At 48.6% G+C, this 72,089-nt stretch overlaps 1 protein-coding gene across 1 annotated transcript; it reads right to left on the minus strand.

The window, feature by feature from the left end:
• Nucleotides 1–14,216: 14,216 nt before the first annotated feature.
• On the minus strand, nt 14,217–53,813 carry LOC139055819 (serine/threonine-protein kinase haspin homolog). The gene is made up of 6 exons (XM_070533364.1): nt 53,721–53,813; nt 52,821–53,042; nt 32,297–32,412; nt 28,953–29,132; nt 15,028–15,090; nt 14,217–14,316 (listed from the first exon to the last, which is right to left on the minus strand). The coding sequence occupies exons 1-6, from the start codon at nt 53,811–53,813 to the stop codon at nt 14,217–14,219; spliced, it is 774 nt and encodes a 257-aa protein (XP_070389465.1).
• Between the last annotated feature and the right edge of the window lie 18,276 nt (nt 53,814–72,089).

Raw genomic sequence — 72,089 nt, forward strand, 5'->3', positions numbered from 1 at the left:
CCCCTCTCAAGCCCATAACATCTTTGATAACACAGGAACATCCTCCTCTTTATAACGCGTACGATGTGACCCTGATGTCGATTAACCGGCACGACACGCAGCACTATCTGCCTCGTTTATCTTGCATGCTTCATTCTTACCTGCATTAATGACTCGCATCTCTGTCGCCATGCGCGGATACAACACGTATTTGTATTTTTTTCTTCACAGTAGTACAGCATAGAAAACCCGTGCCGTGCAGCTCAGTCAACAAACCATCAGCAGCGCACAGTTGCAAGTGACAGCCGACGCGTGGTTTTATAGAGCAACACTAATTCATGCAGCCCAGTCGCCATACCTTGGAGCGTTCCAGCGTCTTTCCTCCGAACTCGAACTCGAGCAGGACGTAGTGTTGGGTCTCTTGAAACAAGGCTGAAAAAGACCGCCGAAATAAGTACGGAAGCGGGAAACAAGCATACCAATATTTTGGCACGAATTTCGCAAGCAAGAAAGAAAAAAAGATTCCGAAAATTCTTAAGTCAGAGTTATGAGAATTGCCGCAGACCACCTGCCAAATAATGAAACCAAGTCATGAGATACGTCATTGCTTCTCTTTCACTGCGACCGCTGTGCAATGCATCGAACTGTTTCTAGTGCAACTGAACCACAGAACACTTAAGCGAAATATGCTCACACCCATTGACACGGACAGGGTGTTAAACTTAACTTGAGCCAAACTTTTAAAATATACAAATGCTACGTATAGCTCCACAGGACCAAGGCAATGGTCTTTGTCGTCACTAGGAGATAGACTATTTCTTGCATTCCGCCTAATTAAACAATTTGTCCTAATGAATTTATCAAATGTTATTAGATTCAAAGTGTCAATGAGAAAATTTCAGAGGGATACGAAGGACTCCCGGTACAGCTTTCTGTTGCTCAATACGTCCTACGTAAATGTGTTTTTCCGAGCGGGAAAGAAGCCCTCAAAGTGCCTCGAGCGGCCAGTCGCGCTGAAATTTTTTGTGCATTTTTGTGCAATCTGGCATTAACCATAAACAATATCTGATGGAAAGAAATGTATTAAGTAGGCTTTCTGATGCAGACACCAGAAGTATCGCACAAGTTGTGTTGTCAAACACGGATGTACGTGCTTGTTGTCATTACAGGAACATTGTGCAGTTATTCTGTCCTTTTATATCAGCGTTTCTTTATATACATTTATTCGCAGAACACGAAATATATAAAGCAGTGAAGCACTTTTGTTTAATACAAAACTCGAAGAAACTAACTCTGCTGTCGTCAAAGACGCGCAACAAACACCGGAAATACAACCAGCCTGTGCCAGCAGCCACAAATTAATTACTAGACTTGAATGTAGAGAAAGTGATGGGGAAGGAGGGAGATTGAAATTAAGGACGATGAGAAAAACGAGAACAAGGTAAACGCGGGAGCCAACGTTTCAAGAAGAGCACTTAGTCTTTTTCAAGGCTACATCCTCGGCATGGTATATATAGGTAGGGTTCACCTTGTGGGCTCACAGTACGTCTCCGCGCACGGCGTCGCCAAGTGGCCCCCGAGAAGTGGAGCCTCACGACGCGGCACGACGACGCACGGCGATAGACCCACCGCAGGTTCGAGCACCGAGCCGAAAGACCTGGCCGGCTCTGGCCGTACGCACGGGCGCTCTCCCAGGAACACACGGCGTCCAGGACAGTTAAGGCGTTTATTGATCACCAATGGCCAACATGTACCAGACTGCACCCAAACACACGGAGTACACTCGGCGCCCGCGGTTCCCGATGGCGAGGAAGGCGGGTTACACGCCGCGTCGAACAATGGTTTACGCGCGCGGGCCGAAATGCGTTCGCAAACGCTACCTAGCGCTTCCCGTCACCGACAATGGTCTGCGACGGTTCGGACACGCAAAATGTGACGCACTGAGCGCCTGCGACTACCGCAAGGGCGGAACGCAAAGCCACTCAGCAAGTCACACTTACGCAAGCTAACAAAGCACGTGAACGTCCCCAGGCCGGGGCGTTGGGGGACACAAATAGCTGGTCGTTCACGTACCTTGCAGCTTGCCTCTCGTGACCGGCGCTCGTCCCTGTCGCAGCCCGACTCCCCCGCGCACCGCGATCGTCCCCAGTCGGGGCTTCTTCCCTACGTCACGCCCCACGACCCAATCGCAGGGCCGCGTAGCATGACGTCGCGGGACGCGGCCGCGGCGCCCGGGGAAAACGGCGCGCGGGTCGAGGGGCAGGGAAATGAGGGGAGAGGTTTTCCTCGCAATGGCGAATAAGTCCGGAGCCTTAGGCACAGCAACGACTGCGCCCCGGTAGACCGAAGGAACTCCCACATCCCTCTCCCCTTAAAGGGACACTAAAGGTTACTATTAAGTCAACGTGGACTGTTGAAATACCATCACAGAAACCTCGAAACGCTTGTTTCGTGCCAAGGAGAGACTTATTTTAAGAGAAAATGCGTTCTGAAGCGTCCGCGTACCTCTAGCGCAGTTCAAATCGCCCGCCCTCCGATCGAGGAGAACTGACATCATGGTCTCATAGTGACGTTGCGCCATCGGTGAGTAGAACGGCGTCCGCAGACGGCGCTACGGCTTTTCTGCGCAAAACGCAAACGCGCGGCCAGAAACAGAGCCAAGACAGAGCCGACAGCAGTGCGAAAGCGGGAGTATGGTGGCTAGCGGAAGGAGAAACGCATTACGTCCCACGGCACACGGAGAGTCCGTTTTCGTTAAACTATAGGCTCCGGCGAGCTCGCAGCGTGGTCGGCTTGGTCTGTGAGCCTTTTCGCACTCGCAACAGGGCATAAAAAAGTGCGAATCGACGCAAAACTCGGCCTAGAAACGTGCTTCGCCACAGCCAAGCTGGCATGACCCAGATGTCGTTTCCCGCACCGCCACCAGGCGCCGCTACTATACCGCAATACGCCCATAAGCTGGTACTTCATTCTATGACGCTAACTTCGACGCTCGTCGCAATGGACCCTGACACCGACAGATTGGCTCGCGATGGTGGGCTCAACTTCAGCGATTTGAGCCCCGACGAGCGCAACCTGCTGCTGAGGGCTCGCACTGCCGGCGTCGTTGTGTACTACGACGGTGGCCTCGATACCGGCTCTCCGGAGCGGGAAAGCAACGAGGGCTTCCCACGACATCACATGGACGTGGCATTCTCGCTGCTTGTTCCAAATGAAAGTTTCGCGAGCCAGCAGAACCCTCACAGCACGACACGATAACGAAAGTACTGAAACTCCAAAGCGTGCGCGGCGCAGGGTCGAGCGCGCACAGTCGAGCGAAAACGAAACCTTTCGAACGCCCATATTACTGAAGGGCAACGTCAAAATGTTATTTTTTCTTAGAATCGAATAGACGTAGACAAGTAGCATTTTTTTCCGTTTTATAATCGAATGAAATGATATTTTTAATACGAGTAGTTGAGTATTAGTAACATAAATTACGGGGAGACCTTACGTCATCGGTTTAGTACCGGAATGTCGCTGGGGGGTCTCAAATCGTGTCATGCATTTACCTCAATTTCTCGGTTACTAAAGCTCTGTTCGCGATTATATTGACACCTTAGACGTTCTAGAACATTGCTCTACCACTTTAACTTGACTTTCTGGTAACCTTTAGTGTCCCTTTAAATGTCCCTACCAGCTGAGAAATAAGCCGGAGGCATGTAACACAAAGGAAAAGTCCCCTGTATCAGCCAGCACTAGATATTGCAAGGACGGCTAACGTCCTGCCTCCGTTCCAGCCCTTAAACACATATTAAAGAAAACGAGAACAATGTAATCGGGGCAGATACACTAATAGCATAGATATTTAACACGTACAGCAAACCCAGTGAAAATCGCGCACAACCATATAACTCAAAGGAAAAACTGTACAGCACACTGCCCCAGAATACCCCCAGAATAAATGTAATATCTGCTACACGAACACACACACACACGCACAGAGACACACTCGCAAATAAACACTAAAAAAAAAGTTAAAGAACCCCAGGCAGGTGGGCGCCGTCCGCGGCTGCGTCCGTTAGAGTCAGCGTGTGCCCCTAATGAGGATAGGGCACTGGGTGCTGGCACCTCTCCACTCTGCGCTGCGCGGGCCATGCCTTCACCGAATGGGGACGTATCAGAGGGGTGCCGATACACCCTCCTGGCACGTCCAGGTGGCCACACTCCGTGTTTTTGGACTGGTCTCCGTAGCTGTGGCAGGCGGGACAGTCGTTGGAGCAGAGAGTTTCCTTGTGGCTGGAGCGCCTGGCTGTGCCACCCAGCGCCGGCGTCGGCTGCGGCGGCGGCTCCTAGGGGCGACAAGGGCAGACGGCTTGTCCATCTTGAGCGCGAGTGCGCTGCAACTCGAAGCTACCGACGAAGGCGACTGTCGAGACAGAATGACAGCGGGAAGTCAGTTCCGGGTACCGGCAGCAGCAGTGCCAGCAGGAGTAGTAAATGCTGACGCCAGTCGTTTTCAAGAAGGAGCGAGCAGAGGTGGGGGGCACAGGATGGAGGGTCGCGAAGCCAGCTGGACGTGGTTTTCGTCCCCTTTTGCACGCGCACACACGAGGCACCCGCGACACGTGCCCTTAGGGCTTGCAACGGAGTCGGGCGCAGGCAACACCAATGTCTGAGGCGAGAGGGGTAGCAGCGATGGTGAAAGCCAGCTGGACGTGGTTTTCGTCCCCTTTTGCACGCGCACACACGAGGCACCCGCGACACGTGCCCTTAGGGCTTGCAACGGATTCGGGCGCAGGCAACACCAATGTCTGAGGCGTCCAATGTCTCAAACCTTCCCCTCATCTGACGCTCCCGTGGTCGCACGCCCCCGCTTTCCGGACACTTACGCGGCGAGTCTCAAAGACGAGACAACAAAAGGATGAGGGCACCAAGCGCCCCTCTACAGCTACGTACAATGGCGATGCGGGGTAAGAAGCGGGGCACTTTGAAAACAAGGCTATGCACACGAGGAAGGCTAAACCTATTATTCAAGCAAGAAGAAATACAAGCACTGAACAAACGGGCAAACTTTTTGACATCTAGTTAGGGCGGGCTGGAACCGTGGCGCGCTGGCCTCTGTGCGGGAAATCCCGAGAGGAAAGAAACACTCGCTCGCAGAGGCAGAAAGCAAGAGTAACGCGTTTCTTTTACCAGAAAGGTCTGGCAACGCGAGGGCGAATTCACAATGGTGGTCGTCGCCTGAGGGGGTATCGATGCGACGGCCGAAAGCGGTCGGAAACACCGGACGTACCCTGTTCCCCGGAACACCCGAGATCGCTGGGCTCCGGCGCCGGCTCGACTGGCCTGCAATGGTAGGCTTTCAAGTCGGCAATGTGAACGCGGCCCCTGGTTCTCCCCGTCTGAGGATCCGTCAGCTCATACACAAGTGGTGAAAGTCGTTTCTCCACTCGGTAAGGCCCCAGCCATTTAGGAGCCAACGCTGCGGAAAACCCTTTGCTGGCGTCACTAAGAGCGTGGTTGCGTTTAAGCACCAAGTCACCGACCTGAAAGCAGACGTCGCGATGACTCTTGTCATACTGAGCTTTCTGCTGGGCTCGGGCGGCTCCCAAGCTGTCCCTTGCTCTAGAGAAAGCGCGGGCAAGCCGGGAGCGAAGCTGCGCTGCGTACGAGGAAAGGTCCCCTGGCGCATTCTCAACCCCTGCTCGGCGCTGCGTAACAATGGTTAGCGGATGCGCCAGTTCCCGGCCAAAAATGAGGAAAGCGGGGGAGAAACTTGTTGAGCGGTTTTGCGCCGTCCGAATGGCGAACGCGAGTTCGTTCACGTGGTCTGCCCAATCCTTCTGGCTCCTGGCAAAGGCCGTGAGCATCGACTTCACAGTACGATTAAAGCGTTCCGTGAGGTTGGCCTGGGGGTGGTAGGGCGATGTGAGGCGATGCTCGATCTGAAGGGATGTACACGTCTCACGAAACACCCGAGAAGTGAAGTAACACGCATTGTCAGTAATCAAACGCTCCGGAAATCCAAAGCGTGTGAAAACTTCCATTAGCTTATCCAACACTGCCCGAGCCGTCACCTTGCGGAGCGGAAATAGCTCCACCCACTTTGTAAAGTGATCGACCACTACCAAAAGGTGCTGAAAGCCCTGTTTACTCTTTGGAAAAGGCCCAATTAAGTCGCAGGCAGCAAACTGCCAAGGCCGCTGACTGTCAATCGGCTTCATTAAACCCGGCGGACGGCCACCGCGAGATTTCACCGCCTGACAGACGTGACAAGTCCGGCAATAACGGAAAACGTCGCGCTTCATACCGGGCCAGGTGACAGTGTGGCTGAGTCTTGCAAAGACCTTAGAGCCACTGAGGTGTCCAGCCAGCGGTTCGTCATGAGCGTAGTACAAAAGTGCGCGCCTCAGACTTTTCGGTATCACCACCTTAAACGGGTTAATTGATTCATCCTCGGTAGCGATATATCTAAGCACGAGCCCATCGTGGTCCAGCAGGTAGGAATCTTCGGAAGTACCAGCAATAAAAGCTGGCCCGGGTACTTCTGCGCTCGTTGCAACACCAGCAACGTTACGGCGCTCCGTTTCCGCTACTCTACCAGCAATTTCCTTGCAAAATGAATCCTCCTGCTGGGCCTTTCGGAGCTCTTCTCGGCTGAAAATAATCGCGGTCCCTCCAGAGTGAGAGCCGGTTCCATTACTTCCTTTTGGAGATACTGCAAAGGCCTCGTTCTCCGGTGTCGTGGTACGCGGCTGTTTTTCTGCGGCTAACTCCTTCTGCACCCGTGCGAGAACATCATGCGCGGTGACATCGTGTTCATTAAAGGCACAGTCATGAACGGTTAAGTTACCACCAGTGCCGGTCGATCTATTCACAACGCTCCCCTTTGGCTCGTTTACAACTATTTCCCCCACTGATGGAGAACTCTCGTCACCGCCCGGCTGTACAACGCCGAAAACCTCTTTTACCGCAGTCTCCTCTATAGGTGGGGACCCGAAGACGGTCTCCCTCTCTTCCTCGGCCACTTCACCGCTCGCACAGGCGGGCGTGTCGGCGGCTTCCGTCTTTCGCCGCTCGCCTCCGGCATCAGCCGGGTGGGGAAGCGGCGCACGCGAAAGCGCGTCTGCGACGACGTTCGTGCTCCCCTTTCGGTACTGCACCGAAATGTCGTAGTGCTGTATTAGAAGTGCCCAACGTGCCAGCCGACCCGCAGGTTCTCGAAGCCTCATGAGCCAGCTGAGCGCGCTGTGATCCGTCTGCACGACGAACTTCGTGCCGTCTAAATAGACGTCAAATCTCCTCAGTGCAAACACAATCGCTAAGCACTCTTTTTCCGTCACGGAGTAGTTCTTCTCCGCAGGGAGCAGCGCCCGACTAGCAAAAGCCAGAGGGTGCAGGACACCATCGAATTCCTGAAGGAGGACCGCCCCCAATCCCAAATCGCTCGCGTCCGTCTGAACGACGAATTTCTTGGTCAGGTCAGGCAATCTGAGGCGAGCTGTCTCGGCGATGGCTCGGGACAAGCCGCGGAATGCCTGCTCCTGCTCCGGTTCCCAACGCCACTCCACAGACTTCCCCAACAACTTTGTCAGCGGTGCCTGTAGTTTCGCACAAGATGGAATAAATGACCGGTAGAAATTGGCCATTCCGAGGAAGCGGCGGAGGCCGCGTACATCTTTGGGGGCGGGAAAATCCAGGAGAGCCCGGAGCTTCTCCGAATTCGGCTCAATGGAGCCTCCTCCTAGGGTGAACCCCAGCAAGTGGACTCGAGTTTGCGCCACTTGTGCCTTTGCCGGATTTAGCGTCATGCCCGCTGACCTGATCCTCCCAAGTATGTCCCCAACGTGACGTATGTGCTCCTCAAACGTTTCGGAATAGATTACGATGTCGTCGAGGTAGCACATGGCATGGGACCATTTGGCATTGCCCAGAACCCGATCCATTAGCCTCTGAAATGTGGCTGGGGCGTTGCACAGACCAAACGGCATTCGCTCAAATTGAAACAGCCCACGATGGCACGTGAAGGCGGTCTTTGCTCTGTCCTCGGGTTCCACCTCTACTTGCAAGTAGCCCTTGGCAGCGTCCAGAGTCGTGAAATACTTAGCTGAACCTAGGCTGCCCACAATTGACTCGATGGTTGGCAACGGATAGGCATCTTTACGGGTAAGTGCGTTCAGTCGACGGTAATCAACGCAAAGGCGGAAACTACCATCCTTTTTTGGAACCAGGACGACAGGAGATGCCCAGGGGCTATCGGAACGCTTGATGACACCGGTCGCCAGCATCTCGTTAAGCACACCATCGATAGCCTGTCTCTTGGACAGGCTAACCGGCCTGGGGTTGCACTTCAAAGGACGCGTATCCCCAGTCTCGATCCTGTGGCGTACAAGGTCAGTGCAACCTGGGTCTTCTGTGAACAGGTCGTCATAGCTGAACAGAACTTCGGACATGTCAGATTTTTGTTTGAGCTCCAGCCCTACCGCACGGGCGATCAAAGGGTGGAACAAGCCACCTCGCGCAGGCACGTCTATCTGAGCGGTAGTGCACGCAGAATACTGCGCCAGAAAGGGCTCAACCCCCTTATCTAGCGCGCCGTGCGGGCCCGCCACTCGCTCCGCGGCGACACATGCCGCAGGGTCAGCGAAAAGCCTCAAAGGGGACAACGGTCCCACCCTATAGCCTCCGTTCGCAATGTCTACCACTATACGGGTCTTACGAAGAAAGTCACGACCCAGAATCACGGGAACGCTCAAGCCAGGCAAATGAATGAAGCGATGGCGCCTCGTTCGACCATCGCAACGAACAGACAGCCTCGCTGCCCCGCCTGCGGGAACGGAGCCGCTGGCTAGGTTAAAAGTTGCTCGGCATTCGCGCAAGCGAACAAAGCGCTGCTGCAAGAGGGTCAAAACATCGTCGCCAAACAAAGACGCACTGGCCCCTGTGTCGAGGAGCGCGGCAAATTCGCGACCAGCAATAGTGACAGTGACGAATGGCGCGAATGCATCCGCGGGAAAGCCCGCACGACACACGGAGGGAGCGACAATCACTTCGGTCGGACGTGCGTTCACGCCCGACCCCCATCCCCGTTTCCCTGCTGGAGGGTGCGTCTGGGGCAGTAACGAGCAATGTGGCCCAGCTCACTGCACTCAAAACAGCGGGCTCCGCCGCGCGCATTCCTGCGGTTGAAAGCACTCTGCCCCGGTCGTCCTCCTCCGCCCGCTGCGCTGCCCTCAGGCCGTTCGGGACATGCGTCTTCCGCTGGGCGCGCGCTGCTGCGGATTGCTTGGCGTATTTGAGGGGGCGGATTGGGCCTTTGCTCCGCACTGGCCGCGCTCCGCGCGTATGCATGAGGATCCAAGGCGCGTTCGCTGATTCCCCAAGCTTGCCGGTTTTCAAAGCCCACCGCAAAGGTGGAATGCGCGGGCGATTGCTGTTGGCGTGAACGGAAAATAGTTCCCGTCCATGCACAGCGCGGCTCTAGCGCCTCGCTTGCGGGCGGTGGAGGGCGGTAGGCACGCATGGCCAGCAGGTCGCCTTGTATACGCTTGGCCTCGGCGGCCATGTCCTCCAGATCACGGAACCGACTTCCGCGCAGGTAGGCCGCAAAGGTTGGGTGAGCCTGCCTTATCACCCTCTCGACTCTCTCGTCGCTGGAGGCCGTCGGCTCCGCCATCTGGAACAGCTCCTCCATCGCTCGCACATACTCGAGGAGTGATTCGTCCGGGGCTTGTGTCCGCAACTCGAGCTCGCGCCGCATTCTACGATAGTAGTCGACAGGCAAAAATTTGTGGCGGAGAGCCGCCTTGAAATCTTCGAGCGTCGTTGCGCGGTGGCCGGAAAGCCTGTACCACTGTGCTGCTCGCTCTGTAAGAGCAACGGGCACAACACGAGCCAGCATTTCGCGGTCATCAAGCCCCACAGCTGCCTGATAGTGCGCCAAACTGTCAAGGAAGTCTGTGACACTAACCGCATCCGCGTACCCGCGATATGTGGGCACTGCCAGCTTAACCACCGGCCGCGAGTGCCTTGGCGACTCCAAGGAAGTCCGGAGGGCACTCGAAAGGGACTCAATTAGTCGCGTGGCTTCGCCAAGCAACGCCCTCGCGTCCGGTGCGCTCGTCTCATCAGGAGCGTCTGCAGGCGGGATTTGGGCAGGCTGGGGCACCTGCAACCCTCCCCTCATTTCGGTTAGCGGTACCTCGCTCAACCCTACGCGACTCGAGGCCACCTCGCCACCTCACACAACGGTGCTCGCGGCAGGCGGTAACCCCCTACTCCCTCCGCGCTCGCCGTCGGTGGTGGAGGCCACAGCCGCGAAGCTCCTCAATGCGGGTGGGGTTCGCGGCAGTCTCCCCTCTTCCATGGCGGCAAGCTCATCGTTGCTTATCGCTGCATTGAGAGATCCACGCCCGTCGTGGAGCGGCGTGGACATATCACACGCATCTGGTAGGTTTGCGCCAACTAAGCTTTCACTCCGTGTTTCGTGCTCTGGGAGTTGAGCTGTGCCTCCACGCTCGACACCAGCATCGGCTGAGTAATCGAACAGGGCGACATTCGCGAGAGTCGTCAACAATGACGACTCCTTGAAGCTGGAAAACATGGCACGGCCGGCCGATCAAGCGGGTCTCCGGCTCGTTACGCACCGCAGCAATGCAAAGGCAGTTACTGCCCCACGTTGGGCGCCAAAATGTGGGCTCACAGTACGTCTCCGCGCACGGCGTCGCCAAGTGGCCCCCGAGAAGTGGAGCCTCACGACGCGGCACAACGACGCACGGCGATAGACCCACCGCAGGTTCGAGCACCGAGCCGAAAGACCTGGCCGGCTCTGGCCGTACGCACGGGCGCTCTCCCAGGAACACACGGCGTCCAGGACAGTTAAGGCGTTTATTGATCACCAATGGCCAACATGTACCAGACTGCACCCAAACACACGGAGTACACTCGGCGCCCGCGGTTCCCGATGGCGAGGAAGGCGGGTTACACGCCGCGTCGAACAATGGTTTACGCGCGCGGGCCGAAATGCGTTCGCAAACGCTACCTAGCGCTTCCCGTCACCGACAATGGTCTGCGACGGTTCGGACACGCAAAATGTGACGCACTGAGCGCCTGCGACTACCGCAAGGGCGGAACGCAAAGCCACACAGCAAGTCACACTTACGCAAGCTAACAAAGCACGTGAACGTCCCCAGGCCGGGGCGTTGGGGGACACAAATAGCTGGTCGTTCACGTACCTTGCAGCTTGCCTCTCGTGACCGGCGCTCGTCCCTGTCGCAGCCCGACTCCCCCGCGCACCGCGATCGTCCCCAGTCGGGGCTTCTTCCCTACGTCACGCCCCACGACCCAATCGCAGGGCCGCGTAGCATGACGTCGCGGGACGCGGCCGCGGCGCCCGGGGAAAACGGCGCGCGGGTCGAGGGGCAGGGAAATGAGGGGAGAGGTTTTCCTCGCAATGGCGAATAAGTCCGGAGCCTTAGGCACAGCAACGACTGCGCCCCGGTAGACCGAAGGAACTCCCACAACCTAAAGGAGAGAGGCCGAAGATGTGTTAGCGGCGAGGCTGTAGAACGGAGACTGACACACGGTCGGTGACACGGCCGTGTGTCCGCCGGCGTCTAAACTGCCGTGTCCCTTGCACCACTTTATTATCTGCTTCGCTGGAGATCACTGGGCCATGGTCTCTCTAAATGAGGTAATAGAAGGAGCGGCAGAAAATGGTGCTCCATTCTATTGTTTTCTCTATTTGATTGAAATGGACTAAATATATAAAGAAAGGAAGGGAAAAAAGCCACTAAACAACCAAACTAAATTAACTAAGTGATGTTGCCTAAGGCTCGAAATTTAGCGAATAGATTCTGAAGCTCTCTTTGATACGTTTATGCCTATCGGTTGCAGTGTCTTGAAATAATCGATGAGGTATGACTCTCTGTATGTTCTTTCTCGTTCAGAACGGAAATTTCACAGCAAGAAGTGGGGTTTAAGTTCATCAAAGTTATGGCCTGAACACAAACTCTACGTCTTACGGTAAATGTTCCATTCTGAACGAGAAAGAAAATACAGAGGATCATACGTGCGCATGTTTCATCTCCGATCAGTGCTTTTTGTGCGTCAATCGCTTCCCTGCGGTGCGATCCCTGGCGATCTTCCCCCGCGGTGACCGTATTAGGAACACCTCTTACTCTTCCTTAGACAATAAAGACAGCCACAATATCAGCAATTACGTAAACATTCTCAGAGCCATCAGCTTGTCAACTGGCGTACAAAATTCACTGCCTTAGCTAGCGTCCGTTGAGCTGACTAATGAGCCATCGCGACACCGTCTGCCCAGCCACTTCTAGAGCATCTGTGCGCAGAATTACAGTGCTAGCCAGCGCCACTCGGGGTGAAGCGGTGGAGCCTTGAATGCGAGGATTCTTCCCGGTGCCTTCGTCTCAGCGGAGCAGCCGCCATGCAATAAACGCCAAACAACTCGCCCAGTGTTCTGCCCCGATGCAGCACTAAACTAAGCCCAGCAATGCCGATTTGCGTGCACTCTCGTGGGACAGGTATGCTGGGAGAACTGTAGGGTCTATCTACGCATCTCTGAGGCCACAGCGACGCTGGCGTGGGAAGACGACGTTATTCGCATAGCAAAGGAAAAAAAAAATGCGTTCTTTTTTAGATGAGATGGCGGCGTTCGCTGAGAGAGCCTGTCGCAGTGGCACTAAATATTCTCAGAGCCGCAATGGAGGCTGAAGTTTGTCCATTTCTCTACGAGCGTTCGGGCCCAGCAATGTACCCGCTGAAAGAATCCGAAATAAAAAAATTATGTGTACAGCGTACATTAAAAAAATGTCATAAAAAAGGCAAAGTTCGGGGGAAGCGCCTGTTCGAGCTTTTTCTTGTGATTTCGCCGTGCGATATAAATCTAACTTACAACTACAACTCCACCCTCTGCAAAAAAAAAAAAGCGATGAGTGCCTACAATTTTTTCTCCTTTCCTCTATATTCGCTCAAAAGAAGAATGTCATGAACTACCTTTTAAATTCAGTCAAAATTTAGATGTTCATTAAATTAAGACCATGATGGGTCCGATGTAAACAAACAATATTAGATGATTGGGTTTAGACGCCCCCCCCCCAAAAAAAAAGTACACACAGTAAAAAAAATATTGTAGTCTTCTCATATATACCGGCAAGTTTAAACTTCCTTTTTTTCAGGCTGCTAATACAAATAAAAATTCAGGTTCTGTGTGAGAACCGTTATAGATCAAATATACCTGCCCAATCCAACGGTCATACCACGATTAGTTTATGAGAAAGGGTGCATTGAAAGTAGAAACTCTAGCTAGAATGTGGCCCACAAATACAAAAACTATTAGAGGTGCCATGGTGGAAAAAATACTGTGCTTCAGGCTCTTTCAGCACGCAACATTCGGCACTGATAAACGCAATAGTTTTTTGTGACACAACGCTGGATCCAAGTCGACCCATTCACTACTATCCCCCGTTAATGCATTTGTATGCCGTGGGAGCGGGCTGCGTGCGTGAACACATTTTCCAGTACGTGCTCTTGATACCACAGAACTGGCCTCTAGCAGACTGCTGCAACTTGTCTTCGCGGTCATCGCTGAGGCTTATGGCACAGCAAGCATCAGGCGAAAATTTCGGGTGGAAATTATTATACTAGCGTTGTTTATGCAAAAGACGCTGTTTAAAAAAAAAGCCACTCGCTGTTTTGGGGTGGCGACAATCAAACCATCCTGCATTCGTAAGAATACATAACGTTCGCGTGTTAATATGCGCACTACAGATGCACTACTTTACGTTTTTTTTTGTTTTTTGCTCCGGCGTGCGCGCATGCCATTCGCGCATTTCAGGCGGAATACAGACATTTCCGTGCAATGAGTGCAGCAAATGGGCATCACGTCACGGAGGAAACGGTCGTTACAATGAGATGCTCGTTGTACAATACTTTACATGAAGACCAATGGCAGGTCATAAGAGCGCTAGACCGCTCAACATTCACGGGTCTTTCTTAGTCACGAGTGAAGCGAATCTTTGAGTGAGTGCCGACACACATGCTCCCCGTGACTGTCATATAGCTTACACGCGAGCGCACCCGCGCGTGCGTACTGCGGGTGTGTCACCTCGAACAAACTCTTGCGCTGCCTCGCATTGGTACGCCGAGCACGAATTGGCTTGAAAACGGCGCATATCAAATGCCAAGGTATCAATTGCGGACGAGGAACGGAACAAAAGGCGGCAGCATATAGTTCACTTGCCGGGGTCGCTGTTCTCGGAGCCGGACTGGTTGTCGTAGTCCTTCCAGCTCTTCATCAGGACAGGGTGGTAAGTTCCTCGGACGGAATGAGTTCTGCAAACGGAGGACGACCCCATAACGGCAGTGCTATACCACAGGGGGTGCAGAGGCGCAAAAAGAAAGAGACGCGGGAGATCGTTTCGCCTGTCGTAGCCTGCCGTGTACACCGGAATGCGACGCCCCCCCGCGCCCAGTCTGCGGAAGCCGGAACGGGCTGATGAAACGGTTCTTATTCAGAGCACATTCCTTTCCGCGCTTCGTCAGTGGTCGGAGGGACGCTCCGCCGTCAATGATATCCGCCCACGCGGTCGTTTGGGATCGGTGGGTTACCAGGAATGCAATGAAGCGAAAAGAACTTTCCCACTGTGCCGGACACGAGTCCTGTCATGCAGAATACACACTTTGCGGCGGCGTAAAAGAAGCGATGGGCAATTTTTCAGCTCCGGCAATAGATGCGATACCGCCAGCAAAAGCTCTCGTTATGGCAGAAATACGAACCGCTTCGCCAATTTTCCCGTGGAACTGAACGTGGAACTGAACGCGGAAGTGGGGCCGTATTTTGTACAACAGAATAAATACCTTCTCAATCAGTTCCCTTGCTACAGTCCGCTCCGCCGAGTGGCCGATCTGAGCGCTAACGGAGGCGATATACCTTCGCGCGTGCCGATGACGAACAGGGAAAGAATGATGTTGCTTACAAAAGTCCGCCCCACAGCCTGGAGAATTGTGCTCGGCATTTCTTCACGGGCCCGCCCGTATACTCACCTCTTGAGCTCGATGAAGTTTGACGACTGGTTGGCCTCGTTAAAGCGCAGGTTGCTTAGCTCCCTGGAAAAATAATATTAGTGTTTATTGCCACTAACAATGGCGGCAATAAAAATATCTGGTTATATTACATAAAGGAAATTGAAATAAATATTACGATGCAGAAATGTTCTGGGAGTTAATTTCACCATAGCTTATTTAATAATTCTTTCAGCAAGCATTTCGAAGACGTGTAAAGATTTCGTCTGCTGACTTGTTAAATATGTGCGGCACATATGCACAGCGTCTGGCCACACCATAACTTGTGGCTGAACGAGGAACTACATAACGGACGTGTTTTCCAAGTTCCCTTGTGGCGGAGTTTTTTTGTTTGAATGCGGAATTCTAAGAATGTTTGACGACAACTCTTTCGATAAGAAATTATTGAAAATTCCGTAGACCAAGTTCACGGGATATATTTGGAGCTTTTACTATTAGGTAATTGTTGGCAACATATTTAAGTACATTTTCTATAATCCTGTCTACCTTGCATCCTCAACCATCCGAACAGAAGCCGAAGACTAATGCCGTACCTCAACACACTATAACCCAGTGCACGCACAATAATGTTTTTTACAGGCAAATGTGCAATACTTTTGGTATTAAACAATAGCTAAGCGACTGACATCAGTTTATAATAAATACGTGATAAGAGATGTTGCCAAGATACGTTACTACCGAAAGATATTCCAAAATATTTCACACAATCCACGCATGGAATAGGCGCACATTTACAAAAAACACAGTTCGACTCATGTGATCAGTGAGCCATGATAATTACAGTAGTTTTTGGTAGAGAGCGCAAACAAACAAGTTGTGCTTTTGGGCATTGACAACAATTGCATAGTTAGTGAACCAAAGTATTGCATTGTACACGTCATTTTGCAACATTTCAGTGGAAATCTTGTAAGAAAGAAGATGTTTCGCCAGTAACAGTGTGGTTAGCATTCTGGAACACGGAGCATTTGGAAACTGCCAACGGAAAGTCATTAAAAAATTATGGCGTTTAACGTGCCAAAACCACTTTCTGATTATGAGGCACGCCGTAGTGGGGACTCCGGAAATTTCGCCCACCTGGGGGTCTTTAACGTGCGCCTAAATCTAAGTACACGGGTGTTTTCGCATTTCGCCCCCATCGAAATGCGGCCGCCGTGGCCGGGATTCGATCCCGCGACCTCGTGCTCAGCAGCCTAACACCATAGCCACTGAGCAACCACGGCGGGTTGCAGAATAAAACCTAAACCCCATATAAGCGATCTTGCACGCGACAGCTACAGGCGATGCGATGGAGATGGCTGTCGCTCTCGCTCGTCGCCTACAAGTCGTACTCCGTGCGAGCGACGATGTCAAGCGACGCCACCCCGGTGTTGCCGGTATGAGGGCTGGAAATACGCGTCGAAACTAGTGAAACGCGTGCTTTAGTAATTTAAGTTGATGTATTTTACTGTAAACAGTAGCATGAAATATTTCCGGAGGTCTTGCAGTAGGTTCTTATCCTTGCACGTATAAAAATTGAATCATTTGCTCGTTCCGCGCGACAATCGGTAGTATTTTAGCGATGTACAGGGTCGTCCTTTTTGAAAGGGAACACGCGAGCGCGTGGCCTGTGCTCTGCGGCGGCTGCCTAGAGCGCCGGTCAGTGGCAGCGAGAAGAAGCACGTCCGCTTTTGGCGTCATCTATTGACGGTCAGAATGACTAGGCATGGCCGATTGGAAGCGCCTACTGGACTCCCTTCCCCGTATTACTGATGCGCAAGGAGCGGGGCCTGCAGCTAGCAAATCGCGCTCGCGCTGCAGGCTAAAAATTTAGATCTAAATTAGGTTAGTTCTAAAGATCTAAAAAGGTTAGAAGATCTAGAAGATCTAAAAATTCAGGTTAGTTTAGCAGTTGACCTGTGTAGTCGTTTAGATGTTTCGCATGCATTTCAGTAGGAAGACTAAGAGCTAAGATTCTTTTAGTGCCGTGACCTTATTTCCTGATTGTCTTGATGTTTTACACCATGTCCTCTTGTTGACTTTTGCACACTATATTTTTCAGGCACCCGCTTTATATAACGCATGAAGGCAGTTGCAAGGACACAAGGTTGTCAGAGTCAGCCCAGCACGACTACACGTCGTGCAGAGGAGCGCACGCCAAAGAATCAAAATACATTGCCATGGTATTTGGACGAGAAAACTATAATGTGTGTATGTTGGGTGTACCATTCGACTGAATGTCAATGAAATCAAAATAAGGTATGTCAGACCACGATGAAACTTTTCGTGTACTCTAGGCAGTCATCTTAACATCGTATACTAACGCAATGTCTCCGGTGGGAAAGTCAAAATCAAGCATGCTCTCTGGAGACAAACACATAGGAGCAACAGTCATTGAAAAGTTAGAAATATGTTTAAAAATGTTGATTAGTTGAGAGAAGTGACTGCTTTTTGTCTTGCCTCTCAACAGATATATCCATGCTATAAAAATAGTGGTAGAAGGAAATTGCATATTTGCTTAGTGACATGATACATACTTGCAATGAGCCCCGTGCCTTTGTTCACTATAATAAGCAACAGCGCATGCTTGGTAGGGTGCCTACATAAATGTAACAGCTTTAATAGCTTACATTTAACAGCACGTGAATGCAAGGGTGCAAATACAAACTACTGATTCTGTATTTTGAATGCTAACATGAAGCCGGCAGATTTTCATGTCTTCCTTTTTATCTATTCTTTACACCTAATTTTAGAATCATGGCTTCCTTGTAGGTTTCATAAAGGGGAAGCATTGGGGGAAGAGAATCCCGTGTTTAAGAAGTCATTGTTTACGTGCATGCTCACGAAACCAGTTCATTAGAAGCGCTCGTGCCTCCCGAAGCGAAAGCAAGGAGCAATTAGGGTCTTTAACTGTGTACACCGTGGTGCAAACCTTACGTCTTGGAAGCCGGAGAATCACTTGGAATGAGAAATTATTTTAAAAATGAAAAATATGGGTTTCTCGAATCTTGCCAACCAACTATGCTAGTTGAGGTAGAGATGCATTCAATGCAATGAACTGAGAGCATCAGAGTAGTATACTTGTTCACCACTAGGCGGATGTGAACATATAGTGTTAAGCAAAAGCCCCTTAGTTTCATGGCTGCTGTAGACATTCTTCTGGACTTAAGATAGAGTGCACAGTGAGGCGATGTATTAATCTTCCTAGACACATATGTACTTATTTTGAGACGAAGATTCTGTGAAGTGCAATAATTTTTCTTACTTTAGCGCATGTTAACCACATCAGCAAAGAAACCTTTGGTTTTAGGTATTTGGTTCAATGTGCAAGTATATGCATTGTCACATGCAAAATACACATGCATGGAAGGGATATGTGAAACAGGATGGTGCCATTCTCAATTTATGTTTTGCTTCTTTGTTTGTCCTTTTCGTGCACTTCCCTGCCTGTTCGTATGCTTATGTCGCCGTTGACGCATCACATTCCTCACATCTAATTTTTGCTTCACATCTGAAGCCATGGTATACTTTAGATTGCATATTGAATGAGTCACAATAACTAACCATGTAATTATGAAAACTGCTCCTCAGAAGTATAGCATTCTTACCCTAATGGGAATGAAAAGCTGCGACATGAGAGGAAATTTGATGCACAAGATTTTAATGCTAATGCTCCTTGCAGTTTTATGCTCATTTCCTACAAACTAGATAATATTGTAAATTTAATATTTGTGAGAAAGTGCAACGGATAAATCCCAACAGCACCACGAAACTACTTTCGAGAGCAGGCCAACCGAATATGAAATATATTATGCCCCTGTACCGGTTTGAGACCGGGCAGGATATTGCTGCAGAACCACAAGACACACTTAGAAACAATAGTGTGCAGCCCATACATGAATAACTTTATGTGAAATATAAGCAAAGCAAGCTAGACCTGCAGCCTAACATGAGAATATGCAACATATTTCTAAATGCACTGTACTGTCGGTCAGGAACATCCATACGCTGTACAGCAGGTTATCGAATGAGCTGCTGTCTTAGAATATGGCAAACAAAAGAAGTTTCTTGGACAATTTACCTACATTACCAGCCCCATGCTTAGCTGCTCATCTGGTAACCTCTACCATATAAGTGCATGCGTTTTGTGCCAGAAATGCGTTTTTACTGGAGAGTAATATGGTGCATATTTCTCGTCGATCAGAGTGTCAATATTTTGTGAGTTTGCACAAGTTTGTTGTATGTTTACTTTCCCTTGTATAATTTATTTTTGACAAGGAGCCAATTGAAATTAAGGAATATTTCTACACTCTAATATGACGAAACTTTAGAGAATATACTTATGTTTTATTACAAGATCTGCTCTAAAGTCATGGGCATCATTTTAATTTGATTTTATGTGTTTGTCAGTATGTTTCTCAAATTATTATTCAGTTTCTCTTGTGACTGATCGATAAAGATTTCCCCCTTTTAGGAGAGAAAATGTTTCATTTGAGTACCTCGGGAACTACAGATTACATCCCATTCACCAAGCATAAGTGCAGGATTTGCTTATGAAGGAACCAAATATTCCCCACATGCAAGTACTGCGAATTCCTTCAAACGTGACCATGGATCTACATCGTGCTTTCACACTATTGGGAAGAGTACTAGCACTCTGTTCTGAAGGAGTACAAGTACTCTGTTTGGGGGAGTAAAACCGAGTAAAAAGCACTCGGTTTTGAGGAGTAAAGGTACTCCGTCTGGGGGAGTACTATTACCCCTGTGGGGAGAGTATTAGGACTCTGCGGGAGAGTACCAGCACTCCATGTGGGGAGAGTATTAGCACTCTGCTGAAGAGTACAAGCACTCCCTTGTGGTGAAGTAACAAAACTCTGTTGGGAGGAGTTGACCTACTCTCTCTCAAAGAGGGTCGATCTACTCTCGAAACCAGAGTGAAATATGAGACAAGCAGATACTCCCTCAAAGAGAGTGCCTGGAACTATCTGTTTTTAGTGTGAATGGGGATTAGTACCTAAAGGAACATAAAATACGTAACCACTAAATATAGCAGGAATGCAGCTGCTATGAAAAACAGGGCGCCGTGGAACTAGAATAGGTACGAAGTGGTGAGAGGGATTTGGAGATGGGTGATGGTTTCTGGTCTGACTTTCGGCGATGTGGTTCTGTGCATGAGATCACAGGTTCGAGCAAAGTGAAGTATCATCGGTTAAGAAAAAGGTTAAAGAAACAGAGGGGTCTGTGCAATATAGGGATGCAGACGAAATCAGCACTAGGAATGTACGGAACTTTCCAGCAGGGAATTGCCAAGGAAAATACCTACAATATTTGGGGGAAGCTCTTTGTTGTTTGAAGCCAGGGCGGGAGTTCGGCGGACTAGGACGTACCGAGTCCTTTAACTAGGGATAGGCACGTTATGCGGTGCGTGTGGATAGGAGGAAATGGCTGAACACCTGATACTTTTCTGTAATGGGCTTCGCCGTACAGTTCACAGCAACGGGGCTGATTTTTCTCGAAGCATTGGTGTTTGGAGACAGTGGAGGCAAAACAGACTTCAAGTGGGTAAAACTAGCCAAGCAGAGGTTATCTTAACGGTGGCTAAAATCAAGGCAAAGGTGAAATTTCACCTTCCTGTAAGTAAAAATTATATCAATAGTCATGGCTAGGCGACGTGAGCCGCCACCCAATTTAGAAGGTTCAACCTTATCCATCCATCCCTCGCTTCTCGCACCATGAGCACCTCCTCCCCATAGGCGGGATATAACGACATCACACACCCTATCACACACCCATTCCCTGGGCTGCTGAGCACGAGGTCGCGGGATCGAATCCCGGCCACGGCGGCCGCATTTCTATGGGGGCTAAATGCGAAAACACCCGTGTACTTAGATTTAGGTGCACGTTAAAGAACCCCAGGTGGTCGAAATTTCCGGAGTCCCCCACTGCGGCGTGCCTCATCAACAGAAAGTGGTTTTGGCACGTAAAACCCCATAAATTAACTTTAATTTAACCCATTGTTCAAGAGGTTATTGTGGCGACGCCCACGAAAGCTCAGACGGTTCTACTGCGCGCCTACCGCGTATATCATACGCAGCTTGGAGCTGCATAGCGCCGGGGTCACAAAACATAGCACTGACACGTGAACGTACTACGGGGCGGTTTATCTGTTATGGTGCTCTACAGGCAGTGCTAGCCTGGAAATCTGCACGCCCTTTCGTCTCTTCGTTGCTCAGGAATCTGCCACCACATGTCTGAGTTCAGTGTCGCGTACGTATGCGAGCAGAAGGCGCGAGATCGCCGAAGGGCCAAGCACAGTCTGCGGGAACGTTATCTCTTCCGGACACGCGCTTGGAGAGTGCTCTTTTATGCGTGCTGTCAAATAGAGCTTTCCTTTCAGTCTAAGCGCCACCGTGGTCAAAGGAGGCATCCCGAATGCGCCTACCGGCTGAGATGTCTCCTACGCAAAACAAAGGTGAAAGTCACTAGGGAAATTTGGAAATACGCTATCTAAAGTTAAGTGATGCTATTGGCCAGACTTCTACAAAGTACGCAAGCAAAAAAGTATACAAAAGAAATGAAAAGAAACTGGAAAGGCGTAGAAAGCAGTTTGCCTCATTGGGTAGGCATGGGTGCTTGGAGACGGTATTTATTGTACTTTTATTGGCAAGTCTGCGAATATTGCTCTGTTCTTCCGTTCAACTAACCTGCCATTGACAATATTCATCTGACGCAATAGCACCGACTGAAGGCTACGGAGAGGTAGGTGCATGACGGGGGATGGCGGACAACACCCTACCGCGATATCATCATCATCATCATCATCATCATCATCATCATCATCATCATCCTGCTTACTCCCACTGCAGGGCAAAGACCTCTCCCATACTTCTCCAACTACCCCGGTCATGCACTAATCGTGGCGATGTCGTCCCTGCAAACTTCATAATTTTGTGGGGATGTCGCGGCTAGCGAAGGACGAATCCCAACATAAAAACGTAACGCTTCTTTATTCGGCGAACGATGTCAGCGGACGGGCATACCAACGCTACGTTCGTCACGGTAGCGGGTGGTAGAAGGCGGCTTTTATCAGCCAGGCAGCCTGTTCTTATAGCCACCGTCGGTGACGCATACCTCGGGTGACATGGCGGTGGCGCTATGCTTTATCGACCATGCAAACCAGCGTGCAGCTGTGGTATGCTTGGCTAGATGATAAGATGGAAGGGTGCGCAGAAATATGCGCGGTGTGTGTCGTGTACTGGTATTCGCTGGTTCGGCGGAATCGGTGTAGGCCGGCTTCAGCCGGTCGATAGAGACGCGGATGGCGTTCCCTGTAAAGCGCAGGGTGAAGGTTTTGTCGTCGCGACGGATGACTGGGTAGGGTCCGCTATAAGGTGGCTGTAAAGGCCGGCGGACGGTGTCGTCGCGGAGAAAAGTGTGCGAACACGTTGCCAGATCCTTGAAGACGAAGGGCGCGGTCTTACAGTGGTGAGCTGCAGGTGACGGGCGGAGGGTAGCGATAGTGCGTCGGAGCCGGGCGATGAAATCGGTGGGATCTGACGTCGCGGTGGTATATGGCGGTGCAGCGAGAAATTCGCCTGGAAGGCGGAGAGGTTCCCCGTAGACGAGCTCTGCGGGTGTAGCCTGAATGTCGGGCTTAAAGGTGGCGCGAAGACCTAGGGTGACGGCTGGGATGGCTTCAGGCCAGGTTGAGTCCGGGTGGCACATGATGGCTGCTTTGAACTGTCGGTGGAAACGTTCGATCATCCCGTTGGCGCATGGGTGGTAGCTGGTGGTCCGCGAGCGTTCGAACCCGATGGTCAGCCCGAGCAGCCGGAAAAGGTGCGATTCGAACTGTCGTCCTTGGTCGGTGGTGACGCGGCGAGGGGGCCCGAAGCGGGCAATCCAGCCGGCGAAGAAGGCCGAGGCGACGTCTTCCGCAGTGATTCCCTCGAGGGGCCATGCCTCAGGCCATCGAGTGTACCGATCGATGGCGGTGAGGCAGTAGCGATAGCGTCCAGCTGGAGGCAAAGGCCCTATGATATCAAGGTGGACGTGTTGAAACCGACCAGAGGTCTGGGGGAATGCGCCGAGTGGTGAAGTGACATGCCTGGTCACTTTAGCGCGCTGGCATTGAATGCAGGAGCGCGCCCAAGTGCGGCAATCACGCTGCATGGAGGGCCAGACATAGCGGTCAGCCACGAGGCGTGCAGAGGCGCGTATGCCGGGATGGCTGAGATTATGTAGCTGGTTAAAGAGGCCATGGCGATGGGAAAGGGGCACGTAAGGCCTGCTTCGTGCTGTTGACATGTCGCAGTAGATAGTCTTTGTCGATTCAGGTATGGGGACTTGCTGCAGTTGTAGCGAGGACCTGCCCTTAAGAAGCTCCTGCAGTTCAGCGCCCGTAGTCTGAGCCTCGGCGAGGACATCAGCTGTTATCGGTGAAGGGCTAATAGCTGCCACACGTGAAAGCGCGTCGGCGACCACGTTGTCCTTCCCGCTGACATGTTGGATGTCGGTGGTAAACTGGGCGATGAACGAGAGCTGGTTCTGCTGAACCGGTGGGAGTTTGTCGCGGCGCTGAGAGAAGGCGTAGGTCAGAGGTTTATGGTCGGTGTAGATAGTGCAGTGTTGTGCTTCGAGAATGTGGCGAAAGTGCTGAACTGCTTCGTATATCGCCAGAAGTTCTCGGTAGTAAGCTGGCGAACTCGACGGCGCGGGGGTCGTGGTTTCGTCGGTAGGACTGGCCGCAGAAGGGGTCGTTTTGAGAGCTGAGAGTTTCTTGGAGAAGAACGCCAAGGGATGCCAGGTGTTGTCTACGTGCTGCATAAGGGCGGCGCCTATGGCGATGCTAGAGGCGTCCGTGAAGAGCCCCAAGGGAGCGTCTGGCACAGGATGGGAGAGAAGTGTGGCGGTGCAAAGCGCAGCTTTGCATTTTTCAAAAAGTTCTGTTAAAGGCGGTGTCCACGTGATGGGTTGGTTTCCTCGTAGACCAGCCAAGGCATCATGGAGGGGAGCCTGGTACTCGGCTGCGTGTGGCAAGAAACGCCTGTAAAAGTTCAGCATGCCGAGGAAACGGCGAAGGTCTTTAGCGGTGGTTGGTTGAGGGTAATTTTGCATGTCTGAGATGCGTTCAGGTAAGGGTCGAGTTCCCTCTGATGAAACTTCATGGCCGAGGAATTTGACGACTGAAGTGCCGAGCGTGCTCTTTGGGACATTGACGAGAAGGCCGTGGTCGTCGAGGCGTTGGAAAAGGAGACGAAGGTGCCTGTGGTGTTCGTCGGCGTTGCGGGAAAAGACCAATATGTCATCAAGATAGACGAAGCAGAAGTCGAGGCCGCGGACGACTTCGTCGATGAAGCGTTGAAAGGTTTGTCCAGCGTTCCGCAGGCCAAAGCTCATGAAGGGAAACTCGAACAAGCCGAAAGGAGTAATTATTGCAGCTTTCGGGACGTCGTCCGGATTGACAGGTATCTGCGTGTAGGCCTTGACCAAGTCAAGCACGGAAAAAACGTGGCAGCCGGAAATGCGATGTGCGAAGTCCTGTATGTGGTGAACGGGGTACCTGTCCGGAATTGTGCGGGCGTTGAGGGCACGGTAGTCCCCACAGGGCCGCCAGCCTTCGGTCTTCTTAGGGACGAGGTGAAGTGGTGAGGCCCATGGGCCGTCGGAGGGGCGGGCGATTCCCTCCTGGAGCATGGCTTCGAACTCTGCTTTGGCTATGCGCATGCGGTCCGGGGCAAGGCGACGGGCGCGACAGAAAACCGGGGGCCCTGGGGTGGTCCGGATGTAGTGCAAGGTGGTATGCTGCACGTCGCGTGGCAACCCGCTGGGGCGCGTCAAACCGGGAAATTCGGCGAGAATGGCGTGGTACGGTGAATTATGTTCGACGCTGAGTACTTTGATGCTTGGCTGGTGGGTAGTCGTTCGCTGACCTGGCTCAGAATGTCCCGTTGTCGCGTCGATGAGACGGTCGTGGCGGCAGTGCGGAAGGAGGTTGTAGTGCGCCAAAAAGTCTGAGCCGATGATTGGCTCTGTGACGTCGGCGATGACAAAATTCCAATGAAGGTCAGGGCGTAGGTTTTTGAGCTTGACGTGCAGGCGGAGCGAGCCGCAAGTTTTGATAGTGGACCGGTTTGCCGCGCTGAGCTCGAAAGACGTAGAAGGACGGGGACCTTGAAGGTGGGCTCGTGGGTAGCAGCAAATGTCGGAACCGCTGTCGACAAGGAACCGCTGCTTTGTAATTTGGTCGGTGACGAAGATGCGATGGCCTCCAGGTTGGCAGCTCGCAGCCGTGGCTACGAGCTGCCGTTGGCGTTTCCCCGATTTCTAGCGGAGCAGGGCGGTCGACATTGCCGTGCTCTGTCCCCGAAGCGTCTATGGTAGTAACACCGGTCGTCGTCACCAGGCTGCTGCGACGGGGTAGTGTTCTGGCCACGGCTTTGCGAGTGGCGCGTCGGGAAGTGTTGATCCAGGCGTCGTTGAATGGAGCTGAGCTGTCGGTTGACATCGTCGATACGCCGCGCAAGCTCTATGGTGTTCGGCGGTGCGGCGACAGCCTGGACGGTGGGCGATAACGGCGGCAAAGAGACCTCAATGACGCGGTCAGCGATCCCGGCGAGTTGGTCGAGAGGTAGCGTAAGCTGAGCCTGCAGAATTGCCTGGACGTGCGGTGGAAGTCGTTGAAGCCAAAGTGCTCGCAGTAAGGAATCCTGGACTTCCATGTTGCCCGCGAGAGCACGCATGTGGCGGAGGAGCTGCGAAGGCTTGCGCTCGGGAAGTTCTGCGGACTGAAAGTTGTCGCACCTTCTGGTCGTCCGAGAGTGACAGGCGGCGAATGAGTTCCGTCTTGAGGTGTTCGTAAAGGTTGGCCGTTGGTGGATTGGCAAGGATATCCCGGACCTCGCTGGCGTAGCGGGCATCGAGGTGGGCGACGACGTAATCGTAGCGGGTCCGGTGTTGTGTGATGTGCGCAAGGGAGAACTGGGCCTCGACTTGGGCGACCCATACCTCGGGCGAGTCGGCCCAAAACGGCGGAAGCTTGACAGCGAGACGCCAGACGCCGTGCGGGGCAGTGTGCGGGATGCCATCTACCGGCGTTGTGACGTCCTCGGCGGAGCCGGCAGGATGCTGCTGCACGGAACCATTGAGCTGGTCGTGCCGTTGCTGAAGCTGTTGCTCTTGCTTCTGGATCACCTCTTGCTGCGCGTGAAGCTGCCTGTTGAGAAGTTCCAGCTGTCGTTGAAGGGCGTCTTGTTCGTCCATGGTGATGCGTTGTTCGTTGTCCGGGTCACCAGATGTGGGGATGTCGCGGCTAGCGAAGGACGAATCCCAACATAAAAACGTAACGCTTCTTTATTCGGTGAACGATGTCATCGGACGGGCATACCAACGCTACGTTCGTCACGGTAGCGGGTGGTAGAAGGCGGCTTTTATCAGCCAGGCAGCCTGTTCTTATAGCCACCGTCGGTGACGCATACCTCGGGTGACATGGCGGTGGCGCTATGCTTTATCGACCATGCAAGCCAGCGTGCAGCTGTGGTATGCTTGGCCAGATGATAAGATGGAAGGGTGCGCAGAAATATGCGCGGTGTGTTTCGCCACAATTTCATCCGCCCACCTAATCTTCCGCCCCCTGCTACGCTTCCCGTCCCTTGGAATCCACTCCGTAACCCGTAATGACCAGCGGTTATCTTCCCTCCTGATTACATGTCCTGCCGATGCCCATTTCTTTTTCTTGAATTCAACTAAGATGTCATTAGCTCGAGTTTGTTCCCTCACCCAATCTGCTCCTTTCTTATCCCTTAACGCTACACCTATCATTCTTTTTTGCATAGCTCGTTGTGTCTTCCTCAATTTAAGTAGAACCCTTTCCGTAAGCCTCCAGCTTTCCGTGAGTACTGGTAAGACACAGCTGTTGGGCACTTTTCTCTTGAGGGATTATGGCAACCTGCTGTTCATGATCTGAGAATGCCTGCAAAACGCACCCCAGCCCATTGTTATTCTGATTATTTCCGCCTCATGATGCGGATCCGCCGTCACTACCTGCCCTAAGTAGATGTATTCCCTTACCACTTCCAGTGCCTCGCTACCTAGCGTAAACTGCACATATCAGCGTGCATATCGCTACCGCGATATGCACGCTCATAAATAAGAGTGGCGAAGTAGGGAGAAGGGAGTTTCAAAACAGACATTATGTGGCAATTCTTTCAGGGATTTTCAACTTTCGCGTCGAAAATTCTCGCATTGCTTTGAATGGTCCCGGTAAACTTGCCTACTGCAATTTGTTCTAATTTCTTTTTTGCCGATTAAATGTAATACTCCCACTTGCGCGCGATTAAATATAGCCAAACTAAATAAATAATCCTGGATTGAGTCAATTCACATGGTCCTTCATTTGTAAGCGCTATTTGCCATTGACCGACCTCCTCTGCTAATATTTTACGTCCGACATCACGATTGGCTCGCAGCTTCTGTGCGAATGGCTTTAGGGCAAAAAATAATAAAAAACAAAACAAACACATTGTAACGGGTCCTGATGTCAGCGCATCATTTTGCTTGCTTACGGGTTGAAACAGCCTGCGATACCAAATAGCGTGCATGGCCATCAGAACAACTGCAACACAGTGCAGCGCACGCATTAGCTCAGTTTCTCGTAGAATCGGCAAGTTACTCAATTATAGTATTGTAACTGATTACGACGCTGCATTTGTCGAAGTCATTCATTTTCTTACCATTGTCATATATATACGTGTTTCCCGTATTCACTGATATCAATGTGTTAACGGGATGGTTGTGTGCGTGCTTGCGCTGCGTTTTCTACCAATAAGGGCGGCCATGCGTACATGAAAATGAACATCTAGAATGCTTGTGAGCTGTTCAGATAATTGTTTTGTCGCGTGTATCAACTTTTGAAATGTTCTCACAATAGCCTTCTCTATTCTTCGTCTGTCGCTTTTTTTTTTTTTTTTTGAGCCCGTCTACGAACTAAGAGGCGTAACTAGAGCAATCTAACCGGCGCCAACATCTCCTTGCATACAGTTTAAAAAAGAAAAAAGAAACTGTGCGCCTTAAATTTTACTCATTAAACAACGAAGCGGGCCAATCGAAGGAATAAACAAGCAAATACGTGACCCTTGCTCCCTGTCACTGCGGCGTCAAACTGCTACGACGTAGTACGTGTTCGTGCAACGTACTGCAACATGTGCCCTTATTCACAAAGCACTTTGTAAGCTAAAATGATTTGTCAGAGAACGCGAAAACCAATCGTGATGCAGAAATACTAGCTAAGGCCGACGGCAATTAAAAGGAAAATATTCTTGCGAAATATAAAATTTAAAAAAGCATTTGAGAATACCCGGCCTACGTTTTCTTGCAACGCATTTTAACCTTTCGGATATTTTAGCCGTTGAGCCGCCGATTATTATGCGTTCCTAATTTTACATCTCTCGTAGGTTTCGGTAATAAATAGCCTTGGGCCGATTCGTAAGGATGGCACCAGATGGGAGATGTGCGCCGTCAAACTCTCTCTAAACGTGCCACGTTGTTCCAGTATTTTTTAACATGACCTCGCTTTATGCATCGAAACACGAAAGTAACTGGTCAAAGTAATTGGGATACGATTATCTCGAAATTGGTCTCATCCGGCGAAGTCGTTCCAAATGATAATACGTCATGAAAACTGACCGGCTGCAATTCGTAAATAGCAATTTGCGCCGTGAGGCAATTAATTGAAAGAAGGTAATTATTATTTCATAATTCGACCATGTTGTTCGATTTCTCGCCCAAGCCTCTCGACCGTTCCCGCTCGAGGGAGAGGATCGTGCCATCTTCCGGAGGCAATGTCCAAACACAAAAGAAATCCGTATGGTGCGTAGAAAAACAAAGGAACACGTGCGCGGTCACCGCCGAACCTGGTCATGACGCATTCGAGGATGACGCTGCTCAGCGACATGGGCAGCTCGCCGTCCTCGTTGCGGCTGCCGCCCACGGGGATCACCTTGACGGCGCTCTCGTGACCGCTGGGCCTCCGGATGCGGTACACGTCGGCCGTGCAGCCTTCGCCCAGCTTGAGACATCGGCGGCAGTCGTCGCTGCACGGCGAAAACGGAGGAGAGGGTGAACTCTATAGCAGCCCAGCAGTTACATTATAACGGAGCAATGGCGATGAAAGCTGGGAGGGGACTACCCCCTTTGCGCGGCTCACTTTCGAGGCTCAAGTTGGGGCAAACTCTGGCTTCACTTCGGCCGGCGAGAAGCAGCCGGTGCAGACACCGGGGAATCTCCGAAATAAAAAAGCCCTCCTTGGCAGAGGCATCGCACCCGGTTCACGGACACATTTCTTAATCGAGTAGACAGTCGTGTACAGCGTAACCGAATCAACTCGGGCGAACAAGCGGAGAGTACCGTCGAAGTACGCCCGTTCAAGAGGAGCGACTGGTCGAAAGAATGGCCGAAAACACGAGGGATACTTATTTCAAAATAAAAATGTTACTATTTACTGCTCTAATGATATGCGGTATTTTCGCGAGTCGGTAGTTTGATTTCTGCAGGTGTTCGCCAGGTTATCACTGCTATCAGATTACCGCTCGGCGCGAAAACGCGGAAACAGTACATATAATGGAATTTTCTTGAACGCTGTCGCCTCATCATCATCAGCCTGGTTACGCCCATTGCAGGGCAAAGACCTCTCCCATACTTCAACTACTCCGGTCATGTACTAAAATTGGCCATGTTGTCCCTGCAAATTTCTTAATCTCATACGCCCACCTAACTTTCTGCCGTCCCCTCCTACGCTTCCCTTCCCTTGGGATCCAGTTCGTAACCCTTATTTATCACCGGTTATTTTCCCTCCTCCTTACATGTCCTGCCCATGCCCATTTCTTTCTCTTGAATTCAACTAAGATGTCATTAACTCGCCTTTGTTCCCTCACCCAATCTTCTCTTATCCCTTAACGTTACATCCATCATTCTTTCCATAGCTCGTTGCGTCTCCCTCAATTTAAGCAGAACCCTTTTCGTAAGCCTCCAGGTTTCTGCCCCGTAGGTGAGTACTGGTAAGACACAGCTATTATACACTTTTCTCTTGAGGGATAATGGCAACCTACTGTTCATGATCTGAGAATGCCTGCCAAACGCCCCCCAGCCCATTCTTATTCTTCTGATTATTTCAGTGTCACGATCCGGATCTGCGGTCACTACCAGTGCCTCGCTACCTATCGTAAACTGCTATTCTCTTCGGAGACCACTCAACATTACTTTAGTTTTCTGCAGATTAATTTTTAGACCCCACCATCTGCTTTGCCTCTCTAGGTCAGTGAGCATGCATTGCAAATGGTCCCCTGAGTTACTAAGCAAGGCAATATCATCAGTTAATCGCAAGTTACTAAGGTATTCTCCATTGACTTTTACCCCAATTCTTCCCAATCGAGGTCTTTCAATACCTCCTAGACACACGCCATGAATAGCATTGGAGAGATCCTATCTCGCTGCCTGACGCCTTTCTGTATTGGCATTTTGTTGCTTTCTTTATGGAGGACTACGGTGGCTGTGGAGCCGCTTTAGATATCTCAGTATTTTTACATACGGCTAGTCTACACCCTGATTCCGTAATGCCTCCATGACTGCTAAGGCTTCGACAGAATCAAAAACATTTTCGTAATCAATGAAAGCTATATTTAAGGGTTGGTTATATTCCTCACATTTTTCTATCACGTTATTGATAGTGTGAATATGGTTTACTTTTGAGTAGGCTCTACGGAATCCTGCCTGGTCCTTTGCATAGCAGAAGTATAAGGTGTTCCCGATTCTATTTGCGATTACCTTAGTAAATACTTTGAAGGCAACGCACAGTAAGCTGATCCGTCTATAATTTTTCAAGCCTTTGGCGTCCCCTTTCTTATGGATTAGTATTAAGTTAGCGTTTTTCCAAGATTCCGGTACGCTTGAAGTCATGAGGCATTGCGTATGGAGGGTGGCAATTTTTCTAGAAAAATCTGCCCAGCATCCTTCAACAAATCTGCTGTTATCTGATCCTCACCAGCTGCCTTCCTCCTTTGCATAGCTCCCAAAGCTTACTTTACTTCTTCCGGTGTTAGTTGTGGGACTTCCAATTTCTCTAGACTATTCTCTCTTCCATTATCATCGTGGGTGCCACTGGTACTGTACAAATCTCTACAGAACTCCTCAGCCACATGAATGATCTCATCAATATTAGTAATATTGCCGGCTTTGTCTCTTAACGCATTCATCTGATTCTTGCCTATTCCTAGTTTCTTCTTCACTGCTTTTAGGCTTCTTCCGTTCCTGAGAGCATGTTCAATTCTATCCATATTATACTTCCTTATGTCGGCTGTCTTACGCTTGTTGATTAACTTGGAAAGTTCTGCCAGTTCTATTCAAGCTGTAGAGTTAGAGGCTTTGATACAATGGCGTTTCTTGATCAGAGATTTCGTCTCCTGCGATAGCTTACCGGCATGCTGTCTAACAAAGTTACCACCGACTTCTATTGCACGCTCCTTAATGATGCCCATAAGATTGTCGTTCGTATCTTCAACACTAAGGTCCTCTTCCTGAGTTAAAGCCGAATACCTGTTCTGCAGCTTGATCCGGAATTCCTCTATTTTCCCTCTTACCGCTGACGCATTGATCGGCTTCCCATCGGCGTCCCAGCAGTTTGTGGGAAACAAACTGCCCAAAATATAGCCGCTTTTGAGCGGTGCTGCACGCGAGCCTATGAACCGACCTATATCAACACCACTTACACAATGAGCAAATCGAGAACAAGGTGAAAGCAGGACCCAACGTTTGTCTCTCGCAACGTTGGCTCCTGCTTTCACCTTGATCTCGTTTTGCTCATCGTCTTGAACTTCCATCTCCCGCCTTCCGCGTGTTTTCCCTGGGTCAACAAAAGCTAGATAGCGCAAGGCCTGTTCACTCCCATCCATGAAGTCATGCTATTGTCCCGTCTGCCATGGAATGTAATGGGTATGCTCCCGAGTGTGCCGCAATGATTTTGACGTCACCGCTTTTGCCACGCCAGCCTTGGCAGTTGAAATTTCGGGACCAGTAGCATGACGTTATGGACCGGAGTGAACAGACCGTTTTGGTGTTGCCTATGTATGGCTCTTCCTTTGGCTGTTCCCTTTCCCTCAAGCACGTGCGCTCATACAAGTGGATGGAACACGAAAAGCTCGCACTGAGCCCGCGGGAAGTAGGGGGGGAAGGAGGAAGTGTAGCCTCCGCGTGGACAACTCACGTGAGTCGCAGCGCCACCTCGAACGTCACCGGCGCCTCCTGCTGGCAGTGCTTGAGCAGCTGCTGCTGCACAGTGGCGGGTCCCGCGTCGTCGCGTGCGATGGGCGCTTGCTCACGCTGCGTCGTGAAAAAAAAAATTACTTTGAACGGCATATCTGCTACGGAAAAAACTTTATAAAGAAACTGCGAAAAAACGTTCCTTCGAGCACGAAAAGAAATTCCTTTGCCAGAGGTAGGCCAATATTTGATACTTGTGCCGTGAAAAGCGCTGCACGAATCATGTGTTGACATATCAGACATAAATTTAATTGATCAGAAAGTTGTATAATAAGCACTACTAATTATTATATTCAAATGAACACGAGCGATACTGGAAGCTCAACAGGGATGTTGCTAAAACAAAACTTTTTTTATGATCTGCATTAGCTTCGACGAGCGGTATCTGTCCGGCTTGGTGCGCAACAGCTGTCTCCCCCACGCATAGGTCAATTTGGTGTTTATAAGGGGAGCCTAGAAAGATTTCGGTTTTGCCTGAAGAAATTGCCAGCTGGCAAGCAAGCGATGTAGTGTTGTGCGACTCGTTGTAGTGCGCCAGAACACAGGCCAACATATATTCGACACTTTTCGTCTACAAGTAATCACAATTTGACGAATAAATTTCGTTGCAAGTTACACAGAAAGTGAATCATTTGCACTTGAGGCCTCTGCCACATTACTTCTACCCTAACACGTAACGATGTCCCGTAGATTGATCCAACTTCAAAACGCGCTTTACTAGTATTGCAGACTGCAAGGACCCGGAACAGGAGGTCTCCAGGGGCGTGCAAGCGCACGGCTGTGATGGCGTGCGCAATTGCTTCTGTGCTCCAACAACCCCGCTGTTGACCGCCGTTCGCTCAGGTATCTTTTTTTTTCTTTCTTTCATGGTATTTATTATAGTTGCATTCAACCAGACGTTCACCAGTTCTGCATAGTCAGAGAATGGAGGGCACAATGAAAGTCACACAGAAGAGGCGGCGTTCATACTGTGAGTAGAAACGTTCGTGTCACTTTAGAAGGGTGGCAAGGATAAGCACCTCACCAAAATAGGGTACCAGTCCTGTTGCACACCGAGTCCATCATAAACCTGCTTTAGGTGTAGTATCATTTGGTTGAAATTTGCCCTTGTAGGTACAACCGTTTCAGCGTTTCGATCCGTCATTCGCGTTTTCCACAAACTGTGCATTCCCATGACAAAAAACATATCGAAAGGTGCACTATTATCAGAGGTTGGCAGCAGGTATCGCACAGTATGAGCGTTAATCTTAAAGTCTTTCTAAGCGAGGAGGCGATAGATCAATTAACAATCTACTTAAACAAATTGTGGAACGAGGGAACGATCCCGGAGGAATGGAAACACGCCGAGGTCGTAATGATCCCGAAGCCAGGAAAAAAACTACAGATAGAAAACCTAAGACCAATTTCCCTCACCTCGTGCTTGGGAAAGTTATACGAAAGAATAATCACAAAGAGAATACAGCAACTCATGGAAGGGAAGGAACTGTATCCGCACAGTATGTTTGGCTTCCGAGCAAAGCTATCAACACAGGATGTCCTCCTACAGATTAAGGAAGAGGTCCTAAGCAAAGCACCCAAGACAGGAGAAAACATCATAATGGCACTAGACATCAAGGGAGCCTTCGATAATGTCAGCCACACGGCAATAATGGAAGGGCTTCAAAACATAAATTCTGGGAAGAGGACTCATGACTACGTGAGAGCCTTCCTAGCAAAAAGAACGGCCACAATAGGACTAGGGGATATAAGAAGCGAAACCTTTGTCACCCCAAGCAAAGGTACGCCACAGGGCTCAGTCATTTCACCCATACTGTTTAACATTGCGATGCTTGGCCTGGCCAGGGAACTCGGCGAAATCGAGGGCATACGACATGCAATGTATGCGGACTATATCACAATATGGGCCAACCAAGGAACGCTAGGACAAAAGCAAGAGAAACTGCAAGAGGCAGCAAACCGCGTAGAAAACTATGTTAAGGCCAGAGGCCTGGCTTGCTCCACAGAGAAATCGGAAATACTCAGAATTGGAAAGAACCCCACCAAGGCCGAAATCGAAATAAACTTGGAGGGCCAGCTTATAGCGGAAAAGAACATGATAAGAATTCTAGGAATGTGGCTGCAAAGCAGCGGAAAATGCAGTCACACCATTAGCTTACTCCAAAAATCGGCAGATCAAGTAAGCAGGATGATTACGAGAGTTTCAAATAGAAGACATGGCATGAAAGAGGCAGACACGATCAAGTTGGTTAAAAGTTTAGTGGTCAGCAGAGTCACATACTCGCTACCTTACCACTTGATGAACAAGCTAGAAAGAGAACAAGCAGAAACCATACTAAGGAAGGCGTACAAAACGGCACTGCACCTACCGAGGAATACTTCAAACGAGAAGCTACTGCAGCTAGGAATACACAACACGTTCAGCGAGCTGGCAGAAGCGCAACTAAACGCACAAATAGCGAGACTTTGGCAGTCGGCTACAGGAAGAATGCTCCTAAAGAGACTAGGATACGATACGAAAGGGGCAATAGATCGAGAGGCAGACATCCCAGACAACATCCGACAAACCCTCAGAATAAGTCCAATTCCACGCAACATGGATGCGAACCTACACGCAGCCAGAAGGCAGGCAAGGGCAGATTACGTGGAAGGCCACCTGGCAACACAGGAAAACACGGTGTACACGGATGCAGGGCTATACCCGTGGGACAAGCACACTAGAACACACAGAGTAGCTACGGCTGTAGTAGACTACATGGGAGAGACAATCAGCTGCGCAACCATAAGGAATTGCACGGTAGCGGAGGGGGAAGAGGTCGCCATAGCGCTTGCAGCGACCGAAGGCTACCGAAGTAACAGATCACTGACCATATTAACAGACTCCAAAGCTGCATGCAGGCATTACATGCAGGGGAGAGTCTGTAAAGAGGCCCTGCGAATCCTCCTCGGAGCAGGAACCCTCGGAAATAAAGTGACACACAAACTTTTCTGGATACCGGCCCATACCGGGATAGAAGGGAACGTGAGAGCAGACAGTCTAGTTCGCGAGATCACATACCGAGCTGGACAGATAGAGCCTCTCGAGAACCCTACAACGGTGGAGCCGACGTGTGCGGAAATATTAAACTACTATAGAGGGCAGAGAATCAAATATCCTCCGCCACACACACTACTTACACAACAGGAAGCAGCTGACTGGAGAAGGCTACAAACCGGAACTTTCTATAATCTACACATATTAAGTAAAATGTACCCGACACAATACAGAAACTCCTGCCCATGGTGCGGAGAAATACCAACTCTTTATCACATAACATGGGAATGTAAGCATAACTACACATTCCATAAACATAAAAACCCGAGTGCGGAGCAATGAGAGGGCCTGCTCACCAGCAGCGAGCTCGCCGCCCAAAGGGCGATCGTTCAGCACGCGTGCGAAGTGGCCAGGCTCAGTGGAGCCCTGGAATAGGGGCACACCCGTGCTGAGAAGCCAGGCAGCAAGCGCAAGACGGCTCACCGCTAAACCGCTTGATAGAACCAATAAAGTTTTTCTCTCTCTCTCTCTCTTTAAGGTCCGTTGCAGGACATCCCAAAATAGGATGGCGTCGGTGCAGCTAATAAAACAATGTTCAATTGTCTCTGGTACATCACAAAGGCGACAGTTAACAGAAGAGACAAAGATACCCTTTTTTTGTAGCCATGCTTTAACCGGTATGGTTTCACTATGAACTTTATAAAAGAATGTTTTGCAGCAAGGGGATACATACATTTGGCGAACTCGCTTTAGCACATCGTGTTTTAGGCTTGTAGCGCAGCTCGGAAGAGCAAAAAAGGAATAAGGTAGGGGTAATCAAAGGGAACGGGAAACAGAGTGAGCGCTAAGTCTGTTTCCCGTTCCCTTTGATTACCCCTACCTTATTCCTTTTTTGCTCTTCCGAGCTGCGCTACAAGCCTAAAACAGTCATGACATACCAACTCGCCCAAACTGCTACGCTTTTAGCACATCGTGGCCTGGCAATTTAATGTATATTGATCGGTAAAGTGGAGGCCGAAATAGCATGGATAGTGAGTCTTTGTACAACGTTTTGCGCGACACAGAATACAAGTATTCAGTGGAAAACCGAACTGTCAGGAAACGAACCGCCAAGTAAACTTCTTGCATGAACCCCCACAAGCATAAGCGCGAAGAAAAACTCGAAGAAACAACTAAATCAGGTAAGGCATTAACAAGTGTGACTTGCATGTATGAACGAATTACAGGATGGGAAGTATCGCGAAAAAAGAAGAAACGAGACACTATCTGCCGCACATAAAGATGTACTAAGCCCAGCCCACCTTCGCTAACAGGCCTAAAAATATTGTCTCGCCTCATGGGCTCAAAAGTTGAAGACCATACGAAGGTTGCAAAGATACGGTGAAAGCGTTGGATGTATAGCCTAGCACAATGGATAACTTGCAATACATAGAAAATTTTTGTTGCCAAGAACTTATTGCAGGCTTCGGCTTTCCCAAAAATAGAAAGTCGTTGTGCAACGAATGTCTGGGCGTAACTTTGCAGTACCGAAACCCGTTATTTCCAATAGTGTGCGCTTAATTTATATGCGTCTAGCGGCACGCCAAGATACTTTGGCGGGACATCAGTCCACTTAACGCCTGCAAACTGTTCTGGTGTATAACACCATGAGCCAAACCATAAGCCTAAACTTTTTGAGGAGTTCATTCGCGCTCCTGATACGCTGCCAAATTCTTCTATTTTCGATACTACTTTTTCAACACTGGACTTATCCGTGCAGAAGAACGCTAGATCGTCTGCGTAAGCTAGGACTTTAACTTCATTACTCAGTATATTGAAGCCATGGATGTTACTCGACTGAATTACGCTTAAGCATAGCGGTTCCAGGTAAAGGGCGAATAGTAGTGGGGACATCGGGCATCCTTGTTTTGCTGATGAGCAAATAGGAATGGGTTCGGAGAGTTGGCCATTAATAACTAAACGAGTAGTACAACAGGTGTAGCAAAGCCTAATGCCTTTAAGCACAATGGAGCCAACATTGACATGCTCCAAAAGAGAAAATAAATAGGAGTGGCTGACACGATCAAAAGCTTTGGCAAGGTCTACCTGGAGCATTGCAAGCTGCTCAGTGGAACCATAACAGTATTGAAGAAGGGTACGGGCGATATGTATGTTGGTTTGAATTGATCGGCCCCTGATTCCGCACGTCTGATGAGAACCAATTAGAATTGACATCGCAAATTGCAATCTATTAGATAGAACTTTCGCAAGATTTTTGTAATCCACGTTTGACAATGTGATTGGTCGATAGCCTTCAACAGAACGCAGTTTCTCTTTATCTGAACTTTTGGGAATTAAAACTGTGTGGGTTTTGCAAAAAGCCTGCGGAAGGGCGTCAACTTCTAAACCTGTAATAAAAATAACCAATAATATGGGGCTGATAATTGATTTGAAAGCTTTGTAAAATTCACCTGAAAGTCCATCGGGGCCGGGTGTTTTCAACAGAGGCAGCTGATCAATAGCTAGCTCAATTTTGAATCGCAAGGCTACCACTGATGACTGCACAGTCATCATCCTGTAATGGTTTTACAAGAGATACAAAACTCTCTAAAACTTTTGCATCGTGATCATTGGGAGCCCGGGGCACTAAACAACATAGTGTAGAAAGTTTCGAACTGAGAAATTATGTCATTAGTATCTCTTAGAAGACTACCTTCGGAGTATATTTCCGGAATTACTTTGGAAATACCGTGACGTCGCTCGTCAAGTAAAGATTGACGTGTTGGTTGCTCAGATTGCAGAGCGCGCATGTTTCGAGATCGAATTCGCGCACCTCTGTAACGCAGTGCGTCATACTTTTGTAACTCACATTTAATGTTTTCTATGTCAACAATGTAAGTGCCTGGCATTTCGCATTCAATCTCATAAAGGCTACATAGGCTCTTAAGAAGCGTTTTTTCTTCATTCTTTCTATAGAATGATTTCACCGATCCAATTTCTATAGCCACTGTACGAACCTCTTGTTTAAAGAGTTCCCAAGCAGCAAATAATGGCAAGTCACTAGAAAGAGAATTGGTTAGAGCCATGCATACGCGTTTAATAAATTCCTGATCATTTAGGAGCTCAGAGTTAAACTTCCAGAGTGCCCACTGTGGTCGGAAATTAGTTACAAATTTTTCACCAATGTTTGCAATAACCATACAATGATCAGAGAATGAAACGGGGATAGTAATGCAGGATAGTCCTCGAGAGAGGAGTGATGAAGAAACATAAATCCGATCAAGGCGGGCGTAGGAATGACCTTGAATTCTTGTATAAGAGCGAGCTCCCTGTCCCGACACTCCTATATCAACGAGCCCTGCATTTTCTATTATGTTAGACAAAACTTCACCACTCCTGTCCCGCTGAGTGTTATTGCCGCTTCGATCGTTCGGATCGCATACACAATTGAAATCTCCCATTAAAACGAGCGATAACGTTTAACACCTTTAGCCGGTGAAATACGGTGAGCAGATACAGATAAAGCATCCGTGTCAATATAGTTATGTTTGTTGGTGTATGAAAAGAACGTGAAAAAGTGGCTTCTGAGAAAATCAACAAAAAAGAATTGAAACACCTATAGCGTTAAAAAAAGCCTAGAATAGCTAAAATTTATGTAATTCATAGCTTGCCCCCCCCCCCTCCCCCGATTCTTGATTCTGTTAAATCTAGGCCATGGATCACCTCTATTATCCTGGGTTGTCGTTGTTTCGATGTATCAACACCGCATCCGGAGGTTTTCGTATTGAGTGTATTGCTACAAAACATTTTCACAGTGTAAGGGCCATGTTCTATTGTAACTGGTTTCCACATGTCAAGTTTGTCTTTCTTTACATTAATGAAGTGACATACCGTCCGATAATACAAGCTTGAGAATTGGAGGGATTTAATAGGGGTCTTTCGTTGCCCTTTGTGAAGTCGTACTAATGAAGTGCTTATTCGAATGTATGGGAGCAGCTCATTTGCCTAGTATAAGAAATATATAAATAGGTTATTTTCACAATTTATACACTTCATCACCACAAAAAAAAATGTTTTATTTCTTTCAGCCTGCTATGATGTTCTGACTGAGAAAGAAATATTCAATTTTTTCTGCGAGGCACGCAATAATTGCTGGTGCATATTTTATTGCACAACACTGCATACAGTAGCTAACCATTATTATTAGTCAGACGAAATTAATAGCACAATGCATATGATCAGGCGCATAGGACAGTATTATTGCACTTTTTTAATTCATGCCCTTTTTTTAATTGCACAAAAGCTACTGCACTGAAATAGTATACTAGTACATACTTAAAAAGCACAATTTTATACTACGATAATAATAATCATTCAAATGTTTATTGTAGTGCCCAGGAACAGCTATAGAGCCTTTGCGCTGGTGCACTTAACGAGCACTATGCGAGACAAAATCTACAGAAAACATGATTGTGGTAGACAAAAAAATGCAAGATAGAGAAATAAAGAAGGAAAAGAGGAAAAGTAAACGGGAGGTAATGCTGCGTGATCTACAGATACACAAAATACAGGAAACGAACTGTGAAGTATGTTTTGGAGTCGAGTCTTATTCAGCACAATCTTGCAACATGTCAGGCAACGAATGTGGAATGCTACCTGGTATACTGTTGCGGCACGAAGAAATGCATATGATCAAGAAGCTTTAGGGAATGCATAATGTCATGGACCACATTATACACGAACAAAAGGCGTGATTAAGTCTTGAATCTAGAGGTGCGAGTTGAAGCATGATTGAGAAGGTCAACTGTGGTCGCCAGAATGGCAAAAGTGATGTGTTAACATAGATATCAATTTATTCTGGATGCGTTCATTGAGGTCAGAATTAGATTTGCTCATTCAACCCTTCCTATAGAGGCATACTCTAGTAGTTGGCGGCACACTGAAGAACTTCAGAAACACAATAGGCGAGTGAAAATCATGCAATACACGGCATGTAATTCCAAGAGCGTGAATGGCATGCTGCGTAATTGTCTATGTGAAGAGAAGCTTAGCATGTTGTCGAAGTACACACCAAGATCTTTCATTTCATGACCACAAGGAGTGGAGCATCACATAGGGTGTATATAAATTTCACATAGTGCGTTTTCTGCATATAACCTAATGCCATAGTATTGGAAGCATTTAGGAGTACTTATTGTTTCTGCACCAGTTTGAGAGTGAAAAAAAGTATTTTTGGAAGTCGATGCAGTGGTGAACACTGTTCACAGTCTCAAATAGTTTTAAGTTGTCGGCACACAAATCATGCTTCTCATTTATTAAAATGCTCTTAGCACTAACTTGAATAAGCTTTCTTTCGTGCAGCAACTTCATTATTCCCAGGGAATTTGTGCCCTCGCACACAGAGTTGTGCAGAAAGTTCGCAAACTGAACAATTTTAGCGGAAAATGCTGGCTCCGAATCATTTTGGTAGGTTTTCGCCAACTTCTCAACCTGCTGTGCCAGAGCTGTGCGCGTTCGTCCTGACTGATCAGTGCAGGGAAAGGCCATTCCACCCTTGTTTCGGCTGGCGTACTGCATTCCCTGAAGGCGATGGGGCGTTGTTGCCCGACCGTACGCTGCGTATACAGGCAGTGCTCCGAAGAGCGGACCCCTGTCGCCTCCGCGCAACACCGCTCTTCGTTTGTTCCAGCTGACCAGGCACGTACCCAGGAATATATTTTTTTTGGGGGTGGGGGGGGGGCAACGCAAGGTAACTTCTATGTAAATGAGGGAGGGCGGGTGTAGTCTACAACTACAAATGTGAATAACATCCACCATTTACCATAACAACGCGTCAACCAAGAAAATAAAAATGAAATAAGGTGTATTTCACAGATATGCCTGTGCGATACACCTCTCCTTTACTTGGCAAACAAGGAACTGCGTCAAATGGAATTGCGCAGGAAAGAAGCGCAGGAAGAATACCGCCAAGGGGCTTTATCCTGGACATTCCACCATTTTCTTCGATCCGGGACGCAGACGCGACTTAACTATAATGGCGCTGATGGCCCCACTTTGTTTTGTAACGGGACGCCAACTTGATGTTTTGCCTAAAAAAACTGAAATGAAGGCGCTGAACGTAAGGTTGTCGGTAAGGGCCCGTACATGGTCGCTCCGCCCGTCCGTTCCGCCCTCGTCCGGTCGCGTGCGGAAGCCCGAAAGGCGGAAGGTGTCGCAAAATTCGATGCACGCTCAATCCGCACGAGCGGAACGCACGCGCACTCCTATTGGGCGACGCGGCCTGTTGACAGCTGGCAACCGTTCGGCGGAGCAAAGGTGTTCAAGGTTGGCAACGACCTTTGACAGCAGACGACACTGGCATATTTTTGCAAATGTGATTTCAATTTTCCGCGTTCCGGGGAAAATGCGACTCTAGGCTGCCACATTCTGTTCTGCAGCCGTATGTGTTGCATTGGCACCGTCATCCTTCTTCGAAACATTGCACAGTCGTCTTATCTGCGCCACCTTTTACAGATGTATTGCAATCGCATCACGTCGCAGCACGCGATGTATTCTCGGATGATTACTTTCAGTGCGCGCTGCCTTGGCTGGTTGAACAAAACCTCTCTAATTATCCAACGTGATGCGTTCTGCGTCACGCGAAACTGATAGTGTCGCCGGAAGCGCGGTGGCGCGGTTTCTGTAGTGCTAGTGACAGCTTGCAAGAATACGAAACACTCGCACATCTGTCGCGGAATGCATTTGCGTAGGTCGCCAAGACGCACCTTTTTACCACTGAGCACGCGTGTGAGGCTCCGAGTACAGCTTGCTGACACGCTTGCTCGTGCTTTTTTTTTTTCACTCTGCCAATTTTAAGAGAGTGCTTAAAGCAGTTGGATTCATGGAATGCCTTTTCCTTAAATTATTTGCTCAGCGATGACTGAAGTTCTCACCGTGTGCAAAAAAAAAGTTATGCATAAGTGGTTAACTTCATGCAGCAAGGAATTGAAGGTTAAGCAGTGAATGTACAATTCGTTATGACTGGCTTAAATCAATATTGTCACGTGGTAGTGATGGTGAAGAAAGAACACAGTAGCAGTACTGTGAAAGACAAAACTAGCTTTTATTGGGCGAACCTGTGCCCACAAAACAGGCTACACTTAAAGCACAACGATAGCGGCGAACACAGTCGGCGATCGTCGAAAATCTGATCTGCGGCTCAAGCGCGTCGCCTTTTATAGATCAGTCGTCGAATGTTCCAGATTAACTGATGGAACCCGCGTGTCTTCCACAAAGTTCTACACCATTCGTGTCACGCGATGAAATCTGATAACACAAGGTTCGGCGACAACAGACACGCGGATAGAAGCGTCGATAACTTTCCAGAAACGTCGGATACATGCAGGCGCGTCCCTCGCTGTGCGATTACAGTTGTTAAGCGGCGAAACGTGGTAGCCCGATAAAGATAAGTACACGTGTCAATATGTATGTATTGCGGTGACCTTATGCAGATATATGCATACTCATAAGATATGTTTCCAAGGGGAGTATTTATTTGAAAGCATACAATTTAAATTGCTGATAAGAAAATTTATTTTGAGTGAAATCAAACAATTGCATTCTTTCTTGCCAGCCTGGGTGGCCAATATGTTGCCACCTTACTACTTAACATACCTAATGTAACATTTCAACGATGTACAAACGTTAGAAAAGCGCACAAAATTAAGCAGTACCTTGACAGGCATGCTCCCTCTCTCACCCATGGCACCAAACAAGGATGTTCCACTTGAGACTGTTTGATACTGTCGGCATCATACATGCTTGTTCTATTTTGATTGCTCTGCATATAAAAAATAAGCTCTACTCAGGTTATATGAGTTAGTTGGGCATGGGCTGCATGTTGTTTATGTATTTATGTAGTAACAACCTTGCTAGCTCATGCACAGCCATATTTTAGGAAAATGAAAAATGCATGGCATAACATTAACAGCTGGCCAAGGCCTGTATTCATTTTGAAAGCAAAGCGATATTATCAAGTGTAGCTTAGCAGTGAGTTCAGTGACCTCCTTTGGTGTGAAAAGGTTGATGTAGTTAGTAGTTTTGTGTTTGTCTTTCTTACTTAGTTGCTGTTTTAACATGCACATGACAATGAAATGAAGGTGCATAGGGCAGAGGACAGGGCCACACAAAAAGCGAAGAAACATTCATTGCCATTTTTTTATTTACATAACAAAACAGAGAATAGTTCCTTAGGTTCAGTTTTGTGAATAATGCACTAGGTGTTCTGCGTAAAACTCAAAGATTGTAGTGCTCTATTACCTATTCACTATTCGGGTAGCCAAATGAACGATACTCCCATTAGCACTGTGAGAGCACAGAAATTTGCAGTCAAGAGGCCGTAGTGGCTCAGCCTCTGTGGCAATTATCAAACATCATTGGCTTAGTGAGGCCCAAAATACTAATTCGGGTAACTATTAATAGCAGTAGTCGAGGGCACGCTTGAAAGGCACCATTAGCAGTCCGCACGTCAAAGAGCAGTCAAGTCATCGCCACTGTTGGTGAAATGGCAGAAGTCAATGCGAAAATGACATCCGCTGTTGGCAGCTTGCTTGCAAACACACATTCATGTGGTGGCATTGCTTATTTTGATTACCTGGCCAAGACAAGTTATGTGAATAAGAGAACAATTATCAAACATCATTAGCTTAGTGCGGCCCAAAATACACAGTCGGGTAACTATTAATAGCAGTAGTCGAGGGCACGCTTGAAAGGCACCATTTGTAGTCTGCACGTCAAAGCGCAGTCAAGTCGTCGCCACTGTTGGTGAAATGGCAGCAGTCAACGCGAAAATGACAGCCGCCGTTGGCAGCTTGCATGCAAACACACATTCATGTGGTGGCATTGCTTATTTTGATTACCTGGCCAAGACAAGTAATGTGAATAAGTGAACAATTATCAAACATCATTAGCTTAGTGCGGCCCAAAATACACAGTCGGGTAACTATTAATAGCAGTAGTCGAGGGCACGCTTGAAAGGCACCATTTGTAGTCTGCACGTCAAAGCGCAGTCAAGTCGTCGCCACTGTTGGTGAAATGGCAGCAGTCAATGCGAAAATGACAGCCGCCGTCGGCAGCTTGCATGCAAACACACATTCATGTGGTGGCATTGCTTAATTTGATTACCTGGCCAAGACAAGTTATGTGAATAAGAGAACAATTATCAAACATCATTAGCTTAGTGCGGCCCAAAATACACAGTCGGGTAACTATTAATAGCAGTAGTCGAGGGCACGCTTGAAAGGCACCATTTGTAGTCTGCACGTCAAAGCGCAGTCAAGTCGTCGCCACTGTTGGTGAAATGGCAGCAGTCAACGCGAAAATGACAGCCGCCGTTGGCAGCTTGCATGCAAACACACATTCATGTGGTGGCATTGCTTATTTTGATTACCTGGCCAAGACAAGTAATGTGAATAAGAGAACAATTATCAAACATCATTAGCTTAGTGCGGCCCAAAATACACAGTCAGGTAACTATTAATAGCAGTAGTCGAGGGCAGGCTTGAAAGGCACCATTAGCAGTCTGCACGTCAAAGCGCAGTCATGTCGCAGCCATTGTTGTATTTGTTTATCTGACAGCATGTAAGCATAATTATTCACCCTGAGTAGCTTTGCTAGCATTGTTTGTACTAAAAAATGCTGAGTGAAGTTGAATGTGTTTTATTGAGGCAATTATTTACTTCACAAGCCATCGGCATAGCGATCGACGGCCAGGTTCAGACAATGACATTTGTGAAGTAATAAATGGTGAAAGCTGCAAAAGCTATCAGTGCACTGCTTTGCTGGGCTCCATTTACTGAAGAATGTCTTTGCAACGAAGAAAGCATCAGACGGGAAATGACACCCCACTGCACAATGTTATTCGTGTTGAAAGTTTTTGCCATCATATGTGATGGGCAGCGAAACCATCCGTTTACTAAGACTGATTGCATGAAAAATGCAACAGGATAGCAAGGTGTTGTTTCACAATATGGCACCCTTTCATGTGCACTTCTGGTGAGCTGCCACGTGCACTGATCCATAAACATGAACAGAGGTAAGAGGCAAAGTTGCTGTGCAAACCCCACGACGCTTTTAAGAAAACGTATCTGTAAACCTTTCTGTTTTCATAAGTGAACAAAATTTGTTTTGAGCAAGTTGGTTAATCACATTGCGGCAACAACACAAGAAGCAAGGACAGAAAACACAGCGAGTAGGCAGATTGAGAAGATGAGGTAGACCAGTGAGAAAGGCTTTATTAAGATGGAAGAGGCCAGCCCTGCCGTGTACATGAGTTAGTGGTTTGAATGGGATTGATTAATGAAAATGTGTAATGACTTTGCTGAAAGAAAACTAGCAAAAGCAAATGCTAATATAATATAAAAGGACAGAAATAAGGGTAAGCGCAAACACGCATGGCAGCAGGCACGTATTCACACACAAACGCGAGAACTAAGAAAAACTTCAATATAAAGAAATGTGGGAAATAGAAAAAAAAATTGACAAACGCAAGAAAACATACATTTACAAACAGACGCGGGTGGAGGTATTACAGGAGCGGTTTCACAAGCTGCTGTGCCTACCTTCTCATATGTTTTCTTTTTTAACCGTTGTCTTAACACTGTCTTGGAAATTTTTAATTGCATTCATGAAATTAGTGCTCTCAGGCGCGTCCACATTTCACGACAGCGCTGAACGTCTTGACGTTATGCAATTATTATGGTGTTCCCTAATTGCCCTCCACCGATAGAACCATCTTCAACCAGGCAGAAACAACTTTTGAAAGAAACGATAGATGTACGAAGCAGAAAAGGCCGGTGTGATAGGGCTTATTTGTAAGGGTACTAAATATGAAAACGCGATCAGCAACACTTATGCTCAGTTCACTTCTGAGCACACGAACATCGCGTAGTACGACCACTTCTACACCCAGTAACGCTGCAACACATCGCACATACATATCACGATTTGTAGCTTGCAAACGCACTTCATAACAGCAAGAGCACAGCTCGAACGTCGCGGTCACCACGGCGCATCGCAGCCGGCAAAACGGCTCACACGCAGTATAGCACACGAAGAATGGCAGCGATAAAAACTTATCGCTACTGATCGTATCATTACTTCTGAAAGTTGCGAAGGGCTGGCGTTCACCACTCCGCGGCAACGATCCGCATACACAGAGCAGAAACCAAACGTGTACGCCGGGTCCGCCAAACGGACGCTACTTATTTCGCCACGCCTTGAACGTGTGTGCTGCTCAGAATTCACGTGTATGTGATGGAGTTCTCGTCTGCGACGCACACGCGTAGCATGGCACAAGAAATCACGAAGTCGACGGCTTCAAATGTTTCTTCCGACGCTCTCGTAAACACAACACACACTTCCTGCGCTCCGTCTCTTTCTGTTGGCGATCGCACGCACTGATGAGGTCTGGAAGCGTACACCGGCTTGCTTCTTCCGATGACTATCTCCGTGGGTGCCACATATCTCTGGTGAAAATCACAAAAAGGAGAAAAAAATAGACTGTTTCTGACGCGGCTGTAGCCTAGGCCTTGCGTCCCCGCTTCGCTTCGCTTCGAGCACGCGCCATGTTTGCTGTGACGACAGCCGAACTATCCGCCTCGGACCAGCCAATGAGAGACGAGCAGGCGGCCGGACGGGAAACTTGCGTCCGCTCCTCGCTCACCAGTAGAGAGGCATACGCACGCGGCCGGACGAGGGCGGAACGGACGTGCGGAGCGACCATGTACGGGCCCTAAAGCAAAACAGTTTTCCTGCACGGTACAAATAAACCGGCTAGCTCAAAGCGCGTGATTATTCCGTCGAAAACGCTTCTCGCTTGCGTCGTCTCCCGTGTACAAGCCGTCGTGTGCTTCATTCGCTAGCATGCGTGTCCCCGGAAAATTTATTTATTTATTTATTTATTTAGCAATACTGTAAGCCTTTTACAGGCTCATACAGGAGTGGGTCACAATCAAAACAACGAAACATTGTTGGTCAAAATAGAAGGCAATGAAACACGCCAATTATTACAATTCAAAGATATAACACGATAACAAAACGACAGACCAAAGCAATTAGTACAAGGCATATAATACAGGGAAGTGGTAAGAGCTACGAACAATTCAGATGTGGCGGGAAACGGCCAAAACACAGTTGCGCAACACAACGTTGTAGCGAAGCAGTACATAATCGGAAACAGACCTAATCATAAAAAAGTGCACGTATCTTGGTTGCAAATACTTCGATGGAGTCAACATGTGCAATTGGTTCCGGCAGACGGTTCCAGGCTTCAATTGCAGATGGAAAAAATGAATATTTAAATGTGTTGCAACGCGCAGAAAACTGCCTGATGCACTTACGGTGATTTGTTCTTTCTGAATGTTGGAAGGGTGGCCTAATGTACTTTGTTTTATCAATATTTATGTGCCCGTGATAAAGAAGGAAAAGAAACTTCAAGGCAGCGATACGCCGTCCTGATATTAGAGTCGAGATATGTGCTTGTTCACGTAAAGCAGTGACGCTGTCGTATGGAGAGTATCTGGAGTAAATGAAACGAAGTGCCATGCGCTGTATTCTATCAAGTTTATCAATGAGGTAAGACTGCTGCGGGGACCATACAATGCTGGCATACTCAAGTATTGGCTGAACGAGGGTTTTATAGGCGGTTAATTTGACATCGGATGGTGCTGTTGCCAATTTCCGTAAGAAATTGAGCTGCTTAAATGCCTTTGCACATGTGATGTCAATATGAGTGTCCCATTTGAGCGAGCTTGAGAATGTCACACCCAAATATTTTACAGTATCTGATCTTATTATAGCCGTACCTCTTATGTTGTAAGTGAACATGTTAGGTACCTTTTTATGTGCAAAAGTGATGCATGCTGTTTTACTGATGTTTAACTTCATTCCCCACCAAAATGGAATGAGTCATCGCATGTTGGTGCCAACGCTCTGGTTTTCATCCTTGAAACAACATTGTCGACCTACCAGGGGTCACACCCCGCAGGTTCTACGCCACGTTATCGCGGTCTCGTGAAACTTAAGTGACTCAGCCCGACTCGGCTGGCTGAGAAAGGCCGAATATCACCGACAGCGATGCGTGCGCCAGAGATATCCGCTAGCGTGACGCAAGCGCCGGCGCTGCCATCTCTTGTTCACTTCGCTCGTTACTCGCACCGCGGGAGGAAACTTCAAGGCGCCGCCTTACGTACATTTCTTTTTGTTAATTAAGGCCCGCCGTTGTCATAACTTTTGATTTTGCGAAAAGGCAGTAATCTTGATTACAATACAACTGCAGTAGTGAAAAGTGGACAACGTTGCAGAAAGTTTGCCATGTTCAACCAATATTATTTTGTATAAATGCGTTCTCTTAAAAGATGATGGCCCATAACACAGAGGCCAACACCACCCGAGAGCGATGCAAATACTATGAGCACGCGTTATGAACAAAAGATTTTCATGGCGCCAAAGGACAGGGAAAACGTGGCGATATGCATTCCTCTCGGCCGTCATTGCATATGGCTGCTCATTAGCATAATTCGTGCGGCTCGTCCCACCACAAATTATGGGGGAAATTCTCTGCAATGGCGACCCAGCGCAACTTCACGCGACGTCAAATTGACGTTTACGAAACAGCCCTTCCTGTGACGCTCCCCATAGCATATTCCTTCAGCCAATCAGCAAGCTGGCATGGCGGATATCTTCGATCGCCACCCCATATTCGCCAAATTACAGAATCATTGCAGTGGCTGCTGTACGCTACCGCTCACTTTCTTTTTGAAAGGCTAACGTAGCAATATAGCCGCCAAGGACCAAAAAATTGTATTAGCCGATAGAATTTGCAACTCCACGTCACGCTTCGTCATGTTGATGAACACTCAAAATTGCATTTTGCAAAACTACCGTTTCCCAGCACCAATATCAAGGCACGTGAGCTCTGCACAGCCAATCAGAGAATCAGCATGGCGGATAATGGCGGCCGTGCAGCCGCCATGCGTGTCGAGAATAGCACCCAAGAACAAAAAGCTTAAGTGTAAAATAAAGATTACTTCAGTAGAATACAAATAAAAAAAAACTGCAGTTGGCAACCAAGGCACACAAACTGTGCGGAGTTGTGTTACTTCGCCAGCCAATCACAGAAGCAAACAAAATCGTTGTCATGCGGCCTTTTCGAAATGGCGTCGTACTTAATACCTCCGGAGCGTCTGCTATTCGTGAAGAGTCTTTTCATCGGCGGAAGCAATGAGGTGCGCCACATACATGGACAAAGTGTATTGAGTCTGAGCATTTAGCTCTTCAAAAGTCTGCGGTGACGTTCATTTCACTGCTAAACCCGTTTTAGTCATAAAACTTCACTGCCAACTGAAGTCAAACTTGACAATAGATACTTGCAGTAAAGCAAGCATGTTATTTCAGTTCAATAAAGAATAGGATTTGGCCATTCCACTCTAATAGGCAAGGCAAAAGGTATAAAATTACGCTCTAATAATTTCATTTGATGCGGTTACCTCCTTATTTGGCTAAAAGAAAAAGTTGGAAGTACGAATTATTTGCCGCCTCGCGGAGGAAAAGTAGCTGGCGGTTGTGAGGGCGTGGCTGGGGCTTCACGGCCGACTCACTTTCTATCCGACTACAGGAGCGTTCTTTTTTATTAGCTCTGGAAAAATTATAGAGAAATATATATTTGGGGAACAATCACAGTTCTTTTGGATCCCTCGTTTATGCTCTATGAAGTGAAGTGCCACAACCGACTCGTATTGTTATTTGGAAAGTTACCTAACTATGCGTGGCTCCCACTCCCGTACAACCGCGTAGGGCGCAGGGCGGTGCTATTCTATACGTAGTACGCCCACCGTGGAAGGTTACAAAAACACCTACATACGCACAGCAGAGAAGTGGCTACGTTAGGCGGCTCGAATGATAACTGTAGAAGCGCCATTCATAACACACGAACTTTTCTGCACTTCCTTTATTCTGTTCTACTTCCTTTCTAAATAAAAAGATGTTGATCCATAAATATTTTTATAAACAACGGTTAAATTTTAGCTTTCCCTTCGCCTCTGATGTTGCCTCGGCTGTCTCCCTCAGCAGATCGCCTCATTTTTCATCTCCTTGCGACTCGTTTCCAGTTAACAATGTTGCAATTGCCAACTCCACAATTAGAGAAAAGCCAGGCGACTTAACGGGTAACAGTCATATTGCCTATAAGTTTAAGGGTCATTGCAGGGTTTGATGATGGACGCTGTCGCGTATTTTATTTTCCACCTTTTCTAACCCATATCGCTGGCATATCGTTCCGAGACTCTGTCAGCGTCGCGGCGAGCCGTTACTCGAGGAAATAATGAAGCAAAAGGAAAAGTTGAACGCAACTGGCGATTTCTCTGGCCGCAACTCTTTCCACGTGCACACAGACAAGCTCACCACGAACCGAATCCCTTTCCCGGTCCCTGGTTAAGTATAAACAAAAAAGGTTGAACTAACGAAGCAACAGCGATGCGCGTGAGCGTCGAAAAGACGGTGACAACTGAATGCATCTCGAGTTAATCGCGCGGGCACCGAATCGATTAGGAAACTGGTCTTCAGACCCTAGGAGATGCCGATCACAACTGCCATCCAAAAGGAGTGAAAAAGAAAGCAAAATGTTGATCGCCGAATAGCTGTGAAGTTTCAACCTAGATTTGGCAGCGCTTTACGAATGTGTGAGAGAAGTGGCGGCGTGGGCGGGGAGGGGGAGGAGCATGCGTCCTAAATTCGGGGGGGGGGGCGCTTGAGCCCCCCTGCGCCCCCCCTTGGATAAGTGCCTGCACCTGACGGTAACTTTCTTCAGTGGAAGAGCACATAACGCTATGTTGAGCGAAGAGGCACGCTATACAGTGGGGAGAGAGGGAGAGAGAAACAACTTTATTCAGCCAAGCTTGACATCTTCTTACCGTCGATGGAAGTGGTTCCTTCTTCACGGAACCCATGTGCTTTCCTAGCCGCCTGGCCCCTGGAGATCAGGACCAGCTGGTCTTCCAGGGCGGTGCTGGTTAGCAAGGCCTCCCATCGCTCGGTAAGGGTGGATGAGGGATGGGGTAGGGTAGAGGGGCAGGTAAGAGGTGGGGAGATTGCCTTGATGAAATCGCATACTCCAATGACGTGTTGGAGCGTGCCTAACTCAGTTTTGCAGAAGTTACAATCCTTCTTCTGTGATCCGGACTGAGTGACCGACTGATAGCTCCAGTGGACTTTATATTCTTTTAATCATTCCATCCCCCTTTCCCTTTCCCCATTGTAGGGTAGCCAACCTGGCTCAGTCATGGTTTACCTCCTTACCTTTCATTTATCATTTTCTCTCTCTCACAATCCCTCTCGTACCTTTCTGGGTGCATCTTGTTTTGAAGGTAAGGGTGCGGAAAGGATCCTGCCTGTATCTGCCTGTAGATCGCTTGCTGTTCTCTGCTAAGCGATTTGTGAGGATCGGGGTAGCGGCGCCTCTCCGTCTTGTAATGGTTCGTAATGTCCCTATAACTAATTATGGACTGTGGCTCACCTTCCTCGACCCGGTGTTCCATCTCTCGGGTGAACTGGTGGGCAAGTTCGTTGCCCTCCAGCCCAGAGAGCCGGTGTCCATATCAACTCAACTTTCCTTTCAGGTACGTCGCGTTTACTCTTGAGAATATCTAGTACGGCAATAGACACCCACCCCTTTCTGTAGCTGTTATATGCCTTTTGCGAGTCAGTGCCAATTCTTCCAACCTTGGGCAGCGCGAGTGCTAGCGCTATCGCGGCCTCTTCTGCCACCTCCGGAAAAGGCGTATTGGTGGAAGCGCAGGTTACGAGCACCTTCCGCGTCGTAACTGCCAGCGTGGCTTTCGATGAAAACTTGGGTAACAAAGCGTCTGTGAAGAGAGTGACCCCTCTTCCTTCCCTCCTATTTGGCCCAAAGTCTCCGTCAAGGCAGCTATACGAGACGCTCTGCGGCCGTCGTTACGACCCGACCTCATGTTTCGAGGCAGTGGCTTACTCTCGATTTTATGCGCCCACAACCTGGGTAACGGCCCCGTTTCCTTCCGCTTTGCCTCTTGCCAGCCCAACTTGGCAAGAGCGCGACGTCCCGCCGACGTTTGACTGAGTCGAACTCTTTGATTAGACAGGTGAGCTTCTATTAACTCTTCGACGACGTTGTGCTTGGCCATGCCGAGAAGCTTGTCGGCCGAAGAATGCTTCGGAATGCCCAGCGCCATCTTGGCTGCCTTGCGTATAATGACGTTCAACTGGTCCCCGTCTTTCTTCAGTCTCTTGAGGTACGGCGCCGCGTAAACGATGCGTGACGTCACGAAGGCGTGGACCAGCGTCAGTGCAGCATCTTCCTTCAATCCCCTTTGTCTGTTTATGACACTTCTGATCATGTTCGAAGTTTGTTCCGTTGAAACCTTGATTTTGTCGATCGACCCCCCACCTTGCCATTGTTCTGGAAGATGACACCCAGGATACGTGCTTGCGTGGTTGGCGTTATGGTCATCCCTTCGATGGTGATGCGGACGTTCTCTTGGTCTCCTTTCTTTTTTCTTGGCTTGATGACGAGTAACTGTGACTTCTGTGGCGAGCAACTGAGGCCGCACGAGTTAGCGGACCCGTGCACGGCCTTTGCCACTCTCTGAAGGTTCTCCTCCATCCAACTCTGCGACCATGCCCTCAACGTCCACACAGGTATATCGTCTGCATAGAGAACGTCTTGAAGCTAACCCGGGAGAGGGAGGAATGCCAGCTTGAAGAAAGGCGGTGAAAGAACCGATCCTTGCGGGTTGTCTGTGTCTTCCAGGGCTATCGGTTTTGATTTCTCCTCTCCAATTTTGACCGTTGCCGTTCTATTGCTTAAGAAATCCTGCACATATTTGAATGTTCGCTTTCCGCATACCCTTTGGCGCAGCTTACGGAGAATACGTTCGTGTGTGACGTTATCGAAGGCCCCCTTGAGATCTCGAGCGCCCGGATAGCTCTTGGCGTAGGGGTCTTGGCTTGCTTTATAACCAGCTCGTGTAGTTGCACCGAGGCGTCTTGCGTGCTCAGGTGCCTGCGGAGTCCGTACAAGGTCGGTGGCATCTCATCAGTGACGTCCAAATGTATCTGTAGTCTTTTGAACACCATACGCTCGACCACCTTCCTACACATGACGTGAGGGAGATGGGGCGCAGATTGTCGACGTGGCTTTGCGACGTGCCAACGCCTTTGCTTGGGGAATGCCGCTCGTGCCATGCTCTAACGGTTGGTCCCAAACGCCGGTGACTAATAAGCGCCTTTACAAGTTCTGTAGGGTGCTTCGGCCTACAACGTCAACCATGGAACTGCGATCCCGTACCCTACCCTCAACCATGGCTGAAGACGCATCCCAGCAAACGCCTCCTCCGTCCGTCACGTGCTCTTGTGTGCCTCGCCACAGGAACCCTACCATTTTGAGCGACGCAGACAACACCGACGTCGAGTACTGGCTGACGACATATTAGAGGGTAAGCGCCCACGTCAAATGGAACGTCCCCGTAAAACTGAGCAACGTGTTCTTCCATCTGGCGGGTGTGGCCCGCTTCTGGTACAACAACCATGAGTCCGATTTTCCGACGTGGTCCTCGTTCAAGACATCTTTAGTGGCGTTGTTTGGTCGCCCGGCTGTGCGCAAACTGCGTGCGGAATCGCGTTTGCGAGAACGTGCACAGCAACCGGGTAAATCATTTACCAGCTGCATTGAGGATGTTCTGGACTTAAGTAAGAAGGTCAACGCGGCGATGGAGAACAATGCTTTCAACATGTGTCTTTCAAAGAACCCTCAGTCCGTTACCGACATCGCCACTCTATGCCAAAGCTACGAGGAGCTACCCAGGCAGCGATCGTTGACCCGTCGCCCTTCATCGTGCGACGAACACATTGCCAGTTTAGATTCAGGTGCACGTTAAAGAACCCCAGGTGGTCTAAATTTCCGGAGTCCTCCACTACGGCGTGCCTCCTAATCAGAAAGTGGTTTTGGCACGTAAAACCCCATAACTTAACTTCACATTGCCAGTTTGGCTACCATTTCCGACCAGTCAGCGCTGTTTGCAGAATTGAAAGCATTCGTCTGTGGCATTCGCATATTTTTAAACGCTGGTTTAAGTTAGCCGGGGCGCTCTGTATATGTGTGTGTCTTGCTGCTATTGATTTTCCGCACGCACAATTCCTGAACAATCTCACTTGCTACTACTGCACAGATTGGGGGCATTGTTAGATGCAATGTTGCCGGAACGTACCTAGAAAACGCTTAGCTTCACCAGTGCCAGCTATAGGTCCACCTATACGAAGGTGGACCTATAGCTCCCTTTACTCCCGTCCCACCCCCCCCCCCCCTTTTTTTTAGCAAAGCATTAGCTCGTTGCCGGCTCTCAGGGGAGCTTTCACTTCCAAATATCTACTACCAGCCCAGGGCTGTAGTCCTTGGTTGTACCTGCCTCTTGTTCAGTGCTATCCACTCCTAAATGGAACACACTACTGGGTGGCTCTCACTTTACAGGTCTGTACAAAGGTGCAAACGGCACTAATCACTAGCCATATGCTGCGCGAAAAAATGGGAACATGTGTTCCAGTTAACCATGGAACGCATTGCACATATTTGGGAATAAGCCCCATTAGTTGATTTAACTGCTGGAGCCGTCTCTACGCCTTTCTGGTCAGTGAACGAACCAGTTTTGGCACCCCTTTCATGTCCTTCGCGGAAACGGGAGCGTGCCTCGCTTTCAGACCTCGGTTACCTTATACAGTGCATCCCGAATTTTCCCATGCTTTTCCCTGTCGTGTTCAACTCTAGACGAAAAGGAGTGCGGTCACCTCCTTTCTCTTGAACACCTACATAAATTTTCGTGTAATAAAATTTATACAGCTACAATGAAATTGATTTGTTTCTAAACATCAAAGAAAACTCGCAAAAACAACAACACACTGGGCATTTCAAGGAAAAAAAGAAAAGGCAAGCTATATCCTGAGAGAACATCATAGCTAATATTTTTTTAACTGATACGACTACGACGTTTTATTAAAAAAACAGAGAAAACATTTACGTTCTTGCTCATGTTCAAGAGGCCCTCACCAGGACCCAGAGCACATTTTGGTTATACGCTGGAACTTGTTAAGTGTCCTCTAGGGAGCGTTCTGCCGCAAGAATTTTTCAAATCGGCTGATTAATCGCCGAGGTATAAATATTTCAGTACCGCGAATCTCAGCAGGCGGGCTCCCCTACAAAGCAAGAGTACCTCTCCACTCACCCCGTTTAGCCTACGCAAGCGAAATTCCTTCCCTGCGTTCTCCCATACCGGACCTCGAGGATCCCGTGACGCATACGTGACAGGCACCGCCTTCATATTTTTTTTTCCTCCATTTTTTTTTTCTGCGCTACACATTTTGCCCAACGGCGTCGCGCGCGAGCTGTTGTCTCGTTCACCATTTTGCACGCTGTGCACAATGAAGCATGACTAGCGATATAATTCGCTGCTACACGAATACTGAGGCAGAACAAGCGGATCGCAGCGCGTGATCACGAGCTGGAACACGGTAGAAAAGGCATAGTTTCTTTACCTGCGCACGTGACCGTACGACCGTGGGAACAAGCAGACGAAGCGGAAGTACATCTCTTTTGCTCTGGTGCGAAGTAAAAAAAAAAAAAAAAGACGCAGACATTCGCTTTGTGTGTTTTATTTTTTTCTCTAAACTTCACTTCGTCAATTCAAGCTACACATTGCACAGATAACCGATGTTGTCTTGCATAATTCTCGAAATCACGTTCCACCACGAGGGACATCACACTGCAGACACGATTACGTCACCGTCTTACTTCGAGCGCGGCGGAGAGGGAAATGGCATTCAGATTGAAATTTCAAATCTTTCCGCGGCTCGTGGCGATGTAATACTTTGCAGACACGTTTGTTATCGCGCATTGAATGCTCTGCGCTTGTCAGCTCATAATGGCCAGACATGGTGAGGGGCCCCTTAAATTAGTACTTGCGCTTTAAGAACACGAAGGATAGGGAAGCCAAACATAAAGGATAGTATACTGGAAACTATGCCGCTTCTTGACATCTGATTACGAAAATTTTCTCATAGAAAGTTTCGTTTACCTCTTTTTTTTTGTTTTTAAATCGGGACACACAGCATCCTTTGGACCAGATCTGCGTTTGGCCTTCACTATATAGCACCTTTACACCCTGGAATTTTGAAAAAAAGAAAAAGGCATCGATGATTTTCTTTTTTTATTCTCCTTGAAGGTGTTTGTGTGTGGGTGGGGAGAGAGCTCAAGGTGGAGCAAGTCGAATACACTGACCGCAGACAGCCTGGGAAATGTCGCAACCGCGCTTGAAACTTCTGTCACTGGCGCAGTTTAATTTCCGTATAAGTACTAGAATGAGTACTGAAACTAGAGAAACCTGTGCGGAAACCCCTTTAAACTCGTTGCTCACTAGGTTTCCGTTTCGATAGTTTCGCGTGGTTCTGAAAATTTAACACAACTTGCGGAGTACCGTAAGATAGTGGCTTCAAGTTTCACTTTAGGAGTAGACACCTAAAACTCTAGCGCAGCGGTCAATTCGCTGTAAATCTACTGTATTACTGCCTTACTTTCAGGTCTGTCGCTGCGTCTAAAATATTTCACGACGAAACCAATAGCTACATATGCAGACGAACAACGAATGTCTTCAAGGAAGTTTTTCCTTGCTAGGCTAGCAGACGACAAAGCAGACGTCACTGGCTGGCTGGAAATGCTGCGAAATGGAGGAAACTGTTTCTCTTGTGTAAGTCCCTATTTTACGGCGAGTGATGGTATATAAGTGCTCGTGCGCAACTTTAATAATAGTAATAATAGAAACATAAGACAAAACGCTGTTTTCTGTCCGCATAACAAGTTGGTACGGCCTCAAAACGCCTTACACATTACTTTTCTCTTTCTGTTGTTCTACGTAGTTGTTTCTCTTCCTCGCTTGTTAAAGCAAGTGAGCCAGTGTTACCCTTCAGTCACGTAGGTAAACAAACGGCATCAATGCTAGTTGAGAGTGCATGACGAACAGCGAGCGAAAGCTGTGTGTCAAGATCCGAAACGACGATCTCGGATCTCGGAGGAATGTGAAACGCTGTGGATTCGGTAGCTACAAACTTTTCTTTTTACCGAAAATTAAGCTGCTCTATTTTTTTTTCAACCAACAGCACGTTTACGTGATTTAAAAGCATCAATTTGAAAAACATTCAGCTGAAAGAGTTCTTTATGTTGCCTAAATTTTATGTCGTGTGTTAAGAGTTGCCCCTATTTTGCGACAAAAATAAAACCGGCTGTTTGGCGACAATGAGTGTCAGATATTTTACTTTTTAAAGAAGCACAAGATGCAATGACATAAAAATGGTATTCAGGTGCTAAGTGTGGCTGAATGATTTTACGTCGGAAGTGGAGTTCAGCTAACGTGGCCGGACTTTCACAAAGCATGATTTGTTGCCAGACTTTTGCAAACATCAAATTAAAAACGTTTTCTTTTCAAATGAAAGTGTATTTGTCTCCCAAAAATACCTTTTTGCGTTAGTAATTTGTAGTTACTTTGTAACAATAGTTTATAATGTTTCAGTGTTGGCTGACTTTTGCGACTGCGTAGTTGACATTGTTGCCTAATTTTTATGTACCATTCAAATCGGCATGGGCATTTACCTTTTATATTTTAGCTCATCAGTATTGTAAATGTAGGGCTGTCTGAAAAGTTCTTTAATTATTGCCTTGTAGGGCTTCCGAGGAAAACATTCTACACCGCATTGTAGTGGCCAGACTTCTATGAACTCCGGGAGTGCCAAATTTAGCGTAAGAGCAGTCTGGAAGCGTTTCGATCGCTAACTTTTTTTTTCTTTTGTTGTATGATATATATCCGAGCGTCATTTGTGCAGGTGGCGCGTGTGAGCAATTGAAAACTTAAGATTGTAGAAAAATAAAAGAAACTATACATTTCTTTGCCGGTGTCGATACTGTCGACAGACGGCACCACTGCGGTGGACAACATTCGGAGCCCTGTCCCTATGCCGCCGTGTGATGGTCCGACGGCTGGTTGCTCATTTGTTCGACTGGTACAGCCGGTAAACTTGCTTCGTGAGCATGACACAAGATGCACTTTTACCGGCAGTGGCAGCATGGTTCAGTGAGCAACTCCGAGAAATCGCGTACGCCGACGCAGCCAGCGCTAGCAGACGACACTAGTGACCGCACCACGCTGTGTCCTACTCCTTCCTGCCTTGGGCGGATGCGAAAAATTGACGCCGTTATTTTGTGCTGGCCGCTCTATTGAACTGCAGCAGCTTAGCACGAAGGTTGTCGCACTGCATTTGGGACTGCTTTGATATGGAATTTGTACTACTCGAAGGGGGATTTGTGTGCTCTGTTTATTTGATGTGGCTGGATGCGTGCTGCAAAAGGAAGAAAGCGTTTGCTCTATGGGAGCAATCTCCTCTGTGCCTGTTTCGTGGACAGCACTTTCTTCATAACGCGTCACACCAGAGGCTATGGAAAAAAACTTAAACAAACAAACTCAAACAAGTCTAAATCGGGAGTGCGCATCAGAATTTCCATAGCCCCGAGAGGAGCTTTGGCGAAGCGTTTTCAGAAACCACTCTTGCTAAAATTTAACGCCATCACATAATACTGCATCTCACCGTGTTGTATTCGTTTGGTGGCGCCATGTATGCGTGCGGTCCTTCTGCTGGCGTCACGCGTTCTTCTGTACATGCGCACTTGCACCGCCGAGGAGGCGGATTTCGGGGCGTGGGTATTAAGGAGGCGTAGAAAGAAAGAAGGAGGAACAAATTACAACAAATAAAATATAAGCACGTGGCCTGGCTGAATGTCACGTGTTCCGCCCGTCTTTTGAAGACAAATAACGAATGTGGGACGCAACACGTTGTAGGCGTGGAGTGCGATGCTTGTGCGAAGCGGTCGAAACGACGATGGCAGGTGTTGCTCTTGCCGCACCGAGTAAACTGCACAGAGAAAAGCTGAGCGTGCTTTGGATGCATTACTGTTGCATTCAATCTTGTATTGTGTCCTTCATCCCAGACCTCATCGGACGCACCCGTCGACGCGATGAAAGGATATAGGGCGATAAAAACGATTTATTGGGGTTTTTCAGTACATACGTGCAGATGCCCAAGCCGCAGCGATTGGCCGCTGCTAAACCAGTTTATGGGCCATCGTCAAGCGGAAACCAATGCCCCTTGTCATAGAGAGGTTCGCTTTCTCGCAAACCTCATCAGTCCGGTGCCTGAGCCTACTTGAGGCACTAAATTCCTCCAGGTGACTGTAGCAAGTAGCACAAGATCGGGCACACATTACGAGTCAAATGTGAACAAATAAAAGAGTGCCGTCTGGCCCCGCACATCCAGCAATATATCGCATTTATTTCGAATATTCATATCGTAGCGAAGAGACGAACGAATTCCGCTATTCGAAAAATTTTGAATGCTCGTTTTGTTATTTCTTTTTCCCCTTTCTAATCAAATATGAATAATAAAGAAATTATATCCCTCTGCCAGTGACAAATTTTTTTTCGAAAATTCGCAAACCCCTAAATCTGAGCTTCACTTTGCATACTTGCTGGCTTCAATTTTGCAGTGACGTTCGGGCCCTAAATTTGTTACATTCCCAACTTGCATTTCTGCGTACTCGGCACGAAAAGCATTGGCGTGCGAATTTTTCACCCACCCCCCACCTACCATCTCCCTCCACTGAATTCTACTGGGCAACCGTGCTAACAATTTCGGCTGCAATTGTTACCTGCTTTTAAACTGAGCATAATATACCGGTAAGCATGACAAGAATTAACCACGTGCAGGAAGCTGAATCTTTATTTTGTTGCTGCTTCTTTCATTCAGAAGATGCCCACGCTGCAAAAAGTTAGTTTCAGGTCTCTTTGGAACTTAAAAAATATATAATACAGTTTCCGAGGCTCGCACGTACCCACTGAGGGTGGGGCTGGGGGGGAACGAGATGCCTGGCCACCCGTCCCCGCCCGCGCCACCAGTCCTCACACACAATCCTTAAGTGCCGCCAAATAAATGTTCAGACTTGACAGGTATTCATTGGTCAACATATTGCTACCTTTTTCACTCCTCTTGGATGACGGTATTTATCGGCATCTCCTGGGGTTTGAAGCCAAATTTTCTCATCGATTCGGTGCCCGCGTGATTAACTCGAGATGAGTTCCGTTGTCACCGTCTTTTCTACGGTCACGCGCATCACTGTTGCTTCGTTAGTTCAACCTTCTTTGTTTAGACTGATCCAGGGACCAGGAAAGGGATTCGGTGCGTGATCAGTTGGTCTTTATGCACGAGGAACGAGTTGCGGGCGGAGAAAACGCCTGTTGCGTTTAACTTTTTCTTTTGCTTCATTATTTCCTCGAGTAACAGCTCGCCGCGACGCTGGCAGATTATCGCAGCCATATACCGGAGATATGGGTTCGATAAGGTGCAAAATAATATAGCACGAAAGAGGCGTCAATCATCAAACCCTGCAATAACCCTTAAACTCATAAGCAATATGACTGTCACCCGTTAACTCGACTGGTTTTTCCCTTAATAGTAGAGATCTTGTCGTGCAAAATTTCCAACTGGAAACAAGAGTCGCAAAGAGTAGAGAAATGAGTCGATCTACTAAGGGAGACATCCAAGGCAACAGCCAAACAGGAAGGAAAGCGAAAATTACCAAATTTAACCGTTGTTTATGAAAATATTTATGGATCAACATCTGTTTACTTAAAAAGGAAGTAGAACAGAAAAAGAGTGCGGAGAACAGTTCCCTGTGTTCTGAATGACGCTTCTACAGTTATCATTCGAGCCGCCTAACGTAGCCACTTCTCTGCTATGTTTATGAAGGTGTTTGTCTAAAATTCCGCGGTGGGTGCGGCACGTCTAGAATCGAAGCGTCCTGCACCCTACGAGGTTGTACGGGAGCGGCACCCACGCATCGTTAGGTAACTTTCCAAATAACAATACGTGTCGATGGTGGCACTTCACTTAGTGGCCAGCAAGTGACGACACAACGAAGCAACGGGAGATTTCGCGACTCTACCTAGAATATAAACGAGGGATCCAAAAGAAGTGTGGTTGTTCCCCAAATATATATTTTTTTTATAAAATATTGACGACCTAAATCAAAAATTCGAAACCAACTGTCACTAGATTTTAAGTTTTTCTTTTTAATGCAACAAACCTCGCCAAACTTGACACAGTACTTGCTAAGAAAAAAAAACTCTCCCTTTACATATAGCTTCCGTATAAAATACCTTCCGTGAATTTTTGTGGTTCTGGCCCTTAGGCGTCGCTTTAAAAGAACGAAAAGGAAAGTTAGTTTGTGCGGCAAGGTGAGTGACAGGAGAAGTTACTGAATGCGGGAAAGTCTTTGCGAACGCTTTGTTCGCAAAGCGTTCGGCAGAAGGCAGAAACGACGAAAGGGGAGAGGTGAGATTTGCGAAAGATGATACAGAAATGGCTTCTAAACGGTGGCACTCCCTGCAGTCGGGTCTCAAGCAGGCGAGCTGCCATACATTCCGCCGATCGCGACGGAAGATTGTATGCACGTAGTGCTATTGACGGGTGCCTCGAATGACCGGCTTCGGTGCACACCTCCTGGCCCTGACGAGAGCGACATCGAGGCCCCCTAGGCCTAGCCATCCAGTCGCGCGGCCCCGATAACCCGAGGACGCGTAGGATAAGCACGATAGCGCGAATAGCGCGCCACGTAGTCTGCTAGCCGCTGCTTGTTAACGTGTCTGCGTTAGACGCGCATACCTTTTAATATTTGTTTGTTTCGTATTGTATCTAAACGGTGACATGCTCTTTTTAATGATGTAGATACTCGTTTTGCTTTGCGCTGTAGCCTTTGCGTTGCAATACAATCAGTGACTGAACATGTCGTGCGCGCGATGTCTGATCGTCGCGCCCTCCGTTGGTCGCAATTACTCAAATTTTATTGCCACATTGTGATTCAAGCAGTTCACACAAAATAGTTGGCGTTGTTTTAACCAAATCCAGTGGTGTTTTAACCAAATCCAGGTGAACGAAGCGGCCCACGCCGCTGCCCGCGAGCACGTCAGCAGGGCTCCCCTCTCCCCACGCGCTCTCGGACCCGCGACTGAAGAGGCGGAGGCCGTACCCACCTAAAACCCCTGAAACTTCGTAAAGTAGTGCCACTCTCCTCCTCCGCCTTCACTCCTCCTCGTTTCTCCTCTCTTTCACGGTCCCTCCTCGACCATGGCGCCCCCTACGATGCTCGAGCGCAGCAGACGATCTTTCGCAGAGTGAATGCACGCATAGCAAGGCAGTGCTCTTTAGGGGTTCACGTTGGCTTTCCAGCTCCGCGTAACTTTGTGTACAGCATAGAATTTCTAGTCGGATGCTTATACAAATTCGGTAACGGCAGCTTTTGTTTCATTTTTTAATAACTATTTCTTAAAAAAGTACCTAAAGGAGTGTTAACGCTGTGCGTTGACGACTGCGAATGTATCGCGTGCCCTACAATTAGGTACGCAGCATTTGTCAAGGGCGTGTCGCAAAATCTTGTTGCGAATGGTTGTAAATAACACGTTTACCATCGAATGACAACCTCTTGGCTTCCAGCAAGCCCTCAGCCTAAAGAATCTGCGCCGCCCTTACCATGTGAATTGGCGGCGCGTATCGGCTATGACGTACAAAGGCTGACGGAGATCACTGCTCCGGAGGTTCGAAAGTGTTTTACAATCTACAGTGCCACCAACGTGCGTGCTTGCCAAGCCTCAGAGGTGGGCGCTGGTGCTATTATGTTTCTCGTGTCTCAACGCCGACAGAAATACCGCGGCCGATCATCGAGCCGGGACTGTGCATTTACAAGAAAATAAAATGAGTTTTTAGCATTAGTGCGTGAAGCGGGAGCGCGATAACAATGCTTGGCTAAATCTCAAACAAGACCACCGTGGCCTTCAGTTTTTTTTTTTTCAGGTTAATGACTTATCACTAATAACTCTTCATCGTGCGTTGGTTCGTCCGTTTACTAAGTGACGTAAGTGTCGCGAACCGAGTTGCACTGAGGTGCATGCATTGAGGACGTTTGCACTCCCTTCGAAGTAACATTTGCGAGACATAACTTTATTAGTGAAGTCATGATCGCGCGAAAAATCCCCCCGCCATGACGCGGCCGAAATTTCGACAATTGAAATGATGTTTTATCCATAGGTTAAAATGATATGAAACGGCATTCCTGTTGCAAGTTAACAGTTTATTTTCAGCATAGATGCATTACAGATTTGCCTTTGCAGTCACAAGTCCGTGTGCACCATTTATTGTCTCATTGCGTAAATAAACGCACCAGCCTAAGAGTCCTACAGCAAGCGCGTCTCAATTAGGCATAGTGACTGTAGAAACTAATAGTGGCATAGACGAGCAAGCGAACGACTGTATGAGCGCGCGAACTAAACGAGCGAGCAAACGACTAAACGAGCGCGCGAACGAACGAGCAAACGACTAAGCACGAACGACGAATAATCCAGCCAGGGAACGGGCGGGCAACCGCTCGTTTTCTTTGCGAGTGCTCCACCGCCGCATCTTAAGCTTCGCACACTTTAAAGCTCACACGAATTAGCACATACGTCTCAATTAGCTATGATGCGGTCGCTCGACGACGAACGCACCGCGTAGCACGGTTTCGGGAGAGCACGCACGCTTTTCATCGGTGCCTCTGTATCGCAAATCCACCGGGTGACCGCCAACGAGGAACACGAACAAATGTGGCAAACAAAGCTAGTCTATCTAAAGAAGGCTAGTAAGTAACCACAAAAGGCAGAGAGTTGCTCTCCTGAGGCGCTTTAATGATCGAGATTGAAATTTTATCAAAAGGACTGCGCTGAATCTTTAGAATTTCGTAATCACGTTATCGCACGCAACCTCGCGTGCTCGCGAACTCACGCCGGTTGGCGTTCAAAACGATTAAGCGCACCAAATATGACTAACACGACCACGTAGTGCGCATATAAGCAAAGCAGACGTTGCGTAAAAATCATGTTAAAGCGTGCGTACAAATGACAACATGCACAGTGAACTAGTGCAATATCTACTACGTTATTGCCCTCAGCACCATACGCAAGCCTGGCACACACAATATTCTGAGAGAGTCACAACTTACATCACATAGTCGCGCGGAGGAAGTTGGTCGGAAGTTCTCCCTGCCTATTTGGTGAAGCCATGTCTTTCTTCTGAACCCGTTGCGCTTACCGGACGGTATCGCGAACAAATTCTTGCCTTTGCTAAAACTATATTGGCATCCGAACGCGCAGCAGGTCATGGTAACAGAAAATTACGCGAAGCGACGCCGCACTTGCCACAAAACATCCTTCAAGGCGTTCGCAAGATCAAAACAACACAGAATAGGAACAGAAAGAATGCCGCCAACAAGCGCCGCGTCTCGAGCAAAGACGGCACTGAAGCGCGACTGTAAACAAACGAAGCCGGCGCAAGGGGCCACGTGATGTCATTAGGCCAATAGCGACGCGGCGTCGGCTTCGGCCAGAGCGCTGGAGGAGGAGGCGGCATTCTTCAAAGCGTGGCACTACTTTACGAAGTTTAAGGGGCTTCATACCCACCAACTATTCGGCCATATTGCAACATTACAGGCTCGAGCGTCGAGTGTACCCTCCACCGCACCCTAAGCTCGACAGAGAAGAAAGCCTGATCCTCAGACGCCTGCAAAGTAATACGTACACGCAGGGAATCATAATGCATCGCCTCTACCCGACTCTCTACGGCTACCTCTGCCCACTCTGCAACGTACCCGACACTCTGGCACACTTGCTCCTGGAATGCCCGTGGCAGGAAGGCAGCGAAATGCAACCAGAGACGCACGCAAAACGAGCAATAGAAGCAAATGACCTATTCGAAACGTGGCAGGCCAAGCTAACCCTCGCGGACCTGGAAGACCAACGACAACTCGTCGCCAGGGCCAAGAAGGCAGTCGAAGCCAGAGGGTTCCTGGACTAAGGAGCCCTCCCACCTTAGGGTGATGCCCGTCTTCGCTCGGGACACTGTTCCGTATAATAAACGTTTCTTTCTCTCTCTTAACTTGGGTGCGGTTTGTGAAAAGGCTCCCGCTTCGGGAGCCAGCGTGGGGTCACAATTTTGCTTGTCTCGTACACTGTGGCAGCGCCGTTGCGTTCCGTTCTGTTGAAGATTTGCGAATTAAAAGAGAAATCCGGCAACTTCATCACATTGGAAAGCAGGATGGACCTGCTGCCGGGCTAACTGCTGTTGCCAGCTGCCACTTGGGTGTTGCTGCTTCGTCTATCCGTCCGTCCAATCGTTCCGCTGTTGCCACTGGTGCTGTTCTGTGGTCGTCAGACCGCCCAGTCACCCTTCAGCAGTGGCGTAGCGCGAAGGAAAAACTATATTTCATCCACTCTACATAGCTCGCGCTGTAGTGAATTTAGACAGGCCTATATAGTGCGTGACACAGAATGCGTGGATGTTCTGCGCAATAATACAATAAATCGTTACATAATTTATGCATAATATATATTCGCCTCGTAGGACTCTCTTAAGCACAGAGACTTGATGAGATATCAGCATGCGATAGGAAGCAGTTTCATAATTGTGCTAGAATCCATAGGCTGTTGTAACACGTCAGATGACACATATAAAGGTGGGCAAAACGCGCGGAAGGTAGCTAAATAAGACAACAACAACAACAACGTTATAATTGTTATATTGGTAGCCATTCCTCCTGGGGAAAAGACACGCCTCAAGGGGTAATATCTTTTTCCTAGAGTATGGTGGTCTGTGATATTAATCAGCCTATTTTAAGCCAATTGCATTGTGAAGGCCGCTCCCAGCGATCTCCACTTACACTTCTAGAGCTGACTCTTTCCTGTGCCTGCATATTTCGTTGTCGATCACACCACCCAAGACATCTGCCGTCCCCGTCTGTGTCTCGCTCTCCTTCGACACCGTTCTGTAACTCTAATAGCGCACCGTCTATCACCTCTATATATGCACAACGGTACTTGTTAAATTCCACTTTTTTCTCTTAATCTCAACTACAATATTAGCTATAGTCGCGGTTTCATTCTAATTGACATTGTCTTTGTCCTCACGCATAACGTTCGGCTTTTCCGTTCCATCCGTTTCCGTTGCCATATAATTGCGTTCTCATCTTTTTGTAATGCTCAATGTTAAAGCTCCACAGGTCAGTACAGGTAAAATGCAGATATTGTATAAGTTTCTTGTCGGGCGCCGTTCATAACTTGGAGAGAGTCTGGTATTTGCCTTCCAGCTTATTATGTGCCTAGAGATCTCTTTATCATGATTCGGTTCGGCTGCTGCTACTTTACGTACTCTGGCACAGCTTCTGTATATTAACTAACTACTAACCACAAACGCTTGTCGCCTTGCAAAGCCTATGAACATATTTTGTCAATTTGCATCTTCAAACCCAGCCTTACACTTTGTCGGCTCATGGCCTCAATCACTCTTTGTGAGGTAACTACAGTGTTGTTGATTAGAACCTGTCATCTGCAAACCAGAGGCAACTGAGATAGTCCCCAGTTGATCGTCACGTCGAATTCTTTCCCAGTCTTACAGGATGAGTGCTTTCAAACATTCAGTAAATAGTGAGAACGATATTTATGACAACTCTAGACGGTGATAGAAAAGCATCCCGTTTATCCTGGGGTGCCTCAAGAAGGTTTCTGAGCGCAACTTTATTTAATTTCGTTCTCGTTGGACTTGTAATAAAAAAAAAACTCGCAGGCGCAGTCTCGGTCTCTGTGTACGCAAATAACATCTGCATGTGGACAACGAGCAAGTACAAATGAAGCTGCAGCTTGCAGTGTCAATAACGTCGACATACTTAAATAGTTCTGGACTAAAGCTCTCATCGAAAATGAGTGTAGCCATGCCATTTACAACGGACGGTCAATGGGTTGCTGCCACGTTCTGATTGATAAAAAAATTAAACCTTCGTGCTGAGCCTGAAAGTTCTCAGGCTTGCACACTAAGAATTTATCTAGGGCTACCACGATGTGCTTCCACATGGGGCACTATTGCAAAGGCATGCGCGTACCCAGCTCGAGTTTATCCACAACGTAAATCAGTGCGAGTGCATGTAAGGCTACTGACGAGGCACGGGAATCATCCACTGAAGAACGTCACAGGCATACGGCCTGAAGCAGGCTACTCAGAAGCCGTGTATACACAGCAACGTCTACTCTCGTTGGACTTCGCGACGCATGACGTACTGGAAGTTCCGCGCTGGACTGCGCCAAAGCCGTGGGTGAGACTCTCAATCCCCGGAATAACGAAGAAGTCGAAAATCCAGCTTGCTGCGCTCAAACATGTTGCATTATTCTACATTGCTTACATGTACGGACACACCGAACATGTTTATGTAGATGGTTCTCTAACACAGGTCTCTTCCGCAGCACTTTACACTGTACACGGAACGGGGATCACGCAACGGTCCAAGACAGGACACAGAACATCGTCAACAGCAGCTGAGTCGACCGGCGTTCGAGAAGCAGTACGCTGTATACTGCAACAGTGCCTCGACAAGTGATGCGTTTTTAGATGACAAAGCATAAGGTGACCTGTACTTGTTTTCAGCTATTTCAATAGTAACTACGCTGGCCACATTGACCAGTAGCAACAGGGCGGTGCCATAGCGGTTCTTCCTTTTCCGGGCCTGCCTTTTCTCTAGAGGCGATTATATTACCTCAATGGCTTCTGAGCCTTTCAGCGTTAGACAAAAAGTATTGCTTGCTAGAATTCTTCTTAATATACATTATAATCACATAGTTCTTTTTATGCAATACATAGACAAATAAATATTCATACCTGCCGCAGTAGACACTTGAAATCCCATGTGCAAGATACTTATTTCATTTTTCTTTGTTGTAAAAAAATAACAGTTTTTTCACCGCCCGATTCATGGCCGATCCCCCAGTGTTGGTTATTCCATTTCACTTGGCAACATGACATAACAAAATCGAAGATGGTTACGGTCTACCTATATGCCTACACCCCTATACCATTATAATTCTAGAGCTCGGCTCATTGGCGCCCGTTCCTGGGTTGAGCGTCGCCGTCCCTCGGCGTAAGCGCGCGAACGCGGCAGCGCCACTGCTCGCGCCTTCGTCGTCGTCGTCTTCTTCCACAGCTGGCTCCGACGGCGCTCATCGTGCCAGCGTTGCCATACTGCGCCTGCCTCTGCGAAGGTGCTGACGGCACTGGGTCAGTCATTGTGGTGGTTTCGGTGTCAAATTCTTTGCCTCAATATATCGCGAAATTAAAACATGTATGCAGCTGTGCTCGAATTTCGCATTTGGGTGTATCGTAATCGTCGGACATTTTTTCTAAATTCTATTATGACTTGTTCAACGACTCTTCCTTTTATTTCTTTTAAAAGTATGAATGCCCATTCATCTTGTTTCACTTCTCCATTACCCTTTATTCTTTTTTTCGCAGTTCTACATTTTCAAGTTCAATTTTCTGAATTCATTAGCTGTGCGTGCAACCACCCGAGCCTTGACCCATCCCCCAAAGGTAGTACTAGCCATGTTTTGAAAGTGCATCATCATCATCATCATCACCATCATCATCATCATCGTCGTCTTCGTCGTCGTCATCACCGCTGCATTCCATTCTTTTCTGCACGAGACATCTCGCAAGAAGGCGTTCCGCCTCAAGATAGGACAGTGACGACTTGTGCGTTCTGCTGGACGCTAGTATTTTCGGCTGCTCCCGAAGTTTTTTCTGCCGTAGTTCCTCCGCAGATGTGCTGCAGACTCCATCGTGGCCCTCTTTCAAGTCTTCGTCGTCCCAGCCAGGATGCGAAGCATGGTTGGCCTTGCTCCAGCCCGAGTCTATTGCCGCAACATCTGAGCAACCAACTGTCACCCGACGAAAGACATCAGTTAGCTGGAGCTGTCCACACCGCCACTACAGCGCGGCGCATCAGGCCCCCGTGGGCTTGGAGGTTGCCGACGCCACCGCTTTGCGCCGCGGCCACGATCCAGCCCAAAGTCACCAGTCGTGGGAGCTGTCGACGCCTCAGCCACGAAGCCCCCGCAGGAGTGGGCCACCATCGCCGGTTGCTCTGGTGTGTGTTCTCGGTGAAGACCCTCACCCGTCTGCGACCGGTGGTCGGCCTGCTCGGCCTCACGGTTCTGGCTGCGCTCGCGCCGCCCGCGGAGTCCTGGAGCAACCCATACCTGCTCGTCCAACACCAAGTCTACGAGAAACACCAGGAGGTGCTCGCCAAGGACCCGTCCAAGCGGGCCGCGGGCGAGCAGCGAAAGGACGAGGAGGAATTGCTCGACTTCGTCAAGGACTACCTGTTCAAGCGGGGCGGCGCAGCAAAGCTGGACAATCGCACTGGCAACGGCCGGGCGCAGTTCTTCGGCGTTGACACCGGCGGCGCCAGAGGCAGCGCGAACAGGTCGGCGGCTTCGGGTGGCGCGGTTTACGCCAAGGACAGCGGCCAGTCCAACCACCGGAACAAGATGCACATCATCAAGTTCCGACTGGTGAATGGCAGCCACTGTACCATCGCTTCGGCTGCCAGAAACGCGCGGGCATCGGCGATGCACAAGAAGGGCGACTGCGCGCCCCAGGTGCCAAGCCACAGAGAGCAGCACCACGCGAACGGCACCAGCGGCGAGTCACACGCGGGCGGTCGCAGCGACAACGCCACCCTATTCGCGCGACACTGGAGTGGCCGGTCCAGCGTCGTGTACAGGACGGCTCACCCGACGCACGTGACCACCGCTCGCACGGACCCTCCGGCTTCGCCGCCGCGGAGGGCTGCTGCTGTGTGGGTGTGGTAAAGTGCGACCAGCCCGAAACGGCCAGGAGAACCACGACCACCACGAAACGCACCACGACTACGACGACGACAACGAGGACGACCAAGAGGAGCACGTCGACGCGAAAGACAAGGACGACGACGGCAACCAAGAGTACGACGACGTGCTCATCGACCACGGTGGCCGTGTTAGGCGGCTAGTGACCGCCACCGCCGTCGACAATGAAGCCGACTATACGACAACTACGACTATGACTCCGAAGCCGAAACTTTTGATACTTGATATGCTTGAGCTTGATACTTTTGTTTTTAATTGCCCTTTTATCTTTTTAGTTTATGTGTGAGCATTAATTTCTGTAAATAAATGTTAACGAATTTTCGTTCATATTGTGTTCGAAAGAGTCGAACTTGCAAATCTTGTTCCCCGGGTCCTTTGTGTATAATCCACAGAATCTACAATTTTAATCGTAGTTCGCCCGAGTATTTAGATGATTCAGCTGTTTCAAAGCGAACCAAGTAAAATAGAGGATGCGACGAGCATGCTTAAGGGCAATTTTTCAAAAACGAACAATAAAGCTTGCAGCTTAGCACATATCCGCGTTTTATCTGTCGTAAGGGTTACTCTACCAGGTGCTCTACCAAGGGGATTCGATGCACAATGCGTTCAACGTTAATAGGAGCGGCCGACTAGGGTCAGGTCCCTCATGGATCATATATAGGCTTATTACCTAAAATTTCCTCGTATACTTTTCAATCGTCAAATGTTGAGCTGCCTGTGCGAAGTGGGTTTGTGGTTTGTAGTAAGCTCATAACAACTCACTTTTTGAGCCGATTAAAAGGCCTCATTTAAAGCACGAATGCGCGAATAATTTTCTTCCACCTTGCCTAAAAAACCGAAACCATGCGTGCCATGAGCGCCCCTAACTGCGCCATAAAGGGACGCTAAAGAAGATAGCAAGTCGAGCCAAATTGAAAAATTGGGCTTCCGTAATAAGCACTTTGTTATTCCTAGGGCGGACAGAGCATTTGCAACCGAAAAAAATGACGGAAATATAAAATTGGGATGCTGGGCCCTATTAGGTGGTGCAGATCAACAATGTCATGATTGCTATATTCTTAGTTACCTAGTCACCCTGCGCCATTATTTGAGGAACAAGCTAACAAGCAAACAAGATGGCGGCGTCCACTGCGTAAGAATAATGACTTGGCGGTAAATGAGTGGCGAGCGAAAATCCAGCATCTCCTATTTCGACTACGTGCAAACTGGAATCGCCGTTTTTCTTTATTTTTAGACGCTTGCTCCTCTAAGTTGGTATCAGCGCCATCATGCTGATATCAAATATCCTTGATCCTAGCCAACATAACTTCGCAAAGAAAATCCTAAGCGCCCCATCAAGGGTGTCGTTGACGTATCTTTCAACTGTAAGCGTGTTATCATAAAACGCGGGGCCAATGATAGTGCCACCGTGAATTCTACACCACACATTAACCGACCACTGATATTGGTGATGTGTGTTCGACACCCCTGAGGGTTGTCGTCACTCCAGTGGTGAGCGTTGTGGATGTTCACTTGGGCATTACGTGAGAATGTAGCTTCATCTGTCCACAGTATTTTGTTGACAAAACCTGACCGCTCTTCCAGCTTTATGATAATCCAGTTTGAAAACTCCTTTCGATTTGTAAAAACATCTGGTGCAGCTGCAGGTTCGTGGCACGGATGAAGTTGCCACTTCTTAAATACTCTCCGCACTGTAGACTTTAAGACTCCAGCTTCAGCACCGACACTACGAAAACTTGCATGTGAGTCTGAATCAAACTTTGACAGAATATCCGTCTCCACGTCCTCGCCCCGGATTGAAAATTTATGCCGTTTCT

The sequence above is a fragment of the Dermacentor albipictus genome, chromosome 2, assembly GCF_038994185.2.
Source record: "Dermacentor albipictus isolate Rhodes 1998 colony chromosome 2, USDA_Dalb.pri_finalv2, whole genome shotgun sequence".
In the NCBI taxonomy this organism is placed as follows: Eukaryota; Metazoa; Arthropoda; class Arachnida; order Ixodida; family Ixodidae; genus Dermacentor; species Dermacentor albipictus.

What these genes read in the sequence shown, in the direction of transcription:
- LOC139055819 (XM_070533364.1), bottom strand. Translation starts at nt 53,813, where the DNA reads ATGGTAGGGTTCCTGTGGCGAGGCACACAAGAGCACGTGACGGACGGA. An exon ending in TCTTCCAGAACAATGGCAAG is followed by an intron (nt 32,413 to 52,820) that starts GTGGGGGGTCGA and finishes TTCACGACGCAG; the next exon opens with CGTGAGCAAGCGCCCATCGC. An exon ending in AACTTCATCGAGCTCAAGAG is followed by an intron (nt 14,317 to 15,027) that starts GTGAGTATACGG and finishes CTCCGTTTGCAG; the next exon opens with AACTCATTCCGTCCGAGGAA.